The 72,089-nt window shown below is 29.8% G+C and overlaps 6 protein-coding genes and 1 pseudogene across 10 annotated transcripts in view; 3 read left to right on the top strand and 4 right to left on the bottom strand.

Annotated features, from left to right (window-relative positions):
* Positions 1-197, top strand: part of LOC119610033 (zinc finger protein jing) — a 19,105-nt gene extending 18,908 nt beyond the window's left edge. For both annotated transcript variants that reach the window (XM_037965109.1, XM_037965108.1), the window contains exon 5: positions 1-197. This exon is cut by the window's left edge and continues 891 nt beyond it. The gene's annotated coding sequence lies outside the window, so the exon portion shown is untranslated.
* A 23,424-nt stretch (positions 198-23,621) lies between these two features.
* LOC119610035 (heat shock protein 75 kDa, mitochondrial) lies at positions 23,622-27,354 on the top strand. Of its 2 annotated transcripts, XM_037965111.1 has the most exons (6): positions 23,622-23,900; positions 23,931-23,975; positions 24,040-24,890; positions 26,014-26,252; positions 26,313-27,005; positions 27,071-27,354. In XM_037965111.1, the coding sequence occupies exons 1-6, from the start codon at positions 23,822-23,824 to the stop codon at positions 27,243-27,245; spliced, it is 2,082 nt and encodes a 693-aa protein (XP_037821039.1). In that variant the 5' UTR covers positions 23,622-23,821; the 3' UTR covers positions 27,246-27,354. The 2 variants fall into 2 exon arrangements, with proteins under 2 accessions (XP_037821039.1, XP_037821038.1); XM_037965110.1 differs by having other exon boundaries at positions 23,624-23,975.
* A 1,995-nt stretch (positions 27,355-29,349) lies between these two features.
* Positions 29,350-40,481, bottom strand: LOC119610030 (speckle-type POZ protein B-like). Of its 2 annotated transcripts, none has more exons than XM_037965104.1 (2): positions 40,410-40,481; positions 29,350-30,928 (listed from the first exon to the last, which is right to left on the bottom strand). In XM_037965104.1, the coding sequence occupies exon 2, from the start codon at positions 30,921-30,923 to the stop codon at positions 29,904-29,906; it is 1,020 nt and encodes a 339-aa protein (XP_037821032.1). In that variant the 5' UTR covers positions 30,924-30,928; positions 40,410-40,481; the 3' UTR covers positions 29,350-29,903. The 2 variants fall into 2 exon arrangements, with proteins under 2 accessions (XP_037821032.1, XP_037821031.1); XM_037965103.1 differs by lacking the exon at positions 40,410-40,481 and adding an exon at positions 32,791-32,882.
* Positions 38,377-40,383, bottom strand: LOC119610031 (speckle-type POZ protein B-like). Its single transcript, XM_037965105.1, has 4 exons — positions 40,364-40,383; positions 40,145-40,152; positions 39,967-40,077; positions 38,377-39,466 (listed from the first exon to the last, which is right to left on the bottom strand). Exon 4 carries the CDS (start codon positions 39,459-39,461, stop codon positions 38,454-38,456), a length of 1,008 nt encoding a protein of 335 aa, XP_037821033.1. The 5' UTR covers positions 39,462-39,466; positions 39,967-40,077; positions 40,145-40,152; positions 40,364-40,383; the 3' UTR covers positions 38,377-38,453.
* A 1,470-nt stretch (positions 40,482-41,951) lies between the features above and the next one.
* LOC119610029 (protein roadkill-like) lies at positions 41,952-44,166 on the bottom strand. The gene is made up of 2 exons (XM_037965102.1): positions 44,025-44,166; positions 41,952-43,137 (listed from the first exon to the last, which is right to left on the bottom strand). Exon 2 carries the CDS (start codon positions 43,130-43,132, stop codon positions 42,113-42,115), a length of 1,020 nt encoding a protein of 339 aa, XP_037821030.1. The 5' UTR covers positions 43,133-43,137; positions 44,025-44,166; the 3' UTR covers positions 41,952-42,112.
* A 443-nt stretch (positions 44,167-44,609) lies between these two features.
* Positions 44,610-53,327, top strand: LOC119610032 (V-type proton ATPase 16 kDa proteolipid subunit). 2 transcript variants are annotated; one of them, XM_037965106.1, is made up of 4 exons: positions 44,610-44,763; positions 46,690-46,804; positions 52,602-52,791; positions 52,907-53,327. In XM_037965106.1, exons 2-4 carry the CDS (start codon positions 46,723-46,725, stop codon positions 53,109-53,111), a joined length of 477 nt encoding a protein of 158 aa, XP_037821034.1. In that variant the 5' UTR covers positions 44,610-44,763; positions 46,690-46,722; the 3' UTR covers positions 53,112-53,327. The 2 variants fall into 2 exon arrangements, with proteins under 2 accessions (XP_037821034.1, XP_037821035.1); XM_037965107.1 differs by lacking the exon at positions 44,610-44,763 and adding an exon at positions 46,459-46,522.
* An 8,550-nt stretch (positions 53,328-61,877) lies between these two features.
* LOC119610038 lies at positions 61,878-68,105 on the bottom strand (annotated as a pseudogene).
* Positions 68,106-72,089: the final 3,984 nt, after the last annotated feature.

Below are 72,089 nucleotides of genomic sequence, written 5' to 3'. Positions count from 1 at the left end.
GTAAAAAATAAATGTCGTAAAATGTAAAAAAAAGTTTTTAATAAATGTGCGTAAATCAATAGGCAATATCACTGCCATATATTTAAACAAAAAGAAAAAAACCCAACCCTGTATGTAATATTATTAACAAAAACACTCAAAAATATTATTAATTAATTTAATTTATATAATAAAAAAAAAACAAAAAACATACAAAACACTTCTTATATTAATTATTATATTTAAAATAGTATTTAAATTTAAACATAAACAACTGCAAACGAGAAAAAACAAAAACAAAATCATATAAAAATTAAAACAACAATTTTATGATAATCATTAGTTTTTTAAAACAAAAAAGTAGTATAAAGTTAATCCCCACTTTCCTACTCACCCGCTGTCCTCTATCAAAAAATATTATAAACAAATGAATTGCATTTTAGACAATTCATTTAAATTATTAGAACAAAAAAAATTACTACAACAAAAGCTTTGCTTTAGTTTTATTAATGTGTCATTAGAAAAAAACAACAACTACAAAAAATAATAATTTTAAATAATTCTTTACAAAAAAAAAAAAAAAAAAAAACACTAAAAATTGTTTTAATTTGAGACAAAGTTTTTGAAAACAAATCCCACTGTAAAACCCTTAAGAGATAAAAAGACTCTACTCTTTTTGTATCTCTTAAGGAGTCTCTACTCTCGATAGAAACTAGAGTCTCTACTTTCGATAGAAACCAGAATCTCTATACGCAATAGAGACTCGATAGAAACCAGGATATCTACCCTCTATAGAAGCTAAAGTCTCTACTCTCGATAGAGACTAAGAAGCTCTTTCCTCGATAAAGACTCTTTTCTCGATAGAAACTAAGGTCCCTTCCTCAAATAGAGTAGATAGCAAAGCATAGTCCCGATTATGGATTAGACTATAGAATAGTCTATAGTCCCGACTAAAGATTTGTCCATAGTCCCGACTATAGATTAGTCTATAGTTATGACTATAGATTAGTCTATAGTTAAGACTATAGATTAGTCTATAGTTAAGACTATAGATTAGTCTATAGTTCAGACTATAGATTAGTCTATAGTTAAGACTATAGATTAGTCTATAGTTCAGACTATAGATTAGTCTATAGTTAAGATAGTCGAGATAAGTCTATAGTTAAGACTATAGATTAGTCTATAGTTAAGATAGTCGAGACTATAGATAAGTCTATAGAGTTTAGTCTATAGTCCCAACTATTGTTTAGTCTATAGTCAAGACTATAGTCAAGACTATAGATAAGTCTATAGTTCAGACTATAGATAAGTCTATAGTCCGGACTATAGATAATTCTACAGTCAAGACTATAGATAAGTCTATAGTAAAGGCTACGGATAAGTCTATAGCCACGAATATTGTTTAGTCTACAGTCCAGAATGTAGTTTAGTCTACAATCCCGCCTATAGTTTATTCTATATTCCCGGCTATAGATTGGTCTATAGTCCCGACTATAGATTAGTCTATAGTCCCGACTATAGATTAGTCTACAGTCCCGACTATAGACTAGTCTACAGTCCCGACTATAGACTAGTCTATACTCCCGACTATAGATTAGTCCATAGTCCCGACTATAGATTAGTCCATAGTCCCGACTATAGATTAGTCTATAGTCCCGACTATAGATTTGCCTATAGTCCCGACTATAGATTAGTCTATAGTCCCGATTATAGATTAGTCTATAATCCCGACTATAGATTAGTCTATAGTCCCGACTATAGATTAGTCTATAGGCACGACTATAGATTAGTCTATAGTCCCGACTATAGATTAGTCTATAGTCCCGACTATAGATTAGTCTATAGTCCCGACTATAGATTAGTCTATAGTCCCGTCTATAGATTAGTCTATAGTCCCGACTATAGATTAGTCTATAGTCCCGACTATAGATTAGTCTATAGCCCCGACTATAGATTAGTCTATAGTCCCGACTATAGATTAGTCTATAGTCCCGACTATAGATTAGTCTATAGTCCCGACTATAGATTAGTCTATAGTCCCGACTATAGATTAGTCTATAGTTCCCACTATAGATTAGTCTATAGTCCTGTCTACAGATAAGTCTATAGTCCCGAATATAGTTTATTCTACAGTCCCGACTATAGTTTAGTCTACAATCAAGCCTATAGTTTATTCTATAGTCCCGACTATAGATTACTCTATAGAAATGAACATTTTAATTTCTTGTCTCTATTTTCATACACGCCCTTAAAGGGTTAACTATAAAGTCATTTAGAGTTATATATGTGGAGAATAAACTTTTTCGAGTTAAAGCTCTTTTAAAGCTTTTTTTTTATAAAAAAAAAACTCTTCAAATACGTCCTCATAGATCTTGTCTCTTATAAGTTTCGAACCATTTTTATAATCTGGTGTTAATTAATGCAAATTATTTGTTTATTTCTTATATTTTCCGATTTATTTAAACTCGATGAGGAATTTGTAACCTACTACAGACTCTTCTTTTAAAATGCTATTAAATTTTACCGTCTATAGTCCATCCTATAGAGTATTGTTCTTTCTATTCTTTCTAAAAATAAAATACTACAGTCCACACTATGGAATAGTCACTAGATCAGACTATAGCTATAGTCCAGACTATAGATTCGACTATATTCAAATATAGATTAGTCCATAGTCTCCACTATAGATTATTCTATAGTCGTGACTATAGTCTAGTCTGGACTATAGGTTAGACTATAGTCTTAACTATAGATTAGTCTTTAGTCTCGTCTATATATTGGTCTATAGTCTCGACTATAGATAAGTCTATAGTCTCGACTATAGATAAGTCTATAGTCTCGACTATAGATAAGTCTATAGTCTCGACTATAGATAAGTCTATAGTCTCGACTATAGATAAGTCTATAGTCTTGACTATAGATAAGTCTATAGTCTCGACTATAGATAAGTCTATAGCCTCGACTATAGAAGTCTATAGTCTCGGCTATAGATAAGTCTATAGTCTCGACTATAGATAAGTCTATAGTCTCGTCTATAGATAAGTATTTAGTCTCGACTATAGATTATTTACAGTCGTGACTACAGATTAGACTATAGTCTTGACTATAGGTTAGATTACAGTCTTGACTATAGGTTAGTCTATAGTGTCGACTATAGGTTAGTCTATAGTCTTGACTTAGATTAGTCTATAGTGTTGACTATAGATAAGTATATAGTCTCGACTATAGATAAGTATATAGTCTCGTCTATAGATAAGTATTTAGTCTCGACTATAGATTATTCTATAGTCGTGACTACAGATTAGACTATAGTCTTGACTATAGATAAGTCTATAGTCTCGACTATAGATAAGTCTATAGTCTCGACTAGAGATAAGTATATAGTCTCGACTACAGATAAGTCTATAGTCTCGACTACAGATAAGTCTATAGTCTCGTCTATAGATAAGTCTATAGTTTCGTCTATAGATAAGTCTATAGTCTCGACTATAGATTAATCTATAGTCTTGACTATAGATTAATCTATAGTCTTGACTATAGTTTTGACTATAGACTAGTCTATAGTCTGGACTATAGAGTAGTCTATATTCTGAACTATAGATTAGTCTATAGTCTCGACTATAGTTTAGTCCATAGTCTCGACTATAGTTTAGTCCATAGTCTCGACTATAGTTTAGTCCATAGTCTCGGCTATAGATTAGTCTATAGTCTCGACTATAGATTATTCTATAGTCTAGATTATAGATTATTCTATAAGCAGTCTCGACTATAGATTTGTCTATAGTCTCGACTATAGATTAAGCTATAGTCTCGACTATAGATTAAGCTATAGTCTCGACTATAGGTTAGTCTATAGTCTATAACCTCGTCTAAAGATTAGTCTATAGTAGAGTTTTGTAATTAAAACTTCAATAAATTCATCAATAAGTTATTTGAGTCTCTTCTTACTACTTTATGATCCTACGAACCCTAAATTTTTTCTTAAATTTTCTTTAGAATTATAAAAACTTTCTCACATTTTAAAACAAATTTGGAATTTATTTTTTTTAATAGTTTAAATGACTGTTTAAAAAAAACAAAATGATCTCTAATAGAGAATATTGTATATAAATAATTTGGAATAGAAAATATTTAATTTAAAAAATAGTTTATAAACAAAATGCTGCCCCTTTAAATTAAACTTTAAAGTGTAAATAATAAATGCTAAATTAAACAGCCAATACAATGCAAATATATTAAGTTTAAACAGAAAAACGATAAACAAATTTTTGTTTAAGTTCCTTTTTAAATCCCTCATAACTTGCTGATTTATAAAATTTAGTTTTAATTATTGTATAGAAAACAAAAATATATATAATAAAATTGAAAATAAAATAATTAATTAAAAACAAACACAAAAACTTTTTCAAAAATTATTAATAACAAGAAAGCTTTTCTTTAAAACTAGTTTTGCTTGGACAAATTTAGTCAAAATAATATAAAAATAATTATTTTTTAAGTTTTTTTTTTATTTAAATTTTTTTTATAATAATTTATAATTCTTTTTTTAAAAATAATTTAAAAATAAAATTTATAAATAATAAATAAAAAAAAAATAATTTAAAATATGAGTTGCCGTTTTTTATTTTGTTTTATTTTAAGTTTGGTGCCTTTTTAATGGAAAATATAAAATATTAAAAGAAAAATTAATAATAATAAAATTATAAATGTTAATTGTTAGCTTTGAAACCCCTAAAACCGTATCTTAAATAAAAAGCGTCTCTTACACTATAAAGGGAAATAATTTTCGACTAAAGGAAGAAACAAAAACCCTATAAAATATGTATAAACAAAAAAAAAAAAAACACTGCCAAAATTTAACATAACCTTAAAATATAAATAAAAATTCTTAACAAAAAAAAAAACCCTTAAGAAAACAAGCTACGACTGAGTATTACTTAAAAGAAAGTAAAATTTTGCATAAAACTAAATTGTAAAATATAAAGAAAAAAAAACAACAGTAAATACTTAAACTTATTACTTTAAAGCAAAAAAAAAAATAAAAAATAAAACAAAACTGCATATTATTAATAAATTTAAAACAACAACAACAATTATACATATATAAACTATATACAATTATAACTGTGTAGTAGAAATAGTTGTAAGTACTTTAAAACAAAGATCTCCCAAAAAATTAATAATATACCTAACACTCGTAAATAATTTAATTAAAAAAAATCAAAATAAAAAAATACAAAGTTCAGCTTATAAACGAATTTATTAGCGATTTCTAGCTTAAACTTGGTTTAAATAATCTCAGGTTTAAAAAACTAGGATTCAAATAACAGAATGGTTTAACGATTTTAAATGTTTTTCTTTTTATTTCAGACCGCAGTAGACTTTAGTCCAGCCTATACATTGGGCTTAAGTCCAGACTATGGATTAGGCCTTAGTTCAGACTTTAGATCAGTCTATGGTACAGAATACAGAGTAGTCTAGAGTACAGATTAGTCTATAATTCAGACTATAGAGTAGTCTATACTCCAGACTATAGAGTAGTCTATATTTCAGACTATAGAGTAATGTATAGTTCAGACTATAGGGGGTAGGTCTATAGTTCAGACTAAAGAGTAGTCTATAGTCCAGACTACAGATTAGTCTATAGTCCATACTATAGATTAGTCTATAGTCCAGACTATATATTAGTCTATTGTCCAAACTATATATTAGTCTATAGTCCAAACTATAGATTAGTCTATAGTCCAAACTATAGATTAGTCTATAGTCCAGACTGTAGATTAGTCTATAGTTCAGACTATAGATTAGTCTATAGTCCAGACTATAGATCAATCTATAGTCCAGACTATAGATTAGTCTATAGTCCAGACTATAGATTAGTCTATAATCTAGACTATAGATTAGTCTATAGTCCAGACTATAGATAGACTATAGTTAAGTCTATAGTCCAGACTATAGATTAGACTATAATCCATACTATAAATTAGTCTATAGTCCAGATTATAGATTAGTCTATAGTCCAGAATATATACTTTAGACTATTTATTAGTCTATAATCTGGATAATGGACCAATCCATAGTCTGGGCTACAGAAGAGTCCATTATCCAGATTGGAGAGTAGACTATAGATTAGTCTATAATCCAGACTATAAATTAGTCTATAGTCCAGACTATAGACTAGTCTATAGCCCAGACTATAGATTAGTCTATAGTCCAGACTATAGATTAGTCTATAGTCTGGACTATAGTCTGGATTATAGACTAATCTATAGTCTGGACTATAGACTTATCTATAGTCTGCACTATAGACTAATCTATAGTCTAGATTATAGACTAATCTATAGTCTGGACTGTATATTAGTCTATAATCTGGACTATAGACTATAGATAAGTCTATAATCTAGACTATAGATTAATCTATAATCTAGACTATAGATTAGTCTATAGTGCAGACTATAGATAAGTCTATAGTCCAGACTATAGATTAGTCTATAATCCAGACTATAAATTAGTCTATAGTCCAGATTATAGATTAGTCTATAGTCCAGAATATATACTTCAGACTATTTATTAGTCTATAATCTGGACAATGGACCAATCCATAGTCTGGACTATAGAAGAGTCCATTGTCCAGATTTTAGAGTAGACTATAGATTAGTCTATAGTCCTGACTATGGCTAAGTCCATTGTACAGATTGTATATTGGCCAGACTCTAGAGTAGTTTATAGTCCAGACTATAAAGTAGTTTATAGTCCAGACTATAGATTAGTGTATATATAGTCAATACTACAGATTAGTCTATAGTCCAGACTACTAGTATAGACTAATCTATAGTCTGGACTATAGACTAATCTATAGTCTGGACTATAGACTAATCTATAGTCTGGACTATAGAATAATCTATAGTCTGGACTATAGACTAATCCATAGTCTGGACTATAGAAGATATATAGGCCAGACTCTAGAGTAGTCTATAGTCCAGACTATAAAGTAGTTTATAGTCCAGACTATAGATTAGTGTATATATAGTCCATACTACAGATTAGTCTATAGTCCAGACTACGATTAGTCCATACTATAAAATTGTCTTTAGTCCAGACTATAGATTAGTCTAAATTCGAAATCGAAATTGTAAATTAGTCTATAGTCCAGACTTTATAGTAGTCTATAGTCCAGATTATAGAGTAGTCTACTTATAGTCCAGACTATGCATTAATCCATTGTCCAGAATACATAGTAGACTATAGTCCATACTATTAGACTATGGTCCATTTACCCATTAACAGAGCCAAATTTCGAGATATCGGTCAACTACTACAATCTATTCATTACGATATGCCAGAAAGATTCGAAGTCTAAATTAGTTTCAGATTAATATGAATCCACATCTTATCAGTGGAATGTCGGCATCGTAAAGTAGTCTTAATGAGTTGAGTTATCCCTTTACACGAATTATCGCTATGAATCAGGCTACAGTTGATACTACAATCTGAAACACATTGCTTTCTTAAAGCAAGGAAAATAAAGCACTCCCTTCGTAGAATTGGATCCATCAGTATAGACATCGATAATGTCATTCTTCTAGAAAGAAGAACACTTCGATATCTCAACATAATGGTTGAGCATTAATCATGAAGTCATAAAGTCGAACCAACGCTTTGAATGAAAGAAATCGTCTGGTAGAAAGCAAACGGGGTATATCATAATTTGGGAACTGAAATAATACTCTCTATATGATACCCTGATGCAAAGAATCATAATGAATGAAAAGTTCTTTACAACCAACAAACAATATCTTCTTAAGCATTTTTACCGAATGTATCCAATAATCATTTTTAGCCTCTTTAGTTTCTAGACATAAAACTAACGCTCATTTTCTATATCTTTTAAAGAAAAAGATCGTGAGTATTAGTTCTTATATATGTTATGAATCTGAACTGTAACTTTTCGGGTCAATTGAGAACCGTTATGGGGGGATATATGTCAATACAAAGAAATACTTAGATCGTTTGAGAGAAACTTGCTTTTAAAATAAATTGTTCCCTAGAAAAACTTTACGATCATTGTTGAATCCATGAACTAGAGTATTTCTTAAAAGCCCTTCCTTTCCTTAAAGGGTTAAAGTTTCTTTTCATTTGCTATTAATTTGCAAATTGTGCGAATTTAACATATGGCTCTGGTGGAAAAAATATAAAGAATATTTAATAATCACTTGCTAATTTAATAATAATTAAATTTATTGATAAATTGATGGCAATTAGCAACATTTAATCAAATTTTAACGGCAAAATTTCAAACAGATTGAGAGCAAATTTAGGCAACGATCTGTTAAGTTCTTTCGCTACAGCTTTCTTTCGCTAGAGAAGAAGAAAGCGGGCTTTGGAATTTCTGTTAGATGGTGTTGTATATAGACTTTGAAGCGGTGGCTGTGTTTGTTCAAATTTTATCGCTCTTGGAGACTATTTTGAAAGATCATTTAGAGAAGAATGTGAGCTTTTTAAGATTTTTCAAGCGGACTTATGTTCTAAGTTTAAACCAAGTTTAACTAACATTCCGAGAAAATAATAATTCTTTAATAACCTTAGCTAGAACTTTAAAAGCCTTTAGATTGTTTCTTTTAAAACTTTACTGATCTTTGTAAAATTTTGCAAATAAAAATTTTGAAAAAAAAATGAAAAAAGAATGAATAAAATATTTAACAATCAATATAAGCAATTTTTTCTCCCAAAAAATATATATATATATATATATAGTTTTTGGACTTAAATAATAACAACAAAACCGAAATCATATAATATTTAAAAATAAAACATCAAATTTAGCAATATTATAAAGAAAATTTTTATACTTTTTTAATGAAAGGAAAAGAAAATATTAAAATTTTTTAAGTATAAATCAAGGCAAATATTTTGAATAGTATTGAAAGCGAATAACATAAAAAAAACAACTAAAGGAAATATAATATAAAACTAAAATGTAGTTTAAAATAAGACAGTAAAGAAAACTCTTAAGAAAACTTAATTTGAAAATGAAAACTGTAATAATTTAAAAAAAGATCTCATAAAAAAGTTTAAAAATTTCTAGATCCAATTAGTTATCTAACAAGATCATCCAGTACACTACTTTAGATCGTTTAGTAAAGCAAAGAGTCTCTTAATTAAAAAACGCTACCAGTGATCTTGAGGATATAATACGATCTAAGTGATCGTCCACTTTTTAATCAATCGATTCACTTCTTAACAGCTAGATCGTCTAGTATATATTTGTACTAGTTCTTTACTATAATTGGGATATTAATAAAGCATAGATAAATGCCAATAAGTGATTTTCAGGAATCTATCAAGATCACTCAGACAACAATTTAAAACCTAAGTTAGATCGTCAAGTAAAGCAATAACTTTCTTAATTATAAAAGAGGAAACCAGTGATGATGTTGACACATCTCACTAAGATCGTCTAGTTTAGATCCTATAGAGTAGTCTATAGTTCAGACTATATAGTAGTCTATAGTTCAAACTATTGAGTAGTCTACAGTGCAGACTATTAAGTAGTATAGAGTCCAGACTGAAGAACAGTCTATAGTCCAGACTGTACAGCAGTCTATAGTGCACCCTGAAGAATAGTCTGTAGTCCAGACTATAATCTAGACTATACAATAGTCCATAGTCTAGACTGTAGAATAGTCTAGAGTAGTGTAGACTATAGAATAATCCATAGACTAAACTTTAGAATAGTCTATAGTCTAAACTATAGAATAGTCTATAGGGTAGTCTATAGCCTAGACTATAGAATAATCTATAGAATAGTCTATAGTCTAGACTATAGAATAATCTATAGAATAGTCTATAGAATAGTCTATAGTCTAGACTATAGAATAGTCTATCATCTAGACTATAGAATAGTCTATAGTCTAGACTATAGAATAGTCTATAGAGTAGTCTAGAGTATATAATAGTCTGTAGAGTAGTCTACAGTCTAGACCATAGAATAGTCTATAGGGTAGTCTATAGCCTAGACTATAGAATAATCTATAGAATAGTCTATAGTCTAGACTATAGAATAATCTATAGAATAGTCTATAGTCTAGACTATAGAATAGTCTATAGAGTAGTCTAGAGTATATAATATAGTCTAGACTATAGAATAGTCTATTGAGTAGTCTATAGTCTAGACTATAGAATAGTCTATAGAGTAGTCTATAGTCTAGACTATAGAATAGTCTATAGAGTAGTCTATAGTCTAGATTATAGAATAGTCTATAGACTAGTCTATAGTCTAGACTATAGAATAGTCTATAGAGTAGTCTATAGTCTAGACTATAGAATAGTCTATAGTCTAGACTATAGAATAGTCTATAGAATAGTCTATAGTCTAGACTATAGAATAGTCTATAATCTAGACTATAGAATAGTCTAGACTATAGAATAGTCTATAGAGTAGTCTAGAGTATATAATAGTCTGTAGAGTAGTCTACAGTCTAGACCATAGAATAGTCTATAGGGTAGTCTATAGCCTAGACTATAGAATAATCTATAGAATAGTCTATAGTCTAGACTATAGAATAATCTATAGAATAGATATATAGAATAGAATCTATAGTCTAGACTATAGAATAGTCTATAGAGTAGTCTAGAGTATAGAATAGTCTATAGTCTAGACTATAGAATAGTCTATTGAGTAGTCTATAGTCTAGACTATAGAATAGTCTATAGAGTAGTCTATAGTCTAGACTATAGAAGAGTCTATAGTGTAGTCTATTGTCTAGACTATAGAATAGTCTATAGAGTAGTCTATAGTCTAGACTATAGAATAGTCTATAGAGTAGTCTATAGTCTAGACTATAGAATAGTCTATAGAGTAGTCTATAGTCTAGATTATAGAATAGTCTATAGACTAGTCTATAGTCTAGACTATAGAATAGTCTATAGAGTAGTCTATAGTCTAGACTATAGAATAGTCTATAGAGTAGTCTATAGTCTAGACTATAGAATAGTCTATATAGTAGTCTATAGTCTAGACTATAGAATAGTCTATAGAGTAATCTATAGTCTAGACTATAGAATAGTCTATAGAGTAGTCTATAGTCTAGACTATAGAATAGTCTATAGAGTAGTCTATAGTCTAGACTATAGAATAGTCTATAGAGTAGTCTATAGTCTAGACTATAGAATAGTCTATAGAGTAGTCTATAGTCTAGACTATAGAATAGTCTATAGAGTAGTCTATAGTCTAGACTATAGAATAGTCTATAGAGTAGTCTATAGTCTAGACTATAGAATAGTCTATAGAGTAGTCTATAGTCTAGACTATAGAATAGTCTATAGAGTAGTCTATAGTCTAGACTATAGAATAGTCTATAGAGTAGTCTATAGTCTAGACTATAGAGTAGTCTATAGTCTAGACTATAGAATAGTCTATAGAGTAGTCTATAGTCTAGACTATAGAATAGTCTATAGAGTAGTCTATAGTCTAGACTATAGAATAGTCTATAGAGTAGTCTATAGTCTAGACTATAGAATAGTCTATAGAGTAGTCTATAGTCTAGACTATAGAATAGTCTATAGGGTAGTCTATAGTCTAGACTATAGAATAGTCTATAGAGTAGTCTATAGTCTAGACTATAGAATAGTCTATAGAGTAGTCTATAGTCTAGACTATAGAATAGTCTATAGAGTAGTCTATAGTCTAGACTATAGAATAGTCTATAGAGTAGTCTATAATCTAGACTATAGAATAGTCTATAGAGTAGTCTATAGTCTAGACTATAGAATAGTCTATAGAGTAGTCTATAGTCTAGACTATAGAATAGTCTATAGAGTAGTCTATAGTCTAGACTATAGAATAGTCTATAGAGTAGTTTAATTAAGTTTTTAAAAAATTTCTTTAAAAAAATCTTGTTAAAAGAGATCTTTTTTTTTTTTGGTATAAATTATCAGAAACAAACAACACAAAATTTTGAATATAAAACCGATTTTTCAAATACAGTTTACTAAGAAATTCTAAACAAACAACCATTTGCAAAGCACAAATTATATTTAAAAAATTAAAGTTCTTTTTTTTAAAACAAATAAAGTTTAAATATAATAAAATATAAAGAAAAACAACCAAAAAATATAAGTAATAAAAAAAACAAGATCTAAAAACTACCTCAAATTTTGCAAAATGAAAAGAGAAAAGAAAATAAAACTTTAACAAATTAACAGTTAGCGAAAAAACAAAAACAACATGGGAATAAATAAAAATAAAAAAAACATTTTTTAAAAGAATTTAACCGAATATAAAAAAAAAAAACATAAAACCCTTTTTTGTGTATGAAAATAACAACATATTTCTTACGATTTATAAACATATAAAGTTAAGAAAATTTTGAAAAAAAAAAAAAATAATGAAAACATGTAGAAATTGTATTAATTTTTTTTTTTAGTTTTAAATGTATTTATATAATATTAAAAAATATAATTAAGAATAAATATGTGTATGTAGTAATCCGATAAACAAAATCGTAAAACCTTATAATAAACTATAAAATAATAAACAATATTCATTTATAAAATCCACAAAAACAAAACAAAAAAAAAACATAAATAAACATGATCATTTAAGGGATCATTTGTAAATTTATTGTAAAAATTTAAAAGCGTTTTATTTCCAAATAGTAATAACTGGATTATAGTCCAGTCTACAATCTGGGCCTTAGTCTAGTTTATAGTCTGAAGTATAGTCTAGATAGTCTATAGTTTGGACTATAGTATAGTCTATAGTTTCGACTATAGTATAGTCTATAGTCTCGACTATAGTATAGTCTATAGTCTCGACTATAGTATAGTCTATAGTCTCGACTATAGTACAGTCTATAGTCTCGACTATAGTACAGTCTATAGTCTCGACTATAGTACAGTCTATAGTCTCGACTATAGTACAGTCTATAGTCTCGACTATAGTACAGTCTATAGTCTCGACTATAGTACAGTCTATAGTCTCGACTATAGTACAGTCTATAGTCTCGACTATAGTACAGTCTATAGTCTCGACTATAGTACAGTCTATAGTCTCGACTATAGTACAGTCTATAGTCTCGACTATTGACTATACAATAGTCGAGACCACAGTATAGTCTATAATGTCGACTATAGTATAGTCTCGACTATAGTATAGTCTATAGTCTCGAATAGTATAGTCTAGTCTCGACTATAGTATAGTCTATAGTCTCGACTATAGTATAGTCTATAGTCTCGACTATAGTATAGTCTATAGTCTCGACTATAGTATAGTCTATAGTCTCGACTATAGTATAGTCTATAGTCTCGACTATAGTATAGTCTATAGTCTCGACTATAGTATAGTCTATAGTCTCGACTATAGTATAGTCTATAGTCTCGACTATAGTATAGTCTATAGTCTCGACTATAGTATAGTCTATAGTCTCGACTATAGTATAGTCTATAGTCTCGACTATAGTATAGTCTATAGTCTCGACTATAGTATAGTCTATAGTCTCGACTATAGTATAGTCTATAGTCTCGACTATAGTATAGTCTATAGTCTCGACTATAGTATAGTCTATAGTCTCGACTATAGTATAGTCTATAGTCTCGACTATAGTATAGTCTATAGTCTCGACTATAGTATAGTCTATAGTCTCGACTATAGTATAGTCTATAGTCTCGACTATAGTATAGTCTATAGTCTCGACTATAGTATAGTCTATAGTCTCGACTATAGTATAGTCTATAGTCTCGACTATAGTCTCCGACTATAGTATAGCCTATAGTCTCGACTATAGTATAGTCTCGACTATAGTATAGTCTCGACTATAGTATAGTCTCGACTATAGTATAGTCTCGACTATAGTATAGTCTATAGTCTCGACTATAGTATAGTCTATAGTCTCGACTATAGTATAGTCTATAGTCTCGACTATAGTATAGTCTATAGTCTCGACTATAGTATAGTCTATAGTCTCGACTATAGTATAGTCTATAGTCTCGACTATAGTATAGTCTATAGTCTCGACTATAGTATAGTCTATAGTCTCGACTATAGTATAGTCTATAGTCTAGTCTGTAGTCTGGACTATAGTCTAGTCTATAGTCTGGACTATAGTCTCGACTATAGTTCAGTCTATATTCCGGACTATAGTCTAGTCTAAAATGTCAGCCTATAGTCTGGACTTTAGTTTAGTCTATAGTCCGGACTATAGTTTAGTCTATAGTCTGTACTATAGTCCAGTCTATAGTCTGTACTATAGTTTAGTCTATAGTCTGTACTATAGTTTAGTCTATAGTCTGCACTACAATTTAGTCTATATTCTGGTCTATAGTTTAGTCTATAGTTTAGTCTAGTCTATAGACTATAGTTTAGTCTATAGACTAGACTATAGTTTAGTCTATAGACTAGACTATACTCCAGACTATAGACTAGACTATAGTCCAGACTATAGATGAAACTATAGTCCAGATTATAGACTAGATTATAGTCCAGTCTATAGTCTGGACTATAGTCTAGTCTATAGTCTGTACTATAGTCTAGTCCATAGTCTGGACTAAAGCCTAATCTATATTCTAGACTATAATCTATTCTACAGTCTGGACTATAGTCTAGTTCTAGTCTAGAATATAGTCTAGTTTGTAGTGTGGCCTATAGTCTAGTCCACAGTCTGGACTATAGTCTAGTCCATAGTCTGGACTATAGTCTAGTCTATAGTCTGGACTTTAGATTAGTCTATAGTCTGGACTATAGTTTAGTCTATAGTCTGGACTATAGTTTAGTCTATATTCTGGACTATAGTTTAGTCTATATTCTGGACTATAGTTTAGTCTATAGTCTGGACTATAGTTTAGTCTATAGTCTGGACTATAGTTTAGTCTATAGTCTGGACTATAGTTTAGTCTATAGTCTGGACTATAGTTTAGTCTATAGTCTGGACTATAGTTTAGTCTATAGTCTGGACTATAGTTTAGTCTATAGTCTGGACTATAGTTTAGTCTATAGTCTGGACTATAGTTTAGTTTATAGTCTGGACTATTGTTTAGTCTATAGTCTGGACTATAGTTTAGTCCATAGTCTGGACTATAGTTTAGTCTATAGTCTGGACTAAAGTATAGTCTATAGTCTGGACTATAGTCCAGTCTATAGTCTGGACTATAGCCTAGTCTATAGTTTGGACTATAGTTTCATCTATAGTCTGGACTATAGTCTAGTCTATAGTCTGGACTATAGTCTAGTGTATAGTCTGGAGTATAGTTTAGTCTATAGTCTGGACTCTAGTCTAGAATATAATCTCGACTATAATCAAGTCTATAATCTGGACTATAGTTTCATCTATAGTCTGGACTATAATCTAGTCTATAGTCTGGACTATAACCTAGTCTATAGTCTGGACTACAGTCTAGTCTATAGCCTAGTTAATAGTCTGGACTATAGTCTAGTCTATAGTCTGGACTATAGTCTAGTATATAGTCCGGACTATAGTCTAGTATATAGTCCGGACTATAGTCTAGTATATAGTCCGGACTATAGTCTAGTATATAGTCCGGACTATAGTCTAGTATATAGTCCGGACTATAGTCTAGTCTGCAGTCCGGTCTATAGTCTCGACTATAGTTCAGTCTATATTCCGCACTATAGTCTAGTCTAAAATGTCGACTATAGTTCAGTCTATAGTCTGGACTATACTTTAGTCTATAATCTGGACTATAGTTTAGTCTATAGTCTAGTCTATAGTCTGGATTATAGTTTAGTCTATAGTCAGGACTATAGTTTAGTCTATAGCATGGAATATAGTCTAGTCTATAGTCTGGACTATAGTTTAGTCTATAGTCTGGACTATAGTTTAGTCTATAGTCTGGACTATAGTCTAGTCTATAGTCTGGACTGTAGTTTAGTCTATAGTCTGGACTATAGTTTAGTCTATAGTCTGGACTATAGTCTAGTCTATAGTCTGGACTATAGTTTAGTTTATAGGTTGGACTATAGTTTAGTCTATAGTCTGGACTATAGCTTAGTCTATAGTCTGGACTATATTCCAGTCTATATTCTGGCCTATAGTTTAGTCTATAGTCTGGACTACAGTTTAGTCTATAGTCTGGATTATGGTTTAGTCTATAGTCTGGACTATAGTTTGGTCTATAGTCTGGACTATAGTTTAGTCTATAGTCTGGACTATAGTTTAGTCTATAGTCTGGACTATAGTCTAGTCTATAGTCTGGACTATAGTCTAGTCTATAGTCTGGACTATAGTCTAGTCTATAGTCTGGGCTATAGTCTAGTCTATAGTCTGGACAATAGTCTAGTCTATAGTCTGGACTACAGTCTAGTCTGTAGTCTAGTCTATAGTCTGGACTATAGTCTAGTCTATAGTCTGGACTATAGTCTAGTCTATAGTCTGGACTATAGTCTAGTCTATAGTCTGGACTATAGTCTAGTCTACAGTCTGTACTATAGTCTAGTCTATAGTCTGGACTATAGTCTAGTCTATAGTTTGTACAATAGTCTAGTCTATAGTCTGGATTATAGACTAGTCTGTAGTCTGAACTATAATCTAGTCTATAGTCTGAACTATAGTCTAGTCTATAGTCTGGACTATAGTTTAGTCTATAGTCTGGACTATAGTTTAGTCTATAGTCTGGACAATAGTCTAGTCTATAGTCTGGACTATAGTCTAGTCTATAGTCGGGACTATAGTCTAGTCTAGTCTGGACTATAGTCTAGTCTATAGTCTCGACTATAGTATAGTCTATAGTCTCGACTATAGTATAGTCTATAGTCTCGACTATAGTATAGTCTATAGTCTCGACTATAGTATAGTCTATAGTCTCGACTATAGTATAGTCTCGACTATAGTATAGTCTATAGTCTCGACTATAGTATAGTCTATAGTCTCGACTATAGTATAGTCTATAGTCTAGTCTGTAGTCTGGACTATAGTCTAGTCTATAGTCTGGACTATAGTCTCGACTATAGTTCAGTCTATATTCCGGACTATAGTCTAGTCTAAAATGTCAGTCTATAGTCTGGACTATAGTTTAGTCTATAGTCTGGAATATAGTTTAGTCTATAGTCTGGACTATAGTTTAGTCTATAGTCTGGACTATAGTTTAGTCTATAGTCTGGACTATAGTTTAGTCTATAGTCTGGACTATAGTTTAGTCTATAGTCTGTACTATAGTCTAGTCTATAGTCTGTACTATAGTTTAGTCTATAGTCTGTACTATAGTTTAGTCTTTAGTCTGCACTACAATTTAGTCTATATTCTGGTCTATAGTTTAGTCTATAGTTTAGTCTATAGTTTAGTCTAGTCTATAGACTATAGTTTAGTCTATAGACTAGACTATAGTTTAGTCTATAGACTAGACTATACTCCAGACTATAGACTAGACTATAGTCCAGACTATAGATGAAACTATAGTCCAGATTATAGACTAGATTATAGTCCAGTCTATAGTCTGGACTATAGTCTAGTCTATAGTCTGTACTATAGTCTAGTCCATAGTCTGGACTAAAGCCTAATCTATATTCTAGACTATAATCTATTCTACAGTCTGGACTATAGTCTAGTTCTAGTCTAGAATATAGTCTAGTTTGTAGTGTGGCCTATAGTCTAGTCCACAGTCTGGACTATAGTCTAGTCCATAGTCTGGACTATAGTCTAGTCCATAGTCTGGACTATAGTCTAGTCTATAGTCTGGACTTTAGATTAGTCTATAGTCTGGACTATAGTTTAGTCTATAGTCTGGACTACAGTTTAGTCTATATTCTGGACTATAGTTTAGTCTATATTCTGGACTATAGTTTAGTCTATAGTCTGGACTATAGTTTAGTCTATAGTCTGGACTATAGTTTAGTCTATAGTCTGGACTATAGTTTAGTCTATAGTCTGGACTATAGTTTAGTCTATAGTCTGGACTATAGTTTAGTCTATAGTCTGGACTATAGTTTAGTTTATAGTCTGGACTATTGTTTAGTCTATGGTCTGGACTATAGTTTAGTCCATAGTCTGGACTATAGTTTAGTCTATAGTCTGGACTAAAGTATAGTCTATAGTCTGGACTATAGTCCAGTCTATAGTCTGGACTATAGCCTAGTCTATAGTTTGGACTATAGTTTCATCTATAGTCTGGACTATAGTCTAGTCTATAGTCTGGAGTATAGTTTAGTCTATAGTCTGGACTCTAGTCTAGAATATAATATCGACTATAATCAAGTCTATAATCTGGACTATAGTTTCATCTATAGTCTGGACTATAATCTAGTCTATAGTCTGGACTATAACCTAGTCTATAGTCTGGACTACAGTCTAGTCTATAGCCTAGTTAATAGTCTGGACTATAGTCTAGTCTATAGTCTGGACTATAGTCTAGTATATAGTCCGGACTATAGTCTAGTATATAGTCCGGACTATAGTCTAGTATATAGTCCGGACTATAGTCTAGTATATAGTCCGGACTATAGTCTAGTATATAGTCCGGACTATAGTCTAGTCTGCAGTCCGGTCTATAGTCTCGACTATAGTTCAGTCTATATTCCGCACTATAGTCTAGTCTAAAATGTCGACTATAGTTCAGTCTATAGTCAGGACTATACTTTAGTCTATAATCTGCACTATAGTTTAGTCTATAGTCTAGTCTATAGTCTGGATTATAGTTTAGTCTATAGTCAGGACTATAGTTTAGTCTATAGCATGGAATATAGTCTAGTCTATAGTCTGGACTATAGTTTAGTCTATAGTCTGGACTATAGTTTAGTCTATAGTCTGGACTATAGTCTAGTCTATAGTCTGGACTGTAGTTTAGTCTATAGTCTGGACTATAGTTTAGTCTATAGTCTGGACTATAGTCTAGTCTATAGTCTGGACTATAGTTTAGTTTATAGGTTGGACTATAGTTTAGTCTATAGTCTGGACTATAGCTTAGTCTATAGTCTGGACTATATTCCAGTCTATATTCTGGCCTATAGTTTAGTCTATAGTCTGGACTACAGTTTAGTCTATAGTCTGGATTATGGTTTAGTCTATAGTCTGGACTATAGTTTGGTCTATAGTCTGGACTATAGTTTAGTCTATAGTCTGGACTATAGTTTAGTCTATAGTCTGGACTATAGTCTAGTCTATAGTCTGGACTATAGTCTAGTCTATAGTCTGGACTATAGTCTAGTCTATAGTCTGGGCTATAGTCTAGTCTATAGTCTGGACAATAGTCTAGTCTATAGTCTGGACTACAGTCTAGTCTGTAGTCTAGTCTATAGTCTGGACTATAGTCTAGTCTATAGTCTGGACTATAGTCTAGTCTATAGTCTGGACTATAGTCTAGTCTATAGTCTGGACTATAGTCTAGTCTACAGTCTGTACTATAGTCTAGTCTATAGTCTGGACTATAGTCTAGTCTATAGTTTGTACAATAGTCTAGTCTATAGTCTGGATTATAGACTAGTCTGTAGTCTGAACTATAATCTAGTCTATAGTCTGAACTATAGTCTAGTCTATAGTCTGGACTATAGTCTAGTCTGTAGTCTGGACTATAGTCTAGTCTATAGTCTGGACTATAGTCTAGTCTATAGTCTGGACTATAGTCTAGTCTATAGTCTGGACTATAGTCTAGTCTATAGTCTGGACTATAGTCTAGTCTATAGTCTGGACTATAGTTAGGTCTATAGTCTGGACTATAGTTTAGTCTATAGTCTGGACTATAGTTTAGTCTATAGTATAGTCTATAGTATGGTCTATAGTCTTGACTATAGTCTATAGCTTGGACCACAATCTAGTCTATAGCTTGGCTTATAGTGTAGTTCATATTCTGGACAATACTGTGGCCTTTTGTCTATAGCCTGGACTATAGTCTAGTATAAAAATAAAATAAATAAAAAAAAATTATAAATTATAAAATATTTTATAATTAATTATAAAAATTTTATAAAATAAGAATTTTGTAAAACTATGTAGTTATTGTTTTCCCAGAAGAATTATTTTTTTTTATTTTTCAACCAAAAACTTTGATATCTGTTGCGTATCATAGGTATTTTAAGACTGATAACTTCAAAAGCAAATAGGAAAGCCCACAAACACTAGACTACAACACTACAAATTGTTGTAATATTAAACCATATGATCTATTTATTTTCAAAAATATTATCAAAAATAAGAACAAGTTTAACCATATGATAGACACAACACATGACGACGTCAATGTCGTCAGATGGGTACACAAGTGTTTGTTACCAAGATAAGATTAAATTTAAATGCATTGAATGAAAAAAAAACTCAAATAATCATAATAACAAAATAAATAATAATTTCTAAGCATATAATTCATATAAACTAAGTTTATTTGTAGTTATGTATGTATATAAATATGTAGTTGTTATTGGTATCTAAATTACTAACGGCTATGTTAATTTTAACTGATAATTTAATTTATAAATATGTTTTCGTAGCAGCTCTAATATTATATTACCAAATTTATATTTGTTATAAAGTTAACAGTAATTAACACTAAACTGTTTAGATTGATTAAATGTAAGGGAAGCACGTGATGTTTGAATTTTGATTAAGAGCTGAAAAGTTTGTTGGTTCGTATAACTTAGAAAATATGTATGTAGTATATGTATATATATTGACAAAACGGTCCAAAATTCAAAAATACTGAAAAACTACGATCACTTTTATTTTCCCTTAAATAAAAAATGTTTATATGAAATACTTATGTATGTAAAATTGCTTATAGATCCCTTAATGATTTAAAAAATAATGAAAACCTGTGAAAATTTTTATTTTCTTTTGGAAATCTAGTTTTATATGAAATATATAAAATCCACTGCAAATCCCTTAATAAGTTCCCATCTCTAATTTTCCAACAAAAGTAAATTTTTTATTGAAAAACTTAAAATCGACTGTAGTTGCTTTTAACCGGCCACAATGAGAAAAGTCCAATCAACTGGACTATAGACTAAACTATTATCTGGACTATGGACTAAACTATAGTTTGGATTTTAGACTTAACTATAGTCTAGACTATAGACTAAATTATAGTCTGGGCTATACTACAGTCTGGATTATGGACTAAACTACAGTCTGGACTATGGACTAAACTACAGTCTGGACTATGGACTAAACTACAGTCTGGACTATAGACTCAACTATAGTCTGGACTATAGACTAAACTATAGTCTGGACTATAGACTAAACTATAGTATGGACTATAGACAAAGCTATAGTCTGGACTATAGACTAAACTATAGTCTGGACTATAGACTAAACTATAGTCTGGAATATAGACCAAACTATAGTCTAAACTATAGTCTGTACTATTGACTAAACTATAGTGTGGACTATAGACTAAACTACAGGCTGTACTATAGACTAAACTATAGTCCTGACTATAGACTAAACTTTAGTCTGGACTATAAACTAAACTATAGGCTGGACTATAGACTAAACTATTGTCTGGACTATAGACTAAACTATAGTCTAGACTATAGACTAAACTACAGTCTGTACTATAGACTAAACTATAGTCCTGACTATAGACTAAACTTTAGTCTGGACTATAAACTAAACTATAGGCTGTACTATAGACTAAACTATAGTCTGGACTATAGGCTAAACTATAGTCTGGACTATAGACTAAACTATAGTCTGAACTATGGATTAAACTATGGACTAAAGACTAAACTATAGTCTAGATTAAACTACAGTCTGGACTATAGACTAAACTATAGTCTGGACTATAGACTAAACTTTAGTCTGGACTATAGACTAAACTATAGTCTGGACTATAGACTAAACTATAGTATGGACTATAGACTAAGCTCTAGTCTGGACTATAGACTAAACTATAGTCTGGACTATAGACTAAACTATAGTCTGGAATATAGACCAAACTATAGTCTAAACTATAGTCTAAACTATAGTCTGTACTATTGACTAAACTATAGTCTGGACTATAGACTAAACTATAGTCTGGACTATAGACTAAACTATAGTCTAACTATAGACTAAACTATAGACTATGCTAAAGTCAGGACTATAGACTAAACTATAGTCTAGATTAAACTACAGTCTGGACTATAGACTAAACTATAGTCTGGACTATAGACTAAACTATAGTCTGGACTATAGACTAAACTATAGTATGGACTATAGACTAAACTATAGTCTGGACTATAGACTAAACTATAGTCTGTACTATAGACTAAACTATAGTCTGTACTATAGACTAAACTATAGTCTGGACTATAGACTAAACTATAGTCTGGACTATAGACTAAACTATAGTCTGGACTATAGACTAAACTAGTCTGGACTATAGACTAAACTATAGTCTGGACTATAGACTAAACTATAGGCTAGACTATAGACTAAACTGTAGTATTGATTAAAAACTAAACCAAAGTCTGGACTACAGACTAAACTATAGTCTGGACTAGAGACTAAACTATAGTCTGGACTATAGAGTAAACTTTTGTCTGGACTATAGAAAAAAATATAGTCCGGAATATAAACTAAATTATAGTTTGAACTATAGACTATAATATAGTCTGGACTATAGACTAAGCTATAGTCTGGACTATAGACTAAACTATAGTCCTGACTATAGACTAAACTTTAGTCTGGACTATTAACTAAACTATAGGCTGGACTATATACTAAACTATAGTCTGGACTATAGGCTAAACTATAGTCTGGACTATAGACTAAACTATAGTCTATACTATACACAAAAGTATAGTCTGGACTATAGGCTAAACTATAGTCTGGACTATAGACTAAACTATAGTCCAGACTATAGACAAAAGTATAGTCTGGACTATAGACTAAACTATAGTCTGGACTATAGACTAAACTATAGTCTGGACTATAGACTAAACTATAGTCTGGACTATAGACTAAACTATAGTCTGGACTATAGACTAAACTATAGTCTGGATTAAAGACTACACTATAGTCGGGACTATAGACTAAACTATAGTCGGGACTATAGACTAAACTATAGTCGGGACTATAGACTAAACTATAGTCTGCACTAGAGACTAAACTATAGTCTGGACTATAGAGTAACCTTTAGTCTGAACTATAGACTAAATTATAGTCCGGACTATAGACTAAACTATAGTCCGGACTATAGACTAAACTATAGCCCGGGCTATAGACTAAACTATAGCACGGACTATAGACTAAACTATAGTTCGGACTATAAAATAAACTATAGTCTGGACTATAGACTAAACTATCATCTGGATTAAAGACTAAACTATAGTCTGGACTACAGACTAAACTATAGTCTGGACTATACACAAAACTATAGTCGGGACTATAGACTAAACTATAGTTTGGACTACAGACTAAACTACAGTGGAGACTATAGATAAAGCTAAAGTCCGGACTATAGACAAAACTATAGTCTGTACTGTAGACTAAACTATAGTCTGTACTATAGACTAAATTATAGTCTGCACTATAAACTGGACTTGCTGAATTGCTTGCAAATCTAGCAAGTAATTGAGCAAGCTAATACATTTTCTAATAACTTTTAAACATTCCTATTTTAGCTTTAATCACAATAACTAGAATTCCTCGAGCCCCTTAAACAAAGTTCCCAACGTGTTAACAGTGTAAACACATGTTCCCATTACCCGGTGAATGCCCTTAAACAAAACGAAGAAGACTTTTGACAGCAGCCAGCCGCACAAGAGAGAAAATAAAACATTTGACAAAAAATTCTACAATCAACGTGCAACTCAAAAAAATAAAAAAAAGTAAAAACAGACTCAAAAATATTTTGAAATAAAACTTGTAAATAAAAATTAACAAAGAAAATTAAAAGTAATTTTACTTAAATTTAAGTAAAAATGTCATTTGCTGCAAGACTATTAAAATTGAAACCAGCGGCGGCCGGTTTACAACGTTATGCAACCAGACCCCAAGGTCTGTCCGTGATTTACACAAGAGGCAACCAGTTGGCACGCAGCATCAATACACTAACATGGAAACGAAATTGGAATGGTGAGTTAACATATTCCTGAAGGTTTTGTGTAGTGAGATTTAAAGAATGAATATTTCTTTATAGGAGTAAATTATGTTCGTCATCTAAGTGCCGAAGCTGGCAGTCATAATATAAGAAACACCGAAAAGCCTTTGGGTACGCCGGATAAACATGAATTCCAAGCTGAAACTAGAATGTTGCTAGATATAGTGGCACGTTCTTTGTACTCGGAAAATGAAGTATTCGTTAGAGAATTAATTTCGAATGCTAGTGATGCTTTGGAAAAATTCCGCTATACCATACATACAGCAGGCGAACAGGAGAAAGATTACGAGGCTACCGATCGTGCGCTGGAAATACAAATTGCCACCGATAAACAGGCTATGCAATTGACTATACAAGATTCTGGTATTGGTATGACACGCGAAGAATTGGTCAATAATTTGGGTACCATAGCACGCAGTGGTTCAAAGAAATTTTTAGAACAAATTAAAGAAAAGGGTGCTGCCGCTGAAAATTCCTCTAATATTATTGGTCAATTTGGTGTGGGTTTCTATTCGGCCTTTATGGTAGCCGATAAGGTAGAAGTATTCACACGTTCCTCTAAGGCCAATTCACCCGGTCTCTGTTGGTCTACCGATGGTTCTGGCAGTTATGAAATACAAGAAGCTGAGGGTGTTGCACATGGTACAAAGATTGTTATACATCTTAAACCGGAGTGTCGTGAATATGCCGATGAGGATCGTATACGTTCGGTCATTAAGAAATATAGTAATTTTGTTGGATCCCCCATTTATTTGAATGGTCAACGTGCTAATGATATTCAACCATTGTGGCTGATGGAACCTAAAGAAGTTAGCCAAGAACAACATGATGAATTTTATCGTTTCATTGGTAATACCTTTGATACGCCACGTTTTGTTTTGCATTATAAGGTAAGGATGTCGTTACTATAGTCCAAACAATAGTCCGGACTTTAAACAAAACTATCTACTATAGTCGAGACTAGAAATCAAACTAAAGTCGATGCTAAAGAGCAAACTATAGTTGACACGATAGACCAATCTAAAGTCGAGACAATAGACCAAACTAGAGTCGAGAATATAGACCAAACTATTGACGAGACTTTAGACAAAACTACTATAATCGAGACTATACACCAAACAATAGTCGAGGCAATAGACCAAACTATAGTCGTGGCAATAGATCAAACTATAGTCGAGACTATAGACCAAACTATAGTTGAGGCTATAGACCAAACTATAGTTCAGACTATAGACCAAACATTATTTGATACTATACAGCAAACTATAGTCGGGGCTATAGACAAAACTGTAGTCGAGACTATAGACTAAACTATGGTCTCGACCATAGACCAAGTTATAATCTCTATAGACCAAACTATAATCGAGACTATAGACCAAACTATAGTCTCGATTATAGTTTCGTCTATAGAGACTATAGACCAAACTATAGTTGAGATTATAGACCAAACTATAGTTGAGACTATAGACCTTTTGACGAGACTTTAGACAAAACGATCTTCTATAATCGAAACTATAGACCAAACTGTAGTCGAGACTATAGACCAAGCTATAGTCTCTACTATAGACCAAACTATAGTCGAGACTTTCGACCAAACTATAGTCGACACCATAGACCAAACTATAGTCGAGACAATAGAACAAACTAAAGTCGAGACAATAGACCAAACAAGAGTCGAGAATATAGACCAAACTATTGACGAGACTTAAGACAAAACTATCTACTATAATCAAGACTATACACCAAACAATAGTCAAGGCAATAGACCAAACTATAATCGATGCTGAGACTATAGACCAAAATATAGTTGAGACTATAGAGCAAACTATAGTTGAGATTATAGACCATACTATAGTTCAGACTATAGACCAATTATTGTCTCGACTACAGATCAAACTATAGACTGGACTATATACTACTACATAGTCCTGTCTATAGACAAACCCTTAGTCTGCATCATAGACTTTTTTAACTTCAACTTCTTTTAAACAAATATTTTATATCTTTTTTTAGACTGATGTACCCCTTAGCATACGAGCTTTACTATATTTCCCCGAAGGCAAACCCGGTTTATTCGATATGACACGCGATGGTGATGTAGGTGTTGCCCTATATACACGCAAAGTTTTGATACAATCCAAAACCGCTAATCTAGTACCCAAATGGTTGCGTTTCGTTAAAGGTGTAGTCGATTCAGAGGATATACCACTTAATTTAAGTAGAGAACTATTGCAGAATAGCGCCCTAATCAGGTGAGTTTAATAAAGTTAAATAGTTTCTTTAATATTAACTTAATATTATTTCCTTTAAAGAAAATTGTCTGGAGTCCTAACCAGTCGCATTTTACGTTTCCTCTTGGATAAGGCCAATAAACAACCCTCAGAATATGAAGCTTTCTACAAGGATTATGGTCTATTCCTTAAAGAAGGCATTGTTACTTCACATGATCAAACGGAAAAGGAAAGTATTGCTAAATTGTTGCGTTTTGAATCGTCTAAAACAGCCGAAGGACAAAAAGTTTCTTTGGAAACCTATTGCTCTAATGTGGGTGAACAAAAGGATATCTACTATTTGGCAGCACCAAATCGTATCTTGGCTGAATCTTCGCCTTACTATGAGGGTTTAAAGAAACGTGGTGTTGAAGTTTTATTCTGCTATGAACCCTACGATGAATTGGTCTTAATGCAATTGGGCATGTTTAAGGACAAAAACTTGGTATCGGTGGAAAAGGAAATGCGTCAGGGAGCTGGTGGCGATGAGGTCAATGAGTTCGGTGAGGGTAGTTTATTAAGGTCACAAGTCGATGAGCTATTACCCTGGATAAAAGAGAAACTAGCCGGCAAGGTGGCCAATGTACGTGTCACTAACAAACTTGACTCACATCCCTGTGTGGTGACCGTCGAAGAAATGGCTGCTGCCAGACATTTTATACGCACCCAAAGTCACCAGCTGCCAGAGGAGAATCGTTATGCTCTTTTACAGCCACAATTGGAAATTAATCCAAAGTAAGTTTTTTTTTTTATTATTAATTCAGTGAAATTCTTTTTTATATATATTTTTCTTATTTTAGACATGAAATTATTAAAAAATTAAATAACTTACGTTCAAATGATGCTGAATTGGCTGAGTTATTGGTGCAGCAATTATTTGTTAATGCCATGGTGGGCGCTGGTTTAGCTGAAGATCCTCGCACTTTATTAACCAACATGAATGCTTTGTTGACCAAGGCTTTGGAAAAGTGTTAATTTTTTCGAAATTCTAGTTAATAATTCCATTAGTTTCAGTGTTTATTATTTAGGTTTTGTTTTATTAATAAATTAATAATAAAAAAATTATATATTTTTTACGCTTTAACCCTTTTAGAACCGAATTAATAGAATATTAAACAAATTCACAAATTCCCCTAGGGAAAGGTTTCGAAACTAAAGACTACTTTATAGTCTGGACTAAAGACAGCTTTATAGACTGGACTTGAGACTACTTTATTGTGTGGACTAAAGGCGAGACTGGATTATAGGCTGAACTATATAGACAGAACTGTACTCCGAACTATAGACTGGACTATATACTACTCTATTGTCTGGACTATAGACTACTCGATAGTCTGGACTATTGACTACTGTATAGTTTGGACTATAGACTACTGTATAGTTTGGACTATAGACTACTGTATAGTTTGGACTCTAGACTACTCTATAGTTTGGACTATAGACTACTCTATATTCTGGACTATAGATTACTCTATAGTTGGGACGATAGACTTTTCTATAGTCTGGACTATAGACAACTCTATAGTCTGGAATAGACAACTCTATCGACTGGAGTATACACTACTCTATAGTCTGGACTATAGACTACTCTATCGCCTGAACAATAGATAATAGTCTGTACGAAAGACTACTGTGTAAGCTGGATTATGGGCTACTCTGTAATCTGGATTATAGACTACCCTATAGTCTGGACTATAGACTACTCTATAGTCTGGACTATAGACTACTCTATAGTCTGGACTATAGACTACTCTATAGTCTGGACTATAGACTACTCTATAGTCTGGACTATAGACTACTCTATAGTCTGGACTATAGACTACTCTATAGTCTGGACTATAGACTACTCTATAGTCTGGACTATAGACTACTCTATAGTCTGGACTATAGACTACTCTATAGTCTGGACTATAGACTACTCTATAGTCTGGACCATAGACTACTCTATAGTCTGGACTATAGACTACTCTATAGTCTGGACTATAGACTACTCTATAGTCTGGACTATAGACTACTCTATAGTCTGGACTATAAACTTCTCTATAGTCTAGAATCTAGACTTATAAACTTCTCTACAGTCTGGACTATAGACTATTCTACAGTCTCGACTATAGACTACTCTACAGTCTAGACTATAGACTACTCTATTGTCTTGACTATAAGCTACTCTGGAATATTAACTTCTCTATAGTGTGGACAATAAGCTACTCTATCGACTGGAGTATTCACTACTCTATAGTCTGGAGTATAGACTACACTATGACCTGGACTATAAACTACTCTCTAGTCTGGACTATAGATAATAGTCTGTAGGAAAGACTACTGTGTAAGCTGGATTATGGACTACTCTGTAATCTGGATTATAGACTACTCTATAGTCTGGACTATAGACTACTCTATAGTATAGACTATAGACTTCTCTATCGACTGGACAATAGACTACTCTATCGACTGGACAATAAACTGCTCTATCTACTATAGACTAGACCATAGTTTGGACTATAGACTAGACCATAGTCTGGACTAAAGACTACTCTATAGCCTGAACTATAGACTACTCTACCTCCTGAACTATAGACTACTCTATAGCCTGGACTATTAAATACTCGCTAGACTAGACTATAATCCAGACTATAGGGTACTCTATAGTCTGGACTATAGACTACTCTGTAGTCTGGACTATAGACTACTCTATAGTCAGGACTATAGACTACTCTATAGTCTGAACTATAAACTACTCTATAGTCTGGACTATAGACTACTCTATAGTCTGAACTATAAACTACTGTGTAGTCTGGACTGTGTACTCCAGAGTATGGACAATCGAATAATCTACAGTTAATAGTCTGGATCATACACTACTCTGAACACTGCACTATACACTACTCTATAGTCTTTACTGGATATTTCCTTAAAACACATGGATTTCAAAAAATTATTGCAATTTCCAAAACCTTGTCTACAAATCTATTTTTCACTTTTAAAACACTTTGTAAACATTTATTTTTTGTATAAAACAATTGTATAAACACTTTATTACACATTATTGTTTAATTTTATAAAGTTATTTTGATTTTTATTGCAATTAAACACTGATATTTAAATTTTACAACATTTCTCTTTAACTATGACTTTTTAATTAAATGAAATGGCTTTTTCAATCACAATAGTTCAATTTTAATTTACAATAGAAATTTACCGTTTAACTGTGTTTAGTTGGTAGTCATTTGGCGGGCATGTTGGATTTTGTTTAAAATAGCAACACTGTGCTACAAAGTTTTAATAGTTTATTAAATGTAGTAGTCAGTATTATAGGCTGTATTACAGACATTAAAAGGGTTATTATATATTATATGGATATTTTGTAAAAAAAAAAAACAATAGGTATATACTTATAATGTAGAATTTAAAAATATGTATAATTATTTATTATAAACCTTTACTTTTCATTCTTATTAATTAGTTGGTAGTAATACACTGTGCTACAATCCGTATAGTTAGAGTATGCTGGGCTATAGTAGTCACAACTTTATATATATTTTAAAGATTTTTATTAATAAAAGTATATTCTTATAGCTAACAAATTAAAAAAAAATTATTTCCAGCTTATTTCTTTACTCCATTTGTATTAGTTTATTTAGTATTTGATGCATTTGCCATTCTTTGATATGCTTCAACAATCAAATAAGGATGTGTTTCCTGCATATTTTTCCAATCTTCAGTTTTCACCACTTCACTGGAATTGTCATTTATAAATTCTATAGCTTTTTCTCTTAATTCGAGTGCATTATGCCGATCGGCTAATATTAAAGTTTCAGCTGCTATATCAATAGATAGTTGGTCAAGTAATGTTTTCTCACACATTTCCTTTAGACCTTCCAAAGCGTATTTATCTGCTGCTACTAAAAGAAATTTCGCCATTTTGTATAGTTTTGTTACTACGCCAGTATAAATAAATAGTAACATTTCCTGTATGACCTCTGGATCAATATCCATTATTTCAACACGATTCAATTTATTCTCCTGCATTTCATGTTCAAACATGGCAGCAAATACCTTACTTCGTGCGGCCAATATAGCTTTATGTACATGAAATTCCTTGCCACCTCCAACTAATATAAAATCAGTGAGTTTTCCATTTTGAAATAGCATTCCGAAATCTTTGTTTAATTGAGATTTGGGCATGGCAAGTGGTAGACGGGTTATATTTATAAATTTAGCAACACTCATTTCAAAGCATATTGTCAACTTGTCTTCACATAACAGATCATTTATAATTTTAACGGAATGAATTTTTTGCATAGTATTTTTCCTGTCTGCTTTTATAGTAGCTGTATGACCATATTTTTCTTCTTGTTTTTCATTTAATATAGAAAATTTATATTTGAGCTTTGGTTCTAAAATTTCGGAGGGATCTGAATACAATAAATAGATTTCGATCCAATCCGCATTTGAAGTTGAACGTTTAATGTATAAAGAGAATTTATATTCTTCATATACATTGGAAGAAAATATTGGAGACTTCCATTCATCTATTAAATTAGAACAAGAAAGAAAATAACGTATGACCCATGTACAATTTATTCTTATAATCTCGTAATGTGTAAAACAATGGTTCTCGGTAAGAAATTCCTTGGAGTTTGATGATGACATTTTAACTGTTAAAAAAAAAAAATAAATTAAAAGATTAGTCTATAATTAAGAATAGTTTAAAAAGTAGAATAGCCTATAGTATTGACTAGATATTAGTCTAACAATAGATAAATCTATAATTCAGACTATAGATTAGTTTATAGACTATATAGTCTATAGTATAGAGTCTATACTATAGACTATAGAGTGGGTCTATAGTATAGACTATAGAGTAGTCTATAGTATAGACTATATAGTAGTCTATAGTATAGACTATAGAGTAGTCTATAGTATAGACTATAGAGTAGTCTATAGTATAGACTATAGAGTAGTCTATAGTATAGACTATAGAGTAGTCTATAGTATAGACTATAGAGTAGTCTATAGTATAGACTATAGAGTAGTCTATAGTATAGACTATAGAGTAGTCTATAGTATAGACTATAGAGTAGTCTATAGTATAGACTATAGAGTAGTCTATAGTATAGACTATAGAGTAGTCTATAGTATAGACTATAGAGTAGTCTATAGTATAGACTATAGAGTAGTCTATAGTATAGACTATAGAGTAGTCTATAGTATAGACTATAGAGTAGTCTATAGTATAGACTATAGAGTAGTCTATAGTATAGACTATAGAGTAGTCTATAGTATAGACTATAGAGTAGTCTATAGTATAGACTATAGAGTAGTCTATAGTATAGACTATAGAGTAGTCTATAGTATAGACTATAGAGTAGTCTATAGTATAGACTATAGAGTAGTCTATAGTATAGACTATAGAGTAGTCTATAGTATAGACTATAGAGTAGTCTATAGTATAGACTATAGAGTAGTCTATAGTATAGACTATAGAGTAGTCTATAGTATAGACTATAGAGTAGTCTATAGTATAGACTATAGAGTAGTCTATAGTATAGACTATAGAGTAGTCTATAGTATAGACTATAGAGTAGTCTATAGTATAGACTATAGGAGTAGTCTATAGTATAGACTATAGAGTAGTCCATAGTATAGACTAAGAGTAGTCTATAGTATAGACTATAGAGTAGTCTATAGTATAGACTATAGAGTAGTCTATAGTATAGACTATAGAGTAGTCTATAGTATAGACTATAGAGTATCTATAGATAGACTATAGAGTAGTCTATAGTATAGACTATAGAGTAGTCTATAGTATAGACTATAGAGTAGTCTATAGTATAGACTATAGAGTAGTCTATAGTATAGACTATAGAGTAGTCTATAGTATAGACTATAGAGTAGTCTATAGTATAGACTATAGAGTAGTCTATAGTATAGACTATAGAGTAGTCTATAGTATAGACTATAGAGTAGTCTATAGTATAGACTATAGAGTAGTCTATAGTATAGACTATAGAGTATCTATAGTATAGACTATAGAGTATTCTATGTATAGACTATAGAGTATTATCGTATACTATAGTATTATAGTATAGACTATAGAGTATTCTACAGTGTAGACTATAGAGTATTCTATAGTATAAAGTAGTCTATGGTATAGAATATAGAGTAGTCTATAGTATAGACTATAGAGTAGTCTATAGTATAGACTATAGACTACTCTTTAGACAATAGAGTAGTCTATAGTATAGACTATAGACTACTCTTTAGACAATAGAGTAGTCTATAGTATAGACTATAGTGTAGTCTAAAAGCCATACTATTTATTAGTCTATACTCCAAACTATAGATTAGTCAGTCTACAATCCAAACTATAGAATAGTTTATAGTCAACATTATAGACTAGTCTTTAATCCATACTATTAACTACTATTTAGTATGGAGTAAGTATATCTATATAGTACAATAAAGCTCGGACTATTGAGTATATTATAATATAAAAAATAACATTTATAAAACTTACATTTATTCCTTTTAAAAACACTTATTGAGAGAAGAAAATAGAGTATATATACATACTATACATCAAGGCGAATTCAGATAAGGTGGTGGCAGTTCTGCAACAACAACATTTTACATGTATTTTGTTTTTGCATTTGGTTTGCGTAGTGGTAAAAAACCATAAGTAAGGCGAATTCATTTCATGAAAAATTTTTGTAAAATTTTTATATATTATTAAAAAATAGACATAAAAATATTAAAGTTTCTGAAGAAAATATATTCTGAATTGAATATTGCTTCAAACGAAAAATTCTTTACCGGCAGATTAATTTGTAAAATTTAAGTAAGTGCCTGAAGTTAAGTAAAACTTAATTTTTTGGTGAAAAATAAACTTAAAAAAGTACATATTCAAGAAAAAATTATATTACGAATGAATGAATCTTTGTTGCGAATGGATAATTCTACTCCGGCGGAGTAATTTTCAATATTTGGCCATAATGTAGCAGCCTCCGGACGGGTAAATACCTCATATGGGTTCTGTTATATAAAGCGTTCCGGAACAGACTTTTTTTTTTAGTTAATCACTTTATCTACATAGTGTATATATAAAAAAATATTGTTTAATTTGTTAACATTTAATAGATTTCAAAATAAAGCCATAATGTAAAAGTAAACTGCCGCTGTTCGGCTAAATTCTTCATATGTGTAGTGTTACGGAATAGATTTTTTTAGTTAATCACGTTATCTACACAATGTTAATATAAAATATAAAACAATATTGTTTAATATGTTAACATTTAATAGAAAAAAATATTTTTCTTAAATAACATATTTGTATACATACCAATTATGCCATTATTTAAATAAAATGATATTTGTTTACGAGATGCTTGGTATTTTTAGATTTTTTACATAAATAATTCAAAATATTAACGAAGTTTTTCTCCGTTTAACGGAAATTTTTAAATATAAAAATGTAAACAATAACAAACTTTGACAGCTACGTAAATCAGGCGAATTAGGAAAAAATTATCAGCTGATTGAATAACACCACCAAGGCGAATTGAGATAAGGTGGTGTTATTCAATCAGCTGATTATTTTTTTCCTCACTTGACTGGTACGCACTGATGTCAGAGTTTGTTATTGTTTACATTTTTTATATTTAAAAAAGACAAAAACTTCTTTAGTATTTTGAATAATTTATGTAAAAAATCTTAAAATACAAAACATTTTGTAAACAAATATTTTTCTTATATAAATAATGAATAATTTGTACGCATGTACCAACTTAATATAACAATAATATTTTTTCTATTAAATGTTAATAAATTAAACAATATTGTTTTATATTTTATATTTACATTTTGTAGATAACGCGAATAACTTAAAAATTATGTTCCGGAACACTTTATATAAAACCCCACGAGTTATTTACCCGACCGGCGGCAGCTGTCTTCTATGTAATGGTTAAATTTTTAGATCTAAAAAAAAATTAATAAATTGTTTTATATTTACACTGTGTATAACTAACAAAATTCTGTTCCGGAACGCTTTTTATAACAAACCCCATATGAGGTATTTACCCGTCCGGCGGCAGCTGACTACAACGTGTAAATCTTTAAAATTGCTCCGCCGGAGTAGAATTTTCCATTTACAACAAAGATTCTTTCATTCGGTATATAATTTTTCCGTAAATTTTTACATTTTTATGTTTATTTTTCACAAAAATATTAATTTTTCATTATTTTGGGCACAAACTTAAGTACTGCAAAATTAATTTGCCGGAGTAGAATTATTCCACTAATTATTCTTCACAAAATTTAGTATTTTTATGTGTAGTTTCTATAAAATATAAAAATTTCACAAAATATTTTCATTAAATGAATTCGCCGCAATTATTGTTTTTGACATCAGTGCGTACCAAATGCAAAAACAAATTACATGGAAAATTTTGTTGTTGCCGAACTGCCACCACCTTATCGCCTTGAACACCACCTTATCTGAATTCGCCTTGCACTGATGACAAAAACAATAATTGCGGCGAATTCTTTTAATGAAAATATTTAATGAAATTTTTATATTTTATAAAATAAATACACATAAACTCAGTGCGTGCCAGTCAAGTGAAGAAAAAAAAAATAATCAGCTGATTGAATAACACCACCTTATCTAAATTCGCCTTGGTATTACAGAAGCTTATATTTGTATTGCAGATATTTATTTGTAGTTGTATTTTAGAACTAATAACACAAGTTTACAAATTAATATTTTTTGTTTGCTCATGGAATGAAACATATATTTTTGGAAAGGGCTATCTATGTCCGGTGGTTTATTTACTAATTTTAATTTTTTTCCCTCTTCAGTAGTGCTGGAAAAATATTTGAAAATGAGAATTGTTTTTTGGGTACCTGCACCTGTTTTGGGAACCTAACAACCAACTCAGAAAAAAAATTCAATAATATAAAATTTAGGAATTTCTTAACCCATTTTTTACCACTTTTTTAGTTTTTTACCCGATTTTTAGTAATTGTTTTGTTACGTTTTAAAAAAAAAATAAATAATTTCGAACAAATTATTGACATTTTATTCCAGAATTACAAACTTACGGATCTAGATTTATCCCCCATAATTCATTTCATACATTCAAGATTAAGATTATTGCAACGTAATTTTTAATATTTTCGTGACAGGAATCCATTTTTAGAGTGTTGTTAGGAAGACCAGTAAAATTTTTTGAAATAATGCTATATTTTATAAAAACAATTAAAATTAAATGCAAATTTTGTAAAAAAAACTAATGTTAAAAATCAATTTTAATTGCACAAAAACAAAATTCTAAATAAATTTTACAATAAAACAAGTAGAAAAGTATAGTCGGGCATGGCCGACTATATAATACCCTACACCATGAGTATATTTTAAAAATTTTTATTTTTCGCAAAGAAACTTTTATGTTGAATTTTACGTTAATTCCAAAGTATTTAAGCAATTTATTGATAAAAAACAAATTTTATAAATGAGGCTTTATATAGGAGTATAGGTCAAACATGGGCCGATCCTCATTAAATTTGGGCAAAGGATATATTTTTAAATAATAGTTAATTATGTTGAGTTTCATTGCGATACAAATGGTTACAAGTAGGGTTCTATAGTTCAAACGAAAAGTCGACTTTTCGACTTTTTGCATTTAGTTAAAAGTCGACTTTTCGACCTTTCGACTTTTTCCATTTTATGAAAAGTCGATTTTTCGACTTTTCGACCTTTTTCATTTATTTAAAAGTCGACTTTTAGACTTTTCGACTTTTAGTATTATATAAATGGTCGACTTTTTCCGACTTTTCGACTTTTTTCGACTTTTTCCGACTTTTTCCGACTTTTTTCGACTTTTTCCGACTTTTCGACTTTTCGATTTTTTACGACTTTTTACGACTTTTTGACTATTTTCGACTTATTTCGACTTTTTTCGACTTTTTTCGACTATTTTTTTACTTTTTTCGAGTTTTTCCGACTATTTTAGAGTTTTTGACCTCTTTTCCACTTTTTTAAAATTTTCGACTATTTTCGACTTTTCGACTTTTTCCGACTTTTTTCGACTTATCGACTTTTTTCGACTTTTTTCGACTTATCGACTTTTTTCGACTTTTCGACTTTTATTTACAAAGTCGACTTTTCGACTTTTTTCATACACGATAGTCGAGTTATCGACTTTTTGGAACAAAATAGTCGACTTCGACTTTTTTCGACAAAAAGTCGATTGTTCGATTATTCGAAAGTCGATTTATAGAACCCTAGTTACAAGTCAATTTTAGACGTTTAAGACATTTTTTGAAGGGGGGTTTGTATGGGGGCTAGGGTCAAATAAGGGCCGATCATTACGAAAATATGCAGTGTCATTTATACTTATATAAAACTTATTTGTGCCAATTTTTAGAGAGATAATAGTATATTTGACGTAATTATGGCATAAAAAGCCCAAATCGGGAGGTACGGTAGTATGGGGGCTAGGTGAAATAATGGACCGATTTCAACCATTTTCAATAGGCTTCGTCCTTCGTGCCAAAAAACATGCTTGGTCAAAATTTCATCAAATTATCTTGAAAATTGCGGCCTGTACCTTGCGCACAAGGTTTACATGGACAGCCAGCCAGCCGGACAGGCGGACGGACATGTCTTAATCGACTCAAAATGTGATTCTGAGTCGATCGGTATACTTAAAGGTGGGTGTAGGACCAATATTTTTGTGTGTTACAAACATCAGCACAAACGTATAATACCCTCCCCACTATAGTGGTGTAGGGTATGACGTTTGTTATCAAGACAACGTTGTCTAAACAATTGTTTAGACAACACTGTCATAACGGCGTTATAACGCTAATAAATGCCATCTGTACCTGCTAATTTTTTATTATGATAACAATTTGACGTTTAGCATAATAAATATTTGTTGGGGTTACATATGATATATTATATCGATATTTTGTTAAAAAACAATACATATATTCTTATAATGTAGAATTTAACAAGTAAGAAATTATAGTCGGGCGAGGCCGACCATATAATACCCTACACCTGTTACAAAAAAAAAAAATGTGATTTAGTTTTCATAATAAAGCATTTAAGTTGAATTGAACCTTGCCTCAGATATACTTAAGCCATTTATTGTTGAATAAAATTGTGGACATTTAAGTCGAATTTTGAAGGGGGCTTTGAATAGGAGCTATTGTCAAATGAGACCCTTTAATTAAAAAATTCATGAGGATCATCAAGGCTAGTATAGAACTTGGTTTTTTAACTTTTTGTCGAGATACGAGTATATTAAACATAATTATGAACTTAAAAGCCCTATTAGTCCGGTTCAGTTGTATGGGGGCTAGTTGAAACAATGGACCGATGTTAACGATTTTCAATAGGCTTCGTCCCTGGGACAATAGAAGATCATGTACCAAATTTCATTGAATTAACTTCAAAATTGCGACCTGTAGTTTGATTATAAGGTTTACAAGCCCTATTCGGGGGTTCAGTTGTATGGGGGCTAGGTGAGATAATGGACCGATATTAACCATTTTCAATAAACTCCGTCTCTGGTACCATAGAAGATCGTATGCCAAATTTCATTGAATTATCTTCAAAATTGCGACCTGTAGTTTGATTATAAGGTTTACAAGCCCTATTCGGGGGTTCAGTTGTATGGGGGCTAGGTGAGATAATGGACCGATTGTAACCATTTTCAATAGGCTTCGTCCCTGGGACAATAGAAGATCATGTACAAAATTTCATTGAATTATCTTCAAAATTGCGACCTGTAGTTTGATTACAAGACGGACGGACATAGCTAAATCGACTCAGAAAATGATTCTAAGTCGATTGGTATACTTTAAGTTGGGTATAGGACCAATATTATTGTGCGTTACAAACATCAGCACAAACCCAATATACCCTCTCCACTAAAGTGGTGTAGGGTATAAAAATATAGTTATTTACTATAAACCTTTACTTTTCATTCTTATTAATTAGTTGGTAGTAATACACTGTGCTACAAAGTTGTAATAGCTTTTAAAATCCGTATAGTTAGAGTATGCTGGGCTATAGTAGTCAGAACTTTATATATATTTTAAAGATTTTTATTAATAAAAGTATATTCTTATAGCTAACAATTTAAAAAGATTTATTTCCAGCTTATTTCTTTACTTTCCATTTGCCATTCTTTGATATGCTTCAACAATCAAATAAGGATGTGTTTCCTGCATATTCTTCCAATCTTCAGTTTTCACCACTTCACTGGAATTGTCATTTATAAATTTTATAGCTTTTTCTTTTAATTCGAATGCACTAAGCCGATCGGCTAATATTAAAGTTTCAGCTGCTATTTCAATAGATAGTTGTTCACATAACTTTTTCTCACACATTTCCTTTAGACCTTCCAAAGCATATTTATCTGCTGCTACGAAAAGAAATTTCGCCATTTTGTATAGTTTTGTTACTACGCCAGTATAAATAAATAGTAACATTTCCTGTATGACTTCTGGATCAATATCCGTTATTTCAACACGATTCAATTTATTCTCCTGCATTTCATGTTCAAACATGGCAGCAAATACCTCACTTCGTGCGGCCAATATAGCTTTATGTACATGAAATTCCTTGCCATTTCCAACTAATATAAAATCAGTGAGTTTTCCATTTTGAAATAGCATTCCCAAATCTTTGTTTAATTCAGATTTGGGCATGGCAAGTGGTAGACGGGTTATATTTATAAATTTAGCAACACTCATTTCAAAGCATATTGTCAACTTGTCTTCACATAACAGATCATTTATAATTTTAACGGAATGAATTTTTTGCATAGTATTTTTCCTGTCTGCTTTTATAGTAGCTGTATGACCATATTTTTCTTCTTGTTTTTCATTTAATATAGAAAATTTATATTTGAGCTTTGGTTCTAAAATTTCGGAGGGATCTGAATACAATAAAAAGATTTCGATCCAATCCGCATTTGAAGTTGACCGTTTAATGTATAAAGAGAATTTATATTCTTCATATACATTGGAAGAGAATATTGGAGACTTCCATTCTTCTATTAAATTAGAACAAGAAAGAAAATAACGTATGACCCATGTACAATTTATTCTTATAATCTCGTAATGTGTAAAACAATGGTTCTCAGTAAGAAATTCCTTGGAATTTGATGACATTTTAACTGTTAAAAAAAAGAAATTAAAAGATTAGTCTATAATTAAGAATACTTTAAAAAATAGAATAGCCTATAGTGTTGACTAGATATTAGTCTAGTAATAGATAAATCTATAATTCAGACTATAGGTTAGTTTATAGACTATATAGTCAATAGTATAGACTATAGAATAGTCTATAGTATAGACTATAGAATAGTCTATAGTATAGACTATAGAATAGTCTATAGTATAGACTATAGAATAGTCTATAGTATAGACTATAGAATAGTCTATAGTATAGACTATAGAATAGTCTATAGTATAGACTATAGACCACCTTTAAATTTGTGCCCAAAATTATGAAAAAAAAGTATTTTTGTGGAAAATAAACAAAAAAAAAAATTTTAAATTTACGGAAAAAATATATACCGAATGAAAGAATCTTTGTTGTGAATGGAAAATTCTACTCCGGCGGAGTAATTTTGGAAAGCAAAAACGTGTTTTTGTTACCCCGCTCAAAATTTACCTTGCTTTGTTTTATGATGATTCCCAATATATTTTAAGTCTAGCCGTTCGTGAGCTGGATCAAATTTTTGGAACAATAAACCCAAAATGGGGTATCGCTTGGGGGTATGTGCTCATAATTGTTAGGTTTTTTATTAATATAAATAAAATGTATGCAAAGTTTTACAAATTTTGCTCACCACTAGATCTTTCGAATGAAGAATTTAAAAAAATAACTAAAAAGAGACTTTTGTAACCGGTCCACCTCATATATATATATATATATATGTATATATATATATATATATATATATATATATATATATATATATATATATATATATATATATATATATATATATATATATATATATATATATATATATATATATATATATTATATTGTACAAATTACAAACAGAGTCACAAACTTATATGTAGCCTTCTCACACTTATTAAACTTACATTTATTCCTTTTAAAATCACTTAGTGGACTGAATAGTAAAGTATTTCATTCTTTGTGTTTGCGATTAGAACATAAAATATATACATATTATACTTATTGCGTTCTTCCCCTTTTTCTTTTTAACAAAAGACAATTGCAGCTGTGTTTATTTTTTTTTTGTAAAATGCGTTTAAAACGTCACATTAAAAACAACCCTGTGTACACGTCTTTTTGAAATGATACCGTTAAACTGTGTTTAGTTGGTATAATCGTAAGCAGGCATGTTTGGCAGCTGTCAACAAATATTACGAATTAGGGTTCTATAGTTGAAACGAAAAGTCGACTTTTCGACCTTTTTCATTTAAGTAAAAGTCGACTTTTCGACTTTTTTTATTTTATGAAAAGTCGATTTTTCGACTTTTTTCATTTTAATAAAAGTCGACTTTTAGACTTTTCGACTATAAGTATTTTATAAATAGTCGACTTTTCAACTTTTTTCGACTTTTCGATTTTTTCGACTTTTTGACTATTTTCGACTTCTTTCTACTTTTTTCCGTCTATTTTTTTTTACTTTTTTCGAGTTTTTCCGACTATTTTAGAGTTTTTCGACTTTTTTCGACAAAAAGTCGATTGTTCGATTATTCGAAAGTCGATTTATAGAAACAAACCGAAGAAAAATAAAACAAACCAAATAAAACATCATGCAGTGGTGTTATTCAATCAGCTGGTAATTTTTTTCTTAATTCGCCTGGTTTACGTAGCTGTCAAAGTTTGTTATTGTTTACTTTTTTATATTTAAAAATGTCCGTTAAACGGAGAAAAACTTCGTTAATATTTTGAATTATTTATGTACTCACTTAAATTTTGCAAATTAATCTGCCGGAATAGAATTTTTCGTTTGAAACAAACATTATTCAATTCAGAATATATTTTCCTCACAAATTTTAATATCTTTATCTTTATTTTTAATAAAATATAGACTTTTTACAAAAAATTTTCATCAAATGAATTCGTAGTACTCACAAATTTTAATATCTTTATTTTTATTTTTTAATAAAATATAAACTTTTTACAAAAATTTTTCGTCAAATGAATTCGCTTCGGCTTAGCTTTTGAGCCGAAAGAATTCGGCGGCGGCGCGGCTTGCAAAATATTACCGTCGGCCAGCCGCCGCCGATTTGAGCCGTCTCGGCTTGTATCTCTGCACTGGACTATCTGATTATATGTATATTACATCACAGTCTCGACTATAAGTTACTCTACAGTCTGGACTATAGACTACCCTATAGTTGAATTATTATAGATCATAGACTAATATATAGTCTGGACTACAGACTAATTTATAGGCTGGATTATAGAAATAGAATTTAAAATTTTAATAAATTATCAATTTCTGAAATATCTACCTACAATTTTCAGAAATTATTTATAAAATTTAAAAACATAAACATATATAAAAGAATTGTTGAAATACAATTACAAAGTTCACAAATATAATTGAAAATACGTATCTAGTTTACAAATCATAGATTTTGCGCCAAAATTTGAAAGAAAAATTTTTATTTTATTTAATTATAAAGTATTTATTGGTAGAAGTATTAACTTAAAACTAACAATTATTAAAAAAAAAGTAATTCACCCCTCTCGGTATCAAATATTTTAAAATTTTCCTTTTGCTTGCTTTTATTTCATTTCGTTTTTCGAAGTTTTCTTGGAGTTTAGTTTAATTGCTAAACTTATTTTTTGCCAACATTTCATATAACTCAGTAATTAAATTTGGATGCGTTTTGATCATATTTTTCCAATCCTGAGTTTTCATAACTTCAGTAGCATGTGTATTTATAAATACCAAAGTAGATGCTTTTAAATCAAATGTAGTATAAAGATCGGCAAACAATAAAGTTTCAACTGCTGTATGAATCGATAGTTTGTCCTTTAGTTTGATCTCACACATTTTTTGCAGACTTTCTAAAGCGTATTTATTTGCTGCTGGCAAAAGAAATTTAGCCATTTCATCTAGGTTTTCCACTTTGTCGGTATAAATAAATCGCAAAAGTTCCTGCAGTACGTTTGATGCAATATCCGCTATTTCAACACGATTCTCCAGCATTTCAAGCTCAAACATTTCGTCAAATACTTCACTTCGTGCGGCCAATATAACTTTATTTACATAAAATTCCTCTCCATCTGCAACTAATGTAACATCAGGGAATTTTTCACTTTTAAAAATATTAACAAGATCTTTGCTTAAAGTAGATTTTGGCAACATATCTGTTTGATTAGAAATATTAATTACTTTTACCAAAGTACTTATTTCAAAGCATATTGTCAACTGGTCCCGGGGTAATAGTAGATTATCTTTATTCAATATAAATGATTCATAAATCTCAGCAATTTGATATGAACTACTATTATTGAAAGTTAGAGTGCCCGTATTTACATATGATTCTTCTTGATTTTCGTTTAATATAGAAAATTTATATTTGTATTTTGGGTTCATAATTTTAAAGGGATTTATACATAATAAATACCCTTTATAAATATTATTTGTACCACGTATAATACATAAAGAGAATTTGAAATCGTCATAAACATTGGAAGAAAATGTTGAGGATTTCCATTCATCTATTAATTGGCAACAAACGCTAAAATCATTTATGATCCATTTACAATTTTCTTCTATAATCTCACTACGTGTGTTACACCAATTCTTGTTTATAGATTCCTTGGGTTTTAATGCCATTTTTACTGTTAGAAAAAAAAAAAAAAACAGATTATATATTTAAATTACTATTTAGTCTATAAAGTAGCTCACTATATATTAGTCTATTGTCCAAAATTAAGATTAGTTTATTAGCCAAATTAAGAGTACCTAGCCTATAGTCCGACTATATATAAGTATATGGCCCAAACTACCTATACAGTAGGCTATAGTCCAAACTATGGATTGGTATATATTCCAGACTATTGTTTCGTCTAAGTCCATACTATAAATTTGACTATAATTTAGACCATAGATAGGTAGATTCCAGACTATAATGCAGCCTGGATTCTAGATTATAGACTAGTCAGTCTATAGTCCAGAGTATTAGCCTATAATCCTGAGTACATATACATAGACTAGTATATAGTCCAGAGTATTAGCCTGTAATCCTGAGTACATATACATAGATTAGTCTACAGCTCAGAATATAGATGTCTATAGTACAGACTATAGTCCAGATTATAGACTCATCTATAGTCCAGACTATAGACTCATCTATAGTCCTGACTTTAGACTCATCTATAGTCCAGAGTTTAGATCAAAACATAGACCATATTATATATGAGTCTATAGTCGGGACTAACAAGTTATCTAGAGTGTTCAGACTACATAGCAGTCTAAAATCCACTCTACAAAGTAGTCTAAAGTAAACACTACAAAGTTGTCTAAAGTCCAGTTTAAAGAGATGTTTATAATCTCGAATATACAATAGTATAGAGTCCAACCTATAGACTAAGGAGTAGCCTGAACAATAGACTGAAGAATAGTTTATAACCCAGACTAATAAGTAGTCTAGAATCGATTATAAGGTAGTTTAAAGTCTAGACTACAGAATGTATAATATTATTAAAAGAACACTTATAAAACTTACATTAATTTCGTTTTAAACCACTTTGAGAAGAAAGCTTGCAAAAAAAAACACTTGCTTCTTTTTTAAAACGCGATCGCAAATTTCGTGTGTGTATAACTATATAGGAATATCTGAGAAAAAATGGTAAATTTTCCTATGAAGACAATGTTCTTCCCCGACTTCTGAATTATTTAAGCTGTGTTCATTTATGCTAAACCAACTAAACACATTTTTCAAAACATCAACATCAATACAACTCTGTATAAATACCTAAAAAATGTCAATAATAACGATTGTAAACAAAATAATGGTGATTGTCTTTACTAAACACAACACGTATGGCAACATTGTACTGAAATTTACTATTGTTGTTATTGTTTCTCTCACGGAAGTTTACCCAACTAAGAAGAACAGCCAATAAGAATAAAGCTTCTAAAAAGGGCAACAACGAACAAGTCATATGACTGCTTTAGAAGCAAGTAAAACGAATAAGCTATAGAGTGCTGTTAAGCTGAAAACACATTAGAGTGAAAGAAAGAGTTAGTGGAAACAAAGAGAGTGTGTAAATAAGACAACAACTGAGGGCAAAATACCCGATACGAATTGATGTAGGTGAGTAAAAAGTAAGTGGAATAGCAGTCAGCGACCAACCAACAAAGCGTGCTTCGCAAACTCCTAAGAGCAACCGAAAAAAGGCCAAACAAAAACTTACAAGTTTTTGAAAACTTAGAAAAAATCAAATAATTCATTTTTTTGACAAGTGAGTGTGTTAGAAAACATGAAAAGAAAAATAAACAAATTGAGAAAAAATAGTGTTTAAATTGAAAAAAAAAAAAACTTAAAATATTAAAAAATGTACTAAAAAAAACGATTAAGCTGCCACGACTTAAAACTTTTGCTCTTAAAATTCGCTTAATAAAAAGAGAAAAGTGTAAAGGAGGAGGTGAAAATGTGCTAAGAGAGTAATTTGTTGAAAGAAAAAAACGAAAATTTTGAGCAAAACACATCACATGACTGGAATTTTTTAAAGTTTTATTTGGAATTTTTTTTGTTTAAATTTTATTTAAATTTTAAAACAAAAGCTAAGTTGTTAACAAAAAACAGGAATTTTTTAAATCTTTTTTTAACAAGAGTTAGTTACATCTCTTAAAAAAAAGACAAAAAACAAGCAAAAGACTCATTTAAAATAAAAAGAGCTTTTCAAAAAAAAAGTGTGTTTAAAAGAAATTTGCAAAAATTTCACTACAAATTCTAATAAACTTTAATAAAATTGTTAAAATTTTTGTTAATTTATAAACAAAATTTCTTTTTGTAATATTTTGTTTAAAAAGAAGAAGAAGCAGCAGAAGTATGACATGAATGAATGACAACGTCACATTTTTACTTTAGTTCTTTGTTGTTTTTTCCTTCTCTGCTTTGCTTTTCAGTTAAATCTACTCTATAAAGTTGCCAGATTTAACGTATTTTGCTAATATTTTGACGTTTTTTATAGCAAAATTAGCAAATATAGTTTTTTTTGAATTTTTCTTTAAAAGTGTTAAGATTTTAGACAAATTTAAAAAGTTTAAAAGGGAAATTAATGTTATTAAAGAAAATATTGTTTTTTTTTTAAGGAAAATCTTCAGTTTTCTTTAGAAAAATCTTTAAAAAAAGTTAAAATTCTATTCGAAAAATGTTTTAAATATAATATTCTATAGAAAATTTCTACTACAATGTTATTTTTCTATAGAAAACCATTAGTTTATAAAAATATATGTTAATAAAATTTTCTCTAAGAGAAAGTTTAATGTTTCTATAGAAAAAATTTTCTTGAAAGTAAAGATTTTCTGCAAAATTCGTTTAAAAAGTCTTAGAAATGTTGCTTTTTTAAAAAAACTGTTTATTAAGGTTAAAATTTTTAAAAAATTTTTAAATTTCTGTATAGTTTACAAAATTTTTTAACTAAAAATGACAAATTTAATGAAAGTTTTCTTCAAATAACAAATTTCTTGTTATTAAAAGTACAAATATACCATATTTTTCAACTTTATTGTATATTTCCTTCAAAAAGTAACATTTTTAAAGAAAAATTTCCTTAAATAACAAAGTTCTTTTTAGGAAGAGTAAAATTATCCTAAATTATTGAAATTTATTATAAATATAATAGTTTTTCTCAAAATTCTTGTCTAAGAGTAACAAACTTTAAAGAAAATTTATTTTAAATAACAAAGTTCTTTTAAGGAAGAGTAAAAATTTTCGATATTATACAAAATTTATTATAAAAATAATACATTTTTTATAAATTTCTTACAAATTTTGAATAAAAATATTAAAACTTCTATATTAAACCACTTTTTTTGGCGATTTTTTTCCAAACAAAATCATGTTGGGGAAACTGGCGATTTTTTGTACGAATAAACATCTGACAGCTCTATCGACCTAGTCGTTTTTATTTCTGCTGGTGACGAGAAAACTCAGTCGTTTAGCAACCGTCGAAGAGAATACTCACTCTGAAAAAACACCTCCTCTTGGCAAAAAAAAGTAAAGGCGCAATTGTTTTTTTTTATTGAGTGCAAATTAAAGCAAAAAAAATATTTTTTTAGAAAAAAATTTAAAACAAAGAAAAGAAAAACGAAATTTTTTTAAGAAAAATCAAATTACACAAGCCAAAAACCAACAAATCGACTATCAACTTTTCTTTTTGTAGAACCCCCGTTTTATAAACACACACACATTTAAAATGGCAGATGCAGGAAGCGATAATCCAATCTACGGACCCTTCTTCGGTGTTATGGGAGCCGCCTCAGCTATCATCTTCAGTGGTGAGTAATCAAAAAAAAAAACTTTTTTAACATAAATAAATTATTTTTACATTATAACTACAAAATTTAGTTAAGTGAAATTTTTACAAAAAAAAAAATGGTAGGAGTAAGAAAATTTTTTATATATATTAGGGAAAAATCGAATATTTTGTTAGATACAGCCACTAAAAGTAAAAGATTTGCTATAAGAATAATAAAAGAGAGAGAGAGAGCGTAAAAAAGTAGAAGAGAAAGTAAAAAAAGAACAATACACAATTATTTTTAAAAAATTCTTTAACTAAAAACCACAATATTAGCAGAATGTTAAAAATATTACAATATTTCTAAGTTTTTAAAAAAAGAAACTTAGAAAACATTAAAAATTAGAATAGCAGTCGATTTTTTACTAAAGTTTTTATAATTTTTATACTCCTTTTTAATGTAAAACAGAAAGAGAGAGAGAAAATATTTAATTTGTAGGTTAAGTCAACCTTCAATTATTATTTATAACAGTTGTTGTTGTTGTTATTATTGCCTTTCTACTACTATTTTTTTTTTTTTTTGACAAGTCACAAGACTAAGCTTAATTTCAACGAGTTGCCATACATTGGTTTAAGTTAGCTGTTAACAATATAATTTACGCAAAAAATGAAGTTAAAGTAGTGCTTTTTTTCGCCTATTATCAGCTGAATACAAAAAATGCATGTGAGTTTAAGAAATCATCATTAATCACATGTCTCTAGTACTTGGGGCCCTTATCACATGCTTTCTTAACTTAAAAAAACTATATGATTTGATAAGATTATAATTACTTTTTCTAAGATAACAAAAATGTTTAAAAACAATCTTTTTTAAAGTCATATGAGTAAAAGTAAATTAAACAAAATGAAATTTTTTAAATAATTTAATCATAAATTATTTTTTTTTTTTAATTTATTGTTAATTTTTGAAATCTTTAAAATTTTTCCTTTAAATTCTTTTTTTAAATCATAACAAATTATTAAAATTTGCTTAAAACTTTAAAAAAATTATCAAAATTTATAACAATTATTAACATTTATTTTGTTATTTTAAACAAAATCTTAATTTGTTCCTTTATTAGAAACATTTTACAAAATTTGTTTAATTTATAACAAAATAAAGTGATTTCTTTACTAAATTCTTTTCAAAAAAGTTTTTAAAATAAATCCTCTTAACATTTTTTTCATTATTTAATAACAAATTTAAAAAAAAATCTTTTAATACCGTAAAGAAACATGTAATTTATTTCTAAAAATTTAAAATTTTTAGCAATACTTGTTTATTTTTGTAATTTGAAATAGTTTCATTAATTTTTTTTTTAAATTTTACTTAATTTCATTAAAAACTTGAAAATTTTAATAAATTTATTTAAAAATTTCGATTTCTTAATCATATTTTATTAAAAATGTTGAACTAAGTTCATTTTATAATGCAAATTGTTTACAAATGTTAACTTTTTATATAAAAACAGTTTTTTTTTGCATTATTTCTTAAAAATATATAATTTTTTTTCATATTTCAAGTTTTCTTTGATAATTTTAATGATTTTATTTATTTTTTGCGTATAAATGTTAGACAATTAAATTGAAAACTTTTAAAAACTGTTCTATCTATAATAAAATGCTTCAATTTTGTAAATAAATTTCATTATAAAATGAAGATTTTAGTTAATTTCCTCTAGCAAATTTGTTACAAATGTTTTTTTTTTTTTTTTTCATTATTTTTTATAATTTTTAACGTTTTGTTTTACTGTAACTGCTGTTATCATATTTTTTTTTTTTGCTGCTCAAGTATGAGTATAAAAAAAGTACCACATACAATATTGAGTCATGCTTTATTAAACTTTTTGTCATTCAATATTTTCTCTGCAATGCAATTCTTTTGCTTTGTTTTAAAAGGGGCGTTATAGGTTTATTTCTTTAAATTTATTTTTATTCAAAATAATTTTTCTAAAAAATAAACTCTCGATTTTCTTAAATTTTAACTATTTTTAATAATTTTATAATTTTTTGTATTTTTGGCTAAACTGCGCAAACTCTAATTTTATCTTCTTTCCTCGTGTTTTTAATGTTCTTTTTCTGTTCAAGCATAAATATGTCTTCTTGTTCAAGCTTAAATGTGTGTTATAGTATATTCCTTATAAGGACAAATATATGTTATATATATAGTTATAGGTACTTTACTATTAAATGAAAATGAAAAAAGGTCAATCGTTTGAAAAAATAACCAAACAATAGCATCTTTGAAAATGTTCATACTTAAGCGTAAATATGTTAATGCAGAAAAATTTTTGAGATTTTATAAAATTTATGAAAATTTAATAGATTTTTTTTTTTAATTTTTAATATTTTAGTTAAAAATTTTAAATAATTTTCTTAATTTTTATAAAATGTTTTGAATTTTTTTATTTTTACTAAAATTCTTTAATATTTTATTTAAATTAACAATTTTTCACTAGATTTTGAACATTAAATTAAATAAATGCCAAAATAAAGTTTATTCTTTTGCAATTAGCAAAAATTGCCTCAATATCTAATTAATATTTCTCTAATATTTTCATTAAATCCCTATTTAACAGTTTACATTCAACAATGTTTATTTTCTACAGAAAACTCTTCATTAATTGTAATTTTCTATTATTTTGTTTTAATTTGTTGAATTTTAAGTTGTAACTCGCTAACATTTCGATTAAATTACTATTTAAAACAAATTACTTACAATAATGTTTGCTTTCTTTTTGTTACTCTTTGCAAAAAATATAAAGTATTTTACCGAATATTGGCTCAATATCTATTAATATTTCACTAATATTTCTATTCAATTTCTATTTAAAACAAATTACTTTTTATAATGTTTATTTTATACAGAAAATTCTTCAACAATTATAATTTTCTTTAAAAAAATAAGTGTTTTACCCAATATTGGCTCAATTTTTAATAATTTTATCCATATAATCTTTAATATTTTAAAACTCATCTCTATTTAGAACAAATTACTTTTAAATTCCTTTATTATATCAATAAAATGCGAATTTACTTAAATTCTACTTAAAATCTGATAAAATTCTTAAACCCTTTCAAAAAAAATCGCTTAAATTTCGAATAAAATCTCTCAAATGTCAACACAGATGACAAGTGTTTTTCTTGAAACTTGCTCTTTTGTTTTTTAATTTGCATCTTACATTTTTTTTTGCAATTCTTTCAATTCTCCTCTTCCCTTTTTTTTTCGTTATTTCTTTATAAATTTGGTTATATATTTATAACAAAAATATTGATTCCAAGCTATTGTATATATTCTTGTAGTTGTTGTAGTTTTTTTTTTTATTCTCAGCTTGACTCAATATTAATTAAAGTGAAATTATTTTTATTTACATATATACATTTTACACTAGAGAAATGTGAGAGACTGAATGAGTATTTTTAGAAAATTACTATTTTTTTTGTTGTTTTTTTTCTATACACACACCTTTTACTTATAAATTTGACAAACCTGCATGTTTGTGTGTACATGTGTTTACTTAACAGTTTTACTATCTGGCAAGGCCACCACCATCATAAAAATTTACATGACAAGTGTGTGTTTTGGTTTTTTTTTTTTCTTTTTGTTGCATTTTCTTTGCTTTTTTTAGTTGTTTTATTAAAATAATTTTTTTTTATTTTAAGTTTTGGGTTTTATTTTGAATTCTTTTCTATAGTTATTTTGTTTAACTTTTATTAGTTACTAATTAATTAACATTAGGTCATGTGATGATTTGTTATATTAATGTTTAATTTATTAAATTTATTCATTAGTTATGTGTTACTCTTTTGTGTTAGAGAGCTTAATAGTAAAAGAGAAGTTTGCAGCCAATAATTACACAACAAAAACAATTGTTTTTATTGAATCATTTAGTAAAAACCCCCTGTCATTATTATTTATTTAGTTAAATTCTAAAACTGGTTTTTTGCTTTACAATAATCATTTTAAATTAAATTTTTTTTTTCGCTTAAGAGAGAGAGAAAGCAGACATTTTAATTTGTCATTTCTTTCTAGAAGTTTTATTTTTAACTTCTTTTTTTTCTCCAAATGTTATCTTTAGTCTATTTTTTTCTTTTAAAACAAATATTTCATTAAAAATATATAGTCATGTGTTTAAATATTGATAACACTTGTTTTTTTTTACTACCATTTATAACAGACACCCTATAACCCCCCTCTATCTTTGTCTCTTCTTTAAGTAATTTCTTTAACAGTTTGTATGTTTGTTTTGTGTGTTACTTGTTTAATCATTTATATTATAACGTTATCATGTTGTTTTTGTTATTTTTTTTATATGAAACTCAATCTGTGTATGAAAAAAAAAAAGCTTTATTTTACGGTTTCAATGAAAAAACAATATAAAGCTTTTTGTTTTACTTCATGTTCAATCACATGACTTAAATTTGAAGCCATTTTTTTTTTATTAATGTCGTTGTTTAATTACTTCATACACAATAAAAAATTTATATAAATTATAACTTTTTCAAAGTTATTGAACGTAAAATTTCGTAAATTTGTTTATTACTAAAATCACACACACACACACATGACATACACTTAAAAAATAATACACCAAAATGAAGATAATCACTACAACACTGTTATACAGAAAATTTCCTTACTGTTATATTAACATGTCAGCACATATGGCAACACTTTACTAATAACAGAAATGTCAACAAGAGTTAAAAATGTAAACAAATACTTTGTTAAAATGAAGTTTTTAGAAATTTTTAAGATTTTTGAGAAAATTTAGTTAAATTTAATAAAATTTTAATGAAATATTAATTAAAAGTTTTATTTAATCATATTTGTTAAAGTAATATTACAATTTTAACTCTTTTTAACTTAATTATTCCTTAAAGTGCAGTTTAAAGGAATTAAGTAATTTTTTTAGTTTTTCTAGATTTTATTAAAAATTTACCAGAAAATTTCAAAGTTTTAAGAGATTTTATTAAAAATTCTTTGTAGTTTAATAAATTTACAAAAGTTTTTAGCAAAAATAGTCAAGAATGTTCCGTTTTTTATGATTTTGAAACTTTCTTTCAATTATTAACTTTTTTAAGAATTTTTTAGGAATTTTCAAATATTTAGCACAAAAATTATAAAGAAAAGGAGTTTTATGATCTTTACAGAATAAAAAAATTATAAAATTATTGTTATAATAAGCAAACAATCACATCTAAAGTGTTGTGAAGTAAATTTCTTTTAAATTGTAGCATTTTTTTCAAAATATTTTTCAAACCTGTAGAAATTTTGAATATGTTTTTTAAAAATTAGTTACAAAAAGAGACTCATTAACTTCTTGGTCACTGCAATTCATAAAATACATTGTTAAAATGTGCCAGAAACTTATCCAAAACAGTTTAAAAGTAAAATTCTTTTAAATCGTTAGATTTTATAATATTTTCCGAAAGAGAACAAAGTTTTGGAAATAGAGGGCTATTATCTTTATAAAGATATTGCAAAAATTAGTAAAAAGCTTGACCAAAAGTATTTTTAAGCAATGTTCTATTAAATTAAAGTAAATATTTTAAGATTTTTAACAAAAATTGTAGCGAACAGAATGCCAATGATGTTTCCGGTGGCAAAATTTGTAAAAATTTAATAAAAAAAATCATTAGAAATTAAAGTTTAAAACAGAAAAAGTTTTCCGAAAAGCCGAAAGTTGAAAAAATAGTAAAATGTTAAAGGAGTTTAAGTTAAATTTCTTAAAACTAAAAATTTATTGAACAACTTTTTAATGTTTTGTTTCTATTTTTCTTTAACCCCTTTATAGCTTTGGGAGCCGCCTATGGTACAGCCAAATCCGGTACTGGTATCGCTGCTATGTCAGTTATGAGACCAGAATTGATTATGAAATCTATCATTCCCGTTGTTATGGCTGGTATTATTGCCATTTACGGTTTGGTCGTAGCTGTCCTTATTGCTGGTGCTTTAGATGAACCATCAAAATACTCCCTATACAAGTAGGTTATATTCTTATGACACTTTTTATTACTCTCTGCAGAAAGGGAGTAATTTTTTTATAACAATGTATTTATTAATGTTTTGTTTTTTGTTTGTTTTCTTCTAATAATCTAGGGGTTTCATCCATTTGGGTGCTGGTTTGGCTGTAGGTTTCTCTGGCTTAGCGGCCGGTTTTGCGATCGGTATTGTGGGTGATGCTGGTGTAAGAGGTACTGCCCAACAACCACGTCTTTTCGTTGGTATGATCTTGATTCTCATTTTCGCTGAAGTCTTGGGTCTGTACGGTCTTATTGTTGCCATCTACTTGTACACAAAATAAATCCATAATACAAACAACAACAACAACAACAACAAAAACTGCAACAGTTTTAACAACAACAAGAGCAACAAGAGCATTAACCTTAATAACAACTACAACAACAACAGCAACTTTAACTTTATTATTAAATTTTATGTTTTTTAATAATAAAGTAAGTCCAAGGACCTGTTTTATCAACTCCTTTATGAACCTATTACTGCTGCCACACACACACAAAGTAAGCTGTTTATGTTTATTTTCTTAGATTTGGGGTGTTTTTGTAATAGGTTTTACCTTTTAACAATTTGTATATATAGAATAGATTGTTTTTTAGGTTAAGAAACAGGTCTAAAAGGTTTTGTTTTGGTTTTTTTGTTGTTGTTAAGTTAAAAATTTAAAATTTTATTTTTAAAATTTTAATTTTAATTAATATTTTTTGTTTTTATTTTGTGTATTTTACACACAGCCCATCCATACCTTATTCCCTTTTTAAACAAAACAAAAAGAAAAATTATGTTAAATGTTCAAGTTTTTATTTTATTATTAATTTTTTTTTTCGTCTTTAATTATTATTATAGATTTGTCGTTATTATTTAAAATAAAGTATAAATTATAAAATTTAAAAAAAAAATTTTTTTCCCTAAATTTGTTTTTTTTTTTTTTTGCAAAAAACTTTTATTATATATATAAAAAAAATGTAATTTAATTAATTAATAACAACAACAACAACAACATACCATTTCATCTTTATATAAATATATATAATAAAAGAACAAATTAATTAATGTTAAAAATAATTTAATTAAAAAAAACAAAAATTTAACAACAAAGAAAAAGAAATTTAGTGAGAAAAACCACCAGTATACACAATAATAATAATAATTTACAACAACAACAAAAAAAACAAACGACAAAGTTACCAAACAACCAAATAAAACAAAAACAAACACAAAACAACAACAACAATAAAGGGAGTTTTATATATATAAAAAAAAAAGAAAAATTTTTATTTTTTTCAAACAAAATTTCAAAATTTTTCTTTTTTTCTAAAAAAAAAAGGAAATTATATAAAACTTTTAACACATACACACAAGTTTAAAACTTAACTTTTTAAAAAGTTAAATTTTTAAGAAAAAAATTTTATATAAATTTCCTTTTTTTATAAAAAAAAACAAAAAAGCATGCAAACCACAACATCATTTAAACATAACTACAAAATAAGTCCTATATAATATTAATAATAAATAAATAATACAAATATATATATATAAATATATTTATGTTTAAATAATTGTTCAATTCTAAGAATAATATTAAAACTATAATAAATTAATTAAATATATATGATTATTTTCATTTGTGATAAGCTATTAAAACAAAACAAAAACAAACAAAAACTTATGGTATTTATAACAAATCTATATATATATAAACAATACATATTTCAACAACAAATTTAACAAAAAAAAAAAAAAAAAGTTTAAAAACAAATTTCTATAATTTTTTCCAAAAATTAAATTTATTTTAAACTTTTCTTTTACTCGAACACCCTTTAAAAATCATTAAAAAAAAAAAAATCATTGAAAAATTTGTTATTGTATAGTTATGCTAAAGAAAACAAAACACACAAAAATAATTAACTAATTAAATGTATATGTATTGTATTATGTATAAATTAAAACTAAAAAAAAAAAACAAAAACAACCACAACTTATAGTAGCAAATTTGTAGCCAAGAGAAGAGAAGAGAAAAAAACCCTTAAAAAAAAAACTTACAAAAAAATCGTAAAATTACCCCCCCCCCCACACACACACACACTCAAATAAAATTAGAAATTCTTTATAATTCTCTAAAAGAAAAGAAAGAAAAAACTTTTTCCCCAACACCCTGCTGCAACAAAACATTTGTGATGCTGAAAATGTTTTGCTGTTCCAGCTGTGTTTTTATTAAAAATTTTTTCTTTTTTTTTTTTAATAAATTTATAAAATTTTGTCCTTTTTTTCTCTCTTCCATCTTTATATAAATATTGTATTTTGAAACATAGAAAAATTCATTATATTTAAAAAAAAAGTGGCATTTTATTTAAAAGAGAATATAAGAATTGTATGAAAATATATCTTTTTTTTTTCTAAATATGCTAATAACATCAGCAATTATAAAACAATAACAACAACAACTACAACAAGAGAATGAAATAAATTGTAATTTCTAATTTCCAAAAAAAAAAAAAAAAAAAAAAAAAATACAAACTGTTTTTTTATTTTTTGGGGGGTTCAAAAAGAAACTTAGAGCGGGTTTCTTACTACTCAGTTAAACTAGGCTTAACTTGCTGTTAGATTAAACTCGGAACAAATTTAGGCGGACTTTAAACGATGATTGTGTTTTTCAGTTATGGATTTAAGTTCAGTTAACTTTGTTAGTATTGCCAACTTTTCACTCAAAAACATAAACAATGAACAGCTGTTTTTTGCAAATAATACTTTTGTAAAATGAAAAATTTTGGAAAATTGTTAAATAAACATTTAAAACAATAATAAATAAAACAAAACAAATCAGAATATTGCAATTTACTTAAAATATTAAGTTTTTGTTCTTCCGAAATCATTGTTTTATTGTTTTTGTTAATTGTGTCTTCTCACTTATAACTTAAGTTTAATTGGCCAATAACACTCGGTTAAACTAAGATAATAAGTAACGTTACTGTTTACTGAAAAACAGAAAACATATATTAAACTAGGTTTAAAACAAAGAATGTAGATTATCTTTATCTGAAAAACCCGCCCTTAAAAGATTAAACTATAGTCAATTCTATAGTCTGCAGCATGGCGAAACTTATAAGGTGAAGTCATTTCAACAGCTGATTGTTTTTTTTTTTGTCCATGGAAATTTAGCCCGAAGTTGTCAAACTAAATATAAAAAAAATTCTCTCTCAAACCCGACGCTGTCAAACTACATATATAAAAAATTTCATGAATTCGCCGCAAAATGAAATGACTTCACCTTATAGTCTATTCGCCTTGGTCTGCAGTATAGATGGTCTATCGAAATAAACTCAGAGCTACAGACTATACTATAGTCTAGGCTACAGAACAGTCTGGAACTATTAGAAATGAATATGAGCTAGAATTTTTATTTGAAAACTGAACTTGATTCAGAATTGAACTATAACCGAAAAATTAAAAAAGACATTTTATTTGAAAACAGGACTTAAACTGAACTAGATATGAACAGGAACTTGAATAGAGCTGAACTAAAAACTTAACTAGAATTTAACTAGAACTAAACTAAACGAGAACTAATCTCGAACTGAACTAAAACTAAAAAAGAGAACAGAATAAGAACTAAACTGAACGAAAAGTGATCTTGAATTGAACTCAAACTGAACTAGAACAGAATAAGAACTAAACTAACACTGAATTAGGACTGAACTGAAAGTGATCTACTAGTAAACTAGAACTGATAAAAAACTAAACTAGAATTGATTTAGAACTGAACTATAACTAAATTAGAGCTGATCTAGAACCGAATTGAACTGAAGTACAACTGAACTAGAACTGAACTAAAACTGAACTTGAACTGATCTGGAACTGTACTAGAATTGAATTAGATTTGAATTAGAACTGAACGAGAACCGATCAAGAACATAATTTGAACCAAAACTGAACTGAACTTAAACTGAACTAGGACTGAACCAGAACTGACCTAAAACTAATCTGGAACTGAACTAGAACTGAAATAAAATTAACTAAAATTGATCTAAAACTGAACTTGAACGAAACTAAAATTGAGCTAGAACTGAACTAAAACTGAACTTGAACTGATCTGGAACCGTGCTAGAATTGAATTAGATTTGAATTAGAACTGAACGAGAACCGATCAAGAACATAATTTGAACCAGAACTGAACTAGGACTGAACCAGAACTGATCTAAAACTAATCTGGAACTGAACTAGAACTGAAATAAAATTAACTAAAATTGATCTAGAACTGAACTTGAACGAAACTAGAATTGATTTAGAACTAAGCTAGAAGTAATCTAGCGGTCAACTAGAACTGAAGTGTAACAACTGAAATAGAACTAAACTAACTATGAATTGATTTAGAACAGAATAAGAACTAAAGGTGGATGTACACAACATGCGTTGAGGCGGCAACGCGTTTCATGCTTTTCAAACTTTTCGCGCTTTATAAGCGGCAAGTTACACACCACGCGTCATTTGAATCTCTCTTTTAATGTTTTTTAAGACTATTACTGTTTTTAAAATCAAAATTTTAAGTTTTTGTATATTTTTAAATATTTTTCTTCCATTGTTGAAGAAATTTATTTCATTTTAGTTTATTCTTATTCTACACAAAAGAAAATGCAACTCTGATCAGCTGCCGACGCGTCAAAAGTTAAAGATGGAAGTACGAAAAGTTTGAAAAGCGTTAAACGCGTTGCCGCCCCAACGCGTGTTGTGTACTTCCACCTTAAGGTAGAAATAAACTAGAACTGAACTAAAGCTGATCTAGAACTGAAGTAGAACTAAATTAGAATTGTTAGTTAGTTAGTTAGTTAGTAAGTTAGTTAGTTAGTTAGTTTTAGTTAGTTAGTTAGTTAGTTAGTTAGTTAGTTAGTTAGATCGTTAGTTCGTTAGTTAGTTAGTTCGTTCGTTAGTTCGTTAGTTAGTTGTTAGTTCGTTCGTTAGTTAGTTAGTTCGTTCGTTAGTTCGTTCGTTCGTTAGTTCGTTCGTTCGTTCGTTCGTTCGTTCGTTCGTTCGTTCGTTCGTTGTTTAGTTCGTTCGTTCGTTCGTTCGTTCGTTCGTTCGTTAGTTCGTTGTTCGTTCGTTCGTTCGTTTTCGTTAGTTCGTTCGTTCGTCGTTCGTTAGTTAGTTCGTTCGTTCTTCGTTCGTTGTTCGTTCGTTCGTTCGTTTCGTTCGTTCGTTCTTTCGTTCGTTCGTTCGTTCGTTTCTTCGTTCGTTCGTTCGTTCGTTAGTTCGTTCGTTGTTCGTTCGTTCGTTTCGTTCGTTCTTCGTTCGTTCGTTCGTTGTTCGTTCGTTCGTTCGTTCGTTTCGTTTTGTTCGTTCGTTCGTTCTCGTTCGTTCGTTCGTTCGTTTCGTTCGTTTCGTTCGTTCGTTCGTTCGTTCGTTCGTTCGTTTTCGTTCGTTCGTTCGTTCGTTCGTTCGTTCGTTTCGTTTCGTTCGTTCGTTCGTTTCGTTCGTTCGTTCGTTCGTTTCGTTCGTTCGTTCGTTCGTTTCGTTCGTTCGTTCTTCGTTCGTTGTTCGTTCGTTCGTTCGTTCGTTCGTTCGTTATTCGTTCTTCGTTCGTTCGTTCTTCGTTCGTTCGTTCGTTCGTTTCGTTCGTTCGTTTCGTTCGTTCGTTCTTCGTTCGTTCGTTCGTTCGTTCGTTCGTTCGTTCGTTCGTTTCGTTCGTTCGTTCGTCGTTCGTTCGTTCGTTCGTTCGTTCGTTCGTTTCGTTTTGTTTGTTCGTTCGTTCGTTTGTTCGTTCGTTTGTTCGTTCGTTCGTTCGTTCGTTCGTTCGTTCTTCGTTCGTTCGTTCGTTCGTTCGTTCGTTCGTTCGTTCGTTCGTTCGTTCGTTCGTTCGTTCGTTCGTTCGTTCGTTGTTCGTTCGTTCGTTCGTTCGTTCGCGTTCGTTCGTTCGTTCGTTCGTTCGTTCTTCGTTCGTTCGTTCGTTCGTCGTTCGTTCGTTCGTCGTTCGTTCGTTCGTTCGTTCGTTCGTTCGTTCTTCGTTCGTTCGTTCTCGCGTTCGTTTCTTTCGTTCGTTCGTTCGTTCGTTCGTTCGTTCGTTCGTTCGTTCGTTCGTTCGTTCTTCGTTCGTTGTTCGTTCGTCGTTCGTTTTTCGTTCGTTTTCGTTCGTTCGTTTCGTTCGTTCGTTCGTTTTCGTTTCGTTCGTCGTTCGTTCGTTCGTTCGTTTCGTTCGTTCGTTCGTTCGTTGTTCGTTCGTTCGTTATCGTTCGTTCGTTCGTTCGTTCGTTCGTTCGTTCGTTCGTTCGTCGTTTTGTTTGTTTGTTCGTTCGTTCGTTTGTTCGTTCGTTTGTTCGTTCGTTCGGTCGTTCGTTCGTTCTTTCGTTCGTTCGTTCTTCGTTCGTTCGTCGTTCGTTCGTTTTCGTTTCGTTCGTTCGTTCTTTCGTTCGTTCGTTCGTCGTTCGTTCGTTCGTTCTTCGTTCGTTCGTTCGTTCGTTCGTTCTTTCGTTTTCGTTCGTTTCGTTCGTTCGTTCGTTTCGTTCGTTCGTTCTTCGTTCGTTCGTTCGTTTTCGTTTCGTTCGTTCGTTCGTTCGTTCGTTTCGCTTGTTGTTCGTTTCGTTCGTTTTTCGTTCGTTCGTTCGTTCGTTCGTTCGTTCGTTCGTTTCGTTCGTTCGTTTCGTTCGTTCGTTCGTTCGTTCGTTCGTTCGTTTCCTTCGTTCGTTTGTTCGTTCGTTCGTTCGTTCGGTCGTTCGTTCGTTCGTTCTTCGTTCTTCGTTCGTTCGTTCTTCGTTCGTTCGTTCGTTCGTTCGTTCGTTCGTTCGTTCGTTCGTTCGTTCGTTGTTCGTTCGTTCGTTCGTTCGTTTCGTTCGTTCGTTCGTTTCGTTCGTTCGTTTCTTTCGTTTCGTTCGTTCTTCGTTCCGTTTGTTCGTTTCGTTCGTTCGTTTCGTTCGTTCGTTTCGTTCGTTCGTTCGTTAGTTCGTTCGTTCGTTCGTTTTCGTTCGTTCGTTCGTCGTTCGTTCGTTCGTTCGTTCGTTCGTTTCGTTGTTCGTTCGTTCGTTCGTTCGTTCGTTCTTCGTTCGTTCGTTCGTTTCGTTCGTTCGTTCGTTCGTTCGTTTTTTCGTTCGTTCGTTCGTTCGTCGTTCGTTCGTTCGTTCGTTCGTCTTCGTTCGTTCGTTCGTTCGTTCGTTCGTTCGTTCGTTCGTTCGTTCGTTCGTTCGTTCGTTTCGTTCTTCGTTCTTCGTTCTTCGTTAGTTCGTTAGTTTACGTTTTATTTGTTTGTTTGATGGTTTTTAGCGCATCGTCCCCACCCTTTAACAATTGGCGATTTTCGATATACAATTTGGCGATAAAGTTGCAAAACGATCCGACAACCCTGGCAGCAGCAAACTTGCTTTTATAATTTCCATTGTTTACGGTTGTTTTGGATAACCAACAAGTTTATACATATTCCTATTCCCCTTATCAATCTTCCACAAAAGTGAGACTTTCGGAGAAGAAAGACGTGTAATATAAACATTCCAGGTGTTGTCTAGGTGTTTATAAACGAATTAGAGTAAGTTTTTTAAGTGTGATTGCAATTATAATAAACTCTATAAACTGGACTCTAAACTTATTTATAGTTCAGCTTCAAGACTATATAATAGTCTAGAGTCCAGACTATAACAATAAGAAATCAATTTTATATACATATTTATTTCTTTTTAATAATGCAATAAACACTTTTAATATTATATCTTTCCTATGATTCTACCTGTTGTTATATTGTGTTGAAAAGCTTATTTTGTCCAAAACGTTACTAAAACTGGCGTTGCCAAACATATGTAATATTGTAGAAGAGATGGCAACTTCCGTTAGTTGTCACAAAGTTGATCAAATGTAAACAAATGAAATCGAAATAAAAGTGAGTTGATGAAAAATGTATTAAATTGTTTTGGAAGTTCAATGTGCTCTCACGGTTATAATTCAGTCCATTAAGTGCTCCTTTAAGTGCAAACAAAAGAAAAACTTTGACAACAAATCTTAAAAACAAACAAATGTTAAAGAAACTATTTGACTTCACAAAACTGATGAAGTAATTACAATAAAACATCAAAACAAGACATGCATAATAGCGTCACTTCATGTAAATTGCGCCAAATACAATCCAAGGGATTGTCTTTGGAGTTTTGGGATTACAACAGTACAAGATATCATGGAGTTTAACAGTTTTGACCTGTTGCGGCACCGGACAAAGTCTGTTTATAAAAATCATGTTTGCAGTAAAGTGCAACACCTTAAATTATCATGGAATCAATATTTGTTTATACGAAATTGCAAACTAAACTGTGGGTAAGTAATTTTCAATAATTTTTTTAGGACATATAAAAGTAAACTTGTCATTCCTTTATCCAGAAAATGTTTTTACTCAAAAAGTGCATTCTTTTGGTTTTAGCGTCTCTAGCTATGGGAGGAAACAAAAGTGTACAGAGATTTTCCCTGGCGCCCATAATTTTGCCAGAAAAAGCACTTTTAGGTTTTCCACAAAAGCAGTTTTAGTTCAGTTCAAATTGATTTCAAGTTTAGTTCTAGTTCAGTTCTAGTTTATTGCTAGTTCATTTCTACTTCAGTTCTAGTATAGTTCTAGTATAGCTCTAGTTCAGTTCTTTTTCAGTTCTAGTTCAGTTCAAGTTCAGTTCAAGTTCAAGTTCAGTTCTAGTTCAGTTCTAGTTCAGTTTTAGTTCAGTTCTAGTTCAGTTCGAGTTCAGTTCTAGTTCAGTTCTAGTTCAGTTCTAGTTCAGTTCTAGTTCAGTTCTAGTTCAGTTCTAGTTCAGTTCTAGTTCAGTTCTAGTTCAGTTCTAGTTCAGTTCTAGTTCAAGTTCAGTTCTAGTTCAGTTCTAGTTCAGTTCTTGTACAGTTCTTGTACAGTTCTAGTTCAGTTCTAGTTCAGTTCTAGTTCAGTTCTAGTTCAGTTCTAGTTCAGTTCTAGTTCAGTTCTAGTTCAGTTCTAGTTCAGTTCTAGTTCAGTTCTAGTTCAGTTCTAGTTCAGTTCTAGTTCAGTTCTAGTTCAGTTCTAGTTCAGTCCTAGTTCAGTTCTAGTTAAGTTAAGAAAAACGCAAATGATTTTTATAAAAAAAAACAAACAAAATCTAATATATTTACAGCCATTAATATAATTCTTAAACCCAACACTTTATATAATTTTATTCTTAACAAACTAAATAAAATATCAATAAAAAGTCTAAAGAATATATAATTTTCTCAATTGACGGGTATTTTAACAAAACGTTCATCATCTAATACCTTAAAGATATAGGAACGATAGGTTTCCAATTCGTAAATATATTTCTTGCCACAATCTTTCATAATATTCGCCACAACAGGTTTGATGGTAGTAATGCCAGCCATTTCGGAAAGTTCTTTATAGTATTCATACTGAAAGAAGTGAAATTGAAATATTAGATAAAAAGGAATATGAAATTTTATTAGAGAAAACCCACCTGTTTTGGTCCCATTTTATGAGCCTCACTTTCCCTCAGTCCTCTCTCTTTGCGTTCTTCTAAGTCAAGTTTTAATTCATCCAACATTTCCTGTTTCGAAGGAAATTCCAGCTCATTGCTAAAGAATTTTAAGGCAAAACGTATTTGCATATCGAAACATTGTGTGGGCAAAACTAAGAAGGGCAGACCTATAATGGCCATGGTAGGGTACTCGATATTAATGCATTGTTTATATAAAGGCTGGACATGATTATTTTTTACATAAATGCCACAATCACAGCTTAGGAAGGGGAATGAGTATTGATAGCCGGTACAATAGACTACACAATCAAAATCTTCAACGGTACCATCTTTAAAGACGGCACCAGTAGCGGTAAAATATTGAACATCAGGTTTTTGAGTACGGGACCCATGAAATCGGTAGGTGGCGCTTCTGGTAAATGATGACTTAGGAAAACTTGTTTTGCAGTTTTCGCAATATGTTGAGTAACATCCATGCCACTGGGTCCAGCACCAATAACCAAAACTGTTTCATCTGCAGCGATAGGGAAGGAAGAGGAGTATTAATGAATTTGTTTACAGTAAACAAATATTTAGTTCAATAAAAAAGTATAAGATTTATTATTGTTATTAAATATAAATTCATTACTTGACACCTAAGTAAACAATTTTTAACGTCAGACTTTAGGAAAAAGAAAAACAAAGTATTTTTTTAACTGATAAGCGATTGCATTTAATAATATATAAGACATTGATGCTAACTATAAATAAAAGTAGTATATCATTTTGTGTGAGACCCCCCTAGGATTTTGTAAAGCTGTATAAAAAAAATATATTCTTTTAAACTTCTGACCCTAGACATTGTATTTTTCAAACCATTTGTATTTCCCTCTTGTTTCTAAACACTTGAAATATTCAACTACCTTAGTACCTCTATTCATTCACATTTAACAACAAAACCGGATTTCTAATCAGCTGGAAAGATAGACTAATTTGTAGTCCAACGTGACTACAAGTTATACCTTATTATCAAAAAGACCAAGTTTTTATTTTTAAATAAAATATTTCTAATTAATATAATATCATAGACAAATTTAGAAGTTCTTATCACATGTGTGCACTTAGACGTGCTAATTTCTTTCCTGGGTCATTGTCTTAGGTACAGACCGCATAATTTAATATTATCATATATTTTTTTCAATATTATTTTGTAAATATATAAAAACTTTCCTTTAATTTTTTTATGTTAAGATAAGAAAACTACTTAGAAATCAGCATAAGTGATTTTTCTATATCATATCTTGCAACACGTTTTAGAAGATATGATTAGATTTGGCACACAAAATATTATAATTTATTATAAACTATAAGTTGCTACAAATTATTCCATAAACTTTTTATTAAAAAAAATATGACTTAATTAGAACCTAATTAATTTGAGCAAAAACGTAATATAATTTAATCTATAAAAATTTGTCTTCTTTAGACTCTGATCTTTAGGAAGGTGTCTTGTTTTGACTATAGTCTAGAGAAAAGCAATATTTAGATACTAATCTATAAAAAATTATGTACTTTAGACTCTCATCTGTAGGAAAGTGTCTCGTTTAGATTCCATATAATATAAATTTGTATTTTGTAGAATCAGGTCTATAGAAGAGACGTATTTGGAACTTAATCTATAGAAAAGTTTAATTTTTAGATTGAAATCTCAGGTCTATAGAATAGACGTATTTGGAACTTAATCTATAGAAACGTTTAATTTTTAGATTGAAATCTATAAAAAGGTGTCTTCTTTAGATCGATGCATTGCTTTCACAAACAAACAAACAAACAAACTAACTAACTAACTAACTAACTAACTAACTAACTAACTAACTAACTAACTAACTAACTAACTAACTAACTAACTAACTAACTAACTAACTAACTAACTAACTAACTAACTAACTAACTAACTAACTAACTAACTAACTAACTAACTAACTAACTAACTAACTAACTACTAACTAACTAACTAACTAACTAACTAACTAACTAACTAACTAACTAACTAACTAACTAACTAACTAACTAACTAACTAACTACTAACTAACTAACTAACTAACTAACTAACTAACTAACTAACTAACTAACTAACTAACTAACTAACTAACTAACTAACTAACTAACTAACTAACTAACTAACTAACTAACTAACTACTAACTAACTAACTAACTAACTAACTAACTAACTAACTAACTAACTAACTAACTAACTAACTAACTAACTAACTAACTAACTAACTAACTAACTAACTAACTAACTAACTAACTAACTAACTAACTAACTAACTAACTAACTAACTAACTAACTACTAACTAACTAACTAACTAACTAACTAACTAACTAACTAACTAACTAACTAACTAACTAACTAACTAACTAACTAACTAACTAACTAACTAACTAACTAACTAACTAACTAACTAACTAACTAACTAACTAACTAACTAACTAACTAACTAACTAACTACTAACTAACTAACTAACTAACTAACTAACTAACTAACTAACTAACTAACTAACTAACTAACTAACTAACTAACTAACTAACTAACTAACTAACTAACTAACTAACTAACTAACTAACTAACTAACTAACTAACTAACTAACTAACTAACTAACTAACTAACTAACTAACTAACTAACTAACTAACTAACTAACTAACTAACTAACTAACTAACTAACTAACTAACTAACTAACTAACTAACTAACTAACTAACTAACTAACTAACTAACTAACTAACTAACTAACTAACTAACTAACTAACTAACTAACTAACTAACTAACTACTAACTAACTAACTAACTAACTAACTAACTAACTAACTAACTAACTAACTAACTAACTAACTAACTAACTAACTAACTACTAACTAACTACTAACTAACTAACTAACTAACTAACTAACTAACTAACTAACTAACTAACTAACTAACTAACTAACTAACTAACTAACTAACTAACTAACTAACTAACTAACTAACTAACTAACTAACTAACTAACTAACTAACTAACTAACTAACTAACTAACTAACTAACTAACTAACTACTAACTAACTAACTAACTAACTAACTAACTAACTAACTAACTAACTAACTAACTAACTAACTAACTAACTAACTAACTAACTAACTAACTAACTAACTAACTAACTAACTAACTAACTAACTAACTAACTAACTAACTAACTAACTAACTAACTAACTAACTAACTAACTAACTAACTAACTAACTAACTAACTAACTAACTAACTAACTAACTAACTAACTAACTAACTAACTAACTAACTAACTAACTAACTACTAACTAACTAACTAACTAACTAACTAACTACTAACTAACTAACTAACTAACTAACTAACTAACTAACTAACTAACTAACTAACTAACTAACTAACTAACTAACTAACTAACTAACTAACTAACTAACTAACTAACTAACTAACTAACTAACTAACTAACTAACTAACTAACTAACTAACTAACTAACTAACTAACTAACTAACTAACTAACTAACTAACTAACTAACTAACTAACTAACTAACTAACTAACTACTAACTAACTAACTAACTAACTAACTAACTAACTAACTAACTAACTAACTAACTAACTAACTAACTAACTACTAACTAACTAACTAACTAACTAACTAACTAACTAACTAACTAACTAACTAACTAACTAACTAACTAACTACTAACTAACTAACTAACTAACTAACTAACTAACTAACTAACTACTAACTAACTAACTAACTAACTAACTAACTAACTAACTAACTAACTAACTAACTAACTAACTAACTAACTAACTAACTAACTAACTAACTAACTAACTAGCTAACTAACTAACTAACTAACTAACTAACTAACAAAAAAATCTTAGTCAAAACCTAATTCAAACTCCGTTCTATAGAATACTGTCTTCTTTCGACTTCGGTCTATAGGAATGTCTTTCTTAAACTATATTCTATAGAAAGGTGCCTTCTTTAGACTCGGATCTATAAAGAAGAGTCCGCATTAGACACTGGTATAAAAAAGTGTAAGTTTTAGACTCCGGCCCATAGAAAAAGTTTTATTTGCAAACTGGTCCATAGAAAAGTCATTGGTTCACACCAAAGAAATAATAAAACCTAATTCATAGAAAGATGTTTTCTTTAAACTCTGATCTATAGAATACTGTTTTTTAAGACTTCGTTATATAGGAAAGTCTTTCTTAGACTATAATGTATAGAAAGTTGCCTTCTTTTTATTCGAATCTATAAAACGGTGGCTTCTTTAGACACGGACCTACAAAAAAAGAGTCTGCATTATACTCCGGTATATAAAAAGGTGTCTTTTTTAGACTCCGGTCTAAAGAAAAGTGAAGACACTTATACTCAGGACCATAGAAAAGCCTTTTCTAACACTCGAATTTATAGAAAGTTGCCTCTTTTAGACTTTGCTCAATAAAAGAGTGTCTTTTTTATACCCTGGTCCATTGAAAAGTCTTATTTATACTCCTATCTGTAGATATATATCTTCATTAAATTCTAATATCCAAAAAAATTTTATTTAGAAACTAATCTATAGAATGATGCCTTTATGGACTCTGAATTTTAGAAGAGCACCTTCAAATCGAATCCATAAAAAAATGACTTCTTTGGAATCCGCTTACTAGAAAGGAGTCTTTCTTAGGCTGAAATCTGTAGAAGTTTCTTATTTAGATTACTTTCTATAAAGCAGAACCTTCTTTGTAATCTGTTCTATGGGAAAGTCTTCTTTGGATGGTGTTCAATAGAAATGTATCCTCTTTTGCTTAGGGTCCTTAGAAAAGTTTCTTCTTAAGACAAATATTTATAAAAAAGTATCTGCTTTATACTCTACCACATATAAAATTTCCAAAACTTACCTCTAAACTTTTGCGGGGTACGATAAAGATGACTGTGTAATTGCAAACCCCTATAAATATCCATGCCAGGTATTTCCGGGTATTGAGGTTTAGTATAATGACCATTGCAAACAAAAATTCTATCAAAATATTGTACACTGAAAACGTTTGTCTTGTGATTTAAAACATGGACCTAGATTTATAAGTAAAATGGGGAAAGAAATAATTTAAACTTAACGTTAAATTGCATCATCAAAAGTTTTATTATCAGCAAACAAAATGCAAAAAGAGCAAAATTAAAAAAAAAAAAAAAATAAAAAAAAAAAATAATAATAAAACTACTTGCCTCCCATTCCTTATTGAGACGTGGTTTAACGCGTATCACTTCATGTTCAAATTTAATATAATTTCTTAGTTTAAAGTGATCAGCATAAATATTAAGATATTCCAAAACATCGGCGGAAGTAACAAAGGACAATTTAAACTTTTCGGGATAGGGAAAATCAGGATAACCCATAACCTCTTTGGGTAAATTGGTTCTTTATTAAACAAATATTATTATTTTAACAAAATTTCCTATTTTCGAGTAGTTTGTTGACATTTACCTTAAACCTTGATACATGCTACTATGCACTTCCTCATCACATTGTACCGTGGCATCGGTGTCTTCGTAGACCCAAGTGCCACCCACTTGTTCCTCCCTTTCATAGCACACCACTTCCATATGATGTTCTAAAGAATTTTTCACCGCCGACAAACCGGCCGTGCCCGCTCCTATAACACATACACGTATTTTTTTATTCATTTTTTTTAAGTTTAGTTTTTCTTTTATATTTAAATTTAAATTTTTTCTTTTTCTTTTTAACCGTTTGAGCCAACCGTTCAATAGCAAGTTTGAAAAGTTACTGCTGCATCATTCAAAAGATTTTTGTCTGATCGCCATGCTAGTGAGGTTTTACGACTACTATTCACTACTATTGTATGGGTTTGATTTGTTTTTTTTTCTTTTTATTTTTTATTTATTTGTAGATTATGTACCCTACCCTACTTATAAATTGGTTGTATCTCTCGTTTGTTATCACTGTTTGGTAATGGAAATCTTTTTTGTTTTCGTTTAATATATTCCAAAATACCTCATAAATGTAAGAACGATTAAATACAAAAGAGAATATGTTAATTAGTGTTTAAAAGGAAAGAAAATAAAAGAGAATACGTTCTCTAGAATCTTCTAGATATAATTAGAGACTGGTTCATATCAAACTATAGACTAGACTATAGACTAGACTATAGACTAGACTATAGACTAGACTATAGACTAGACTATAGACTAGACTATAGACTAGACTATAGACTAGACTATAGACTAGACTATAGACTAGACTATAGACTAGACTATAGACTAGACTATAGACTAGACTATAGACTAGACTATAGACTAGACTATAGACTAGACTATAGACTAGACTATAGACTAGACTATAGACTAGACTATAGACTAGACTATAGACTAGACTATAGACTAGACTATAGACTAGACTATAGACTAGACTATAGACTAGACTATAGACTAGACTATAGACTAGACTATAGACTAGACTATAGACTAGACTATAGACTAGACTATAGACTAGACTATAGACTAGACTATAGACTAGACTATAGACTAGACTATAGACTAGACTATAGACTAGACTATAGACTAGACTATAGACTAGACTATAGACTAGACTATAGACTAGGCTATAGACTAGACTATAGACTAGACTATAAGCTAAACTATAGGCTAAACTATAGGCTAGCTATAGGCTAAACTATAGGCTAAACTATAGACTAAGCTATAGACTAGACTATAGACTAGACTATAGACTAGACTATAGACTAAACTATAGACTAAACTATAGGCTAGACCATAGACTAGACTATAGACTAGACTATAGACTAGACTATAGACTAGACTATAGACTAGACTATAGACTAGACTATAGACCAGACTATAGACTAGACTATAGACTAGACTATAGACTAGACTATAGACTAAACTATAGACTAAACTATAGACTAGACTATAGACTATAGACTAGACTATAGACTAGACTATAGACTAGACTATAGACTAGACTATAGACTAGACTATAGACTAAACTATAGACTAGACTATAGACTAGACTTTAGACTAGACTATAGACTAGACTTTAGACTAGACTATAGACTAGACTATAGACTAGACTATATACTAGACTATAGACTAGACTATAGATAGACTATAGACTAGACTATAGACTAGATAGACTATAGACTAGACTATAGACTAGACTATAGACTAGACTATAGACTAGACTATAGACTAGACTATAGACTAGACTATAGACTAGACTATAGACTAGACTATAGACTAGACTATAGACTAGACTATAGACTATAGACTATACTAGACTATAGACTAGACTATAGACTAGACTATAGACTAGACTATAGACTAGACTATAGACTAGACTATAGACTAGACTATAGACTAGACTATAGACTAGACTATAGACTAGACTATAGACTAGACTATAGACTAGACTATAGACTAGACTATAGACTAGACTATAGACTAGACTATAGACTAGACTATAGACTAGACTATAGACTAGACTATAGACTAGACTATAGACTAGACTATAGACTAGACTATAGACTAGACTATAGACTAGACTATAGACTAGACTATAGACTAGACTATAGACTAGACTATAGACTAGACTATAGACTAGACTATAGACTATAGACTATTATAGACCTAAGACTATAGACTACGACTATCGACTAGACTATAGACTAACTAAGTACTAGGACTAGAGACTAGACCATAGACTAGACTAAGACTAGACTATAGAAACACTATAGAACTAGACATAAAGACTAGACATAGACTAGACCTAGAGACTAGACTAGACTAGACTATGACTACTAGACTAGACTATAGACTAGACCTATAGACTAGACTATAGACTAGACTATAGACTAGACTATAGAACTAGACTAATAGAGCTAGACATATAGACTAGACTATAGACTAGACTAGATGACTAGACTATAGACTAGACTATAGACTAGACTATAGACTAGACTATAGACTAGACTATAGACTAGAACTATAGACTAGACTATAGACTAGACTATAGACTAGACTATAGACTAGACTATAGACTAGACTATAGACTAGACTATAGACTAGACTATAGACTAGACTATAGACTAGACTATAGACTAGACTATAGACTAGACTATAGACTAGACTATAGACTAGACTATAGACTAGACTATAGACTAGACTATAGACTAGACTATAGACTAGACTATAGACTAGACTATAGACTAGACTATAGACTAGGCTATAGGACTAGACTAGACTACTATAAGCTAAACTATAGGCTAAACTATAGGCTAAGCTATAGGCTAAACTATAGGCTAAACTATAGACTAAGCTATAGACTAGACTATAGACTAGACTATAGACTAGACTATAGACTAAACTATAGACTAAACTATAGGCTAGACCATAGACTAGACTATAGACTAAACTATAGACTAGACTATAGGCTAGACTATAGACTAGACTTTAGACTAGACTGTAGACTAGACTATAGACTAGACTATAGACTAGACTATAGGCTAGACTATAGACTAGACTATAGACTAGACTATAGACTAGACTATAGACTAGACTACAGACTAGACTATAGGCTAGACTATAGACTAGACTATAGACTAGACTATACTAGACTAGACTATAGACTAGACTATAGACTAGACTATAGACTAGACTATAGACTAGACTATAGGCTAAGCTATAGACTAGACTATAAGCTAAACTATAGGCTAAACTATAGGCTAAACTATAGACTAAGCTATAGACTAGACTATAGACTAGACTATAGACTAGACTATAGACTAAACTATAGACTAAACTATAGGCTAGACCATAGACTAGACTATAGACTAAACTATAGACTAGACTATAGGGTAGACTATAGACTAGACTTTAGACTAGACTGTAGACTAGACTATAGACTAGACTATAGACTAGACTATAGGCTAGACTATAGACTAGACTATAGACTAGACTATAGACTAGACTATAGGCTAGACTATAGACTAGACTATAGACTAGACTATAGACTAGACTATAGACTAGACTATAGACTAGACTATAGACTAGACTATAGACTAGACTATAGACTAGACTATAGACTAGACTATAGACTAGACTATAGACTAGACTATAGACTAGACTATAGGTTAGACTATAGACTAGACTATAGACTAGACTATAGACTGGACTATAGACTAGACTATAGACTGGACTATAGACTAGACTATAGACTAGACTATAGGCTAAACTATAGGCTAAACTATAGGCTAAACTATAGACTAAACTATAGACTAGACTATAGACTAGACTATAGACTAAACTATAGGCTAACTATAGACTAGACTATAGACTAGACTATAGACTAAACTATAGACTAAACTATAGACTAGACTATAGACTAGACTATAGACTAAACTATAGACTAGACTATAGACTAGACTATAGACTAAACTATAGACTAAACTATAGACTAGACTATAGACTAGACTATAGACTAAACTATAGACTAGACTATAGACTAGACTTTAGACTAGACTAAAGACTAGACTTTAGACTAGACTATAGACTAGACTATAGACTAGACTATAGACTAGACTATAGACTAGACTATATACTAGACTATAGACTAGACTATAGAATAGACTATAGACTAGACTATAGACTAGACTATAGACTAAACTATAGACTAGACTGTAGACTATAGACTAGACTATAGACTAAACTATAGACTAGACTATAGACTAGATTTTGGTATATAAGTGTGGTCTTTAGACTCTGGT

The sequence above is a fragment of the Lucilia sericata genome, unplaced genomic scaffold (genome assembly GCF_015586225.1).
Source record: "Lucilia sericata isolate MDLA Ls3-8-SP2 unplaced genomic scaffold, ASM1558622v1 Contig001106F_arrow, whole genome shotgun sequence".
Lineage (NCBI taxonomy): Eukaryota > Metazoa > Arthropoda > Insecta > Diptera > Calliphoridae > Lucilia > Lucilia sericata.
This window is presented reverse-complemented; position numbering and strand designations above follow the sequence as displayed.

Excerpts from the sequence above, each read along its gene's own strand:
- LOC119610029 (XM_037965102.1), bottom strand. The coding sequence starts at position 43,132 with ATGGCATTAAAACCCAAGGAATCTATAAACAAGAATTGGTGTAACACA.
- LOC119610031 (XM_037965105.1), bottom strand. The coding sequence starts at position 39,461 with ATGTCATCAAATTCCAAGGAATTTCTTACTGAGAACCATTGTTTTACA.
- LOC119610035 (XM_037965110.1), top strand. The coding sequence starts at position 23,822 with ATGTCATTTGCTGCAAGACTATTAAAATTGAAACCAGCGGCGGCCGGT. Across the intron at positions 23,976-24,039 it reads ATGGAAACGAAATTGGAATG|GAGTAAATTATGTTCGTCAT; the intron begins GTGAGTTAACAT and ends ATTTCTTTATAG. Across the intron at positions 24,891-26,013 it reads GTTTTGTTTTGCATTATAAG|ACTGATGTACCCCTTAGCAT; the intron begins GTAAGGATGTCG and ends ATCTTTTTTTAG.
- LOC119610030 (XM_037965104.1), bottom strand. The coding sequence starts at position 30,923 with ATGTCATCATCAAACTCCAAGGAATTTCTTACCGAGAACCATTGTTTT.
- LOC119610032 (XM_037965106.1), top strand. The coding sequence starts at position 46,723 with ATGGCAGATGCAGGAAGCGATAATCCAATCTACGGACCCTTCTTCGGT. Across the intron at positions 46,805-52,601 it reads CTCAGCTATCATCTTCAGTG|CTTTGGGAGCCGCCTATGGT; the intron begins GTGAGTAATCAA and ends ACCCCTTTATAG. Across the intron at positions 52,792-52,906 it reads TCAAAATACTCCCTATACAA|GGGTTTCATCCATTTGGGTG; the intron begins GTAGGTTATATT and ends CTAATAATCTAG.